Raw genomic sequence first — 72,089 nt, 5'->3', positions numbered from 1 at the left:
ATCCCCATTGCTCACTTCCACACTCTCCTGTTACCATCAATTTTCCTACCTCTCCACAGTGCCCTATCTGCTTAAACTGCAAAAGTGGCGAGGAGTCCTGTGGCGCCTTATAGACTAACTGAAGTGTTGGAGCATAAGCTTTCGTGGGCAAAGACCCACTTGCATCTGAAAAAGTGGGTCTTTGCCCATGAAAGCATATGCTCCAACACTTTTGTTAGTCTGTAAGGTGCCACAGGACTCCTTGCCACTTTTGCAGATTCAGACTAACATGGCTACCCTTCTGATACTCTGCTTAAACTGCTGCCCTTGATGTCTGGCAGGTCAGATTACATGGGGTGCTTCTGGGCCCTCCAATAAGACACAGCTCAGCACATCATCCATACACAGAATTCTCACCTGCCTGGCTCCCAGAGAAACACTTGATTTTTTTTTCATTTCCTTTTCCTTTTCAGTGTCTGGCCCTTTGTTTGACTAATGGCACCACTGAAGGAACACTGTAAACGACATAACTAAGAATTATGTAAAAAAAGGGGGGGGGGAAAGACCTTTGGATCTTTAATATGAGTATTTGGGGGTTTTATTAAAATTAACTCACAACTAAATAAAAAAATGTTTATATGAGACTTACTGCATGCTGGGTAATAATAGGAGAGGACTCTATATTTCTAAAACTAAACTGCCTCTTTATTAAGCACACTATTTAAAGAAGTGCTACAGTGCATTCCAGCCATGTGCACACAGACTGGCTTCCTGGAGCTTCCTCCAAACTCTTCCCTCCTGCAACCTCTCCTCCTCCTCCAAGTTCCTTGCAGGGTGCTACAACAATAGAAAATGTATATGTTCAGCCTCCCTTCCTGGCCTTACCACAGAAAATAACTAGCAAACATTGGACCAAATCCTATTGGGATGTGTATGGTGTTCTAAGATACATCCCAGGAAATGACTTATTGTGGCTGAGAATCTGGCCAGATGTTCCTACCAATTTTGTGTAAGAGTGAAATCTCATGTCAAGCCTAAGAGGGGCTTATAAAGAGAAGGAGTGAAAGGACACTACAATGGTTGGCAAGACCACTGGAAGTACCTCCTTTTATTTTGACATTAGAACAGAGCAGAGCTGATGGAGAGGGTGTGTGTGTGTGTGTGTGTGTGTGTGTGTATGCGTACACCCAAAATGTTGAACAACGTGCCCATTGCTGGCAATAATCCACCTGTGGAACTGGTGGTTGTTGCTGCCCACATTCCAGTGAAGGGAGAAGCAATGGACTGTTTAGGATGCAGAAAGAATTAAAATATAAAAGTAAATTCAGTTTTCATTTGATCAGCTTGGCCAGGGTTCATCTTAAGAGAGTTATTGCTGAAATGGCTCCCCTGACATCCCAGTTTTCCGTTTTGGGCTGCCACCTAACGCTTGCCCTCTCTCCGTCTTTGATTCACCTCAATCCATCTCCCTGTACCTGGTTCTTGCTCCATTTCTCTATCTTGGATCAGTTCTCTCCCTCTGAATCCTACTCACTCCATCTTCCTTTATCCAGCTCCCACTCTCAAGTTGTTTCCCTTGATCCTGTTCCTTTTCCTGTGGATTTTACTATTCCTCCTCCTCCCTTGCTCTCTAGTTGTTCCTCCCTTAGCACTGTCCCTGCACCACCCACACTGTGAGCATTGCCTTTCAGAAGATTAATTTTGTAGCACTTCAATTATAAAATAATAATCAGCAAAAGATTCAGAGGGGGAGTCATGTTAGTCTGTAACTGAAAAAACGTAAAAAACAGCAAAATGTCCTGCAGCACCTTAGCAGTTAACAAAAAATTGTATATGGTATCATGAGTTTTCCTGGGCACAGCCCACTTCTTCAGATGAATGGAGCAAGGGGTCCAGAGTTGGGGATGGGGAGGGAAAGAAAAGGGGAAAACCTGTCATTTAGAGGGGATTGGGAGGGAAAGGGAAGAAGAAGTGTCTAATAGAGTGGGCTATAAAAGACTAATAGTTAATGTCGAATGTCTTTAGGGTGTTGAATGTAGTGGCCCATCCAAGTAAGATCTTTGTTCAGATCTTGGTTCATGATGTCAGACTTGTAAATGAACCCATGTTCTGCAGCTTTTCTCTCAAGCTGGTTTTTGAAATTGCTTTGTAATAATATAGTCACTTTTAGATCCATTAGTGAGTGCCTGGGCAAGTTAAAATGTTCCCCAATAGGTGTCTGTGGGTATGTCTACACTAGCCTCCTAGTTCAAACTACAGAGGCTAATGAGGATGACCGAAGTTGCTAATGAAGCACGGGATATGATATTGATTAGCTTAATCCCGGCCGGTCACCATTTTGGAAACTGACTAGCCCAAAGTAACTGCTCGCATCTATACGCGGCAGGGAAGCAGGATTCTGAGATAAACCCCTTAGTTCGAATTAACTGTTAAACCTCATTACACGAGGAATAACCGTTAATTCAAACTAAGGGTTTATCTCAGGGTGTATGTAGACTAAAGGGTTTTGTCGACAAAAGTAGACTTTTGTCGACAAAACTATACCTGCGTCTACACTACCGCCGAGTTCTGTCAACATAATGTCGACAGAACGAGGCAGTTTTGTTGATGGCAGTAAACCTTATTCTACAAGGAATAATGTCTTTTGTCGACAGAGTTCTGTCAACAGAAGGCGTTATTGCATCTACACTATCCTTTGCGTCTACACTGTCATGTCGACAAAGCGGCTTGCTTTGTCGACAGAACTAGCTGTAGTCTAGACACTTTTTGTCAACAGACGCTTTGTCAACAGTATCTGTTGACAAAATTTCTGTCGACAAAAGCCTGTAGTCTAGATGTACCCTCAGAATCCCGCTGCTCTGCCATGTGTAGACACGGGCAATTACTTCGGGCTAGTCAGTTTCCAAAATGGTGACCGGACAGGATTATGCTAATCAAGTGTGGGATAGTTAAATCCTGCACTTCATTAGCAACTTCGGTCACCCTCATTAGCCTCCCTAGTTCAAACTAGAGGGCTAGTGTGGACGTACCCTGTGTGTTACCATTTCAAATAGAGACAGTCTATTTTGGCCAATATACATGGCAGAGGGGCATTTCTAGCATTTGATGGCATAGATCACATTGGTGGATGTGCAGTTAAATGAGCCTCTGATGTGGTGGCTTATGTGGTTAGGTCCTGTGATGATATTGCTTGTGTAGATGTGTAGACACAGTTGGTACCAAAGTTGTTTGCAGGGTTGGGTTCCCGAATGAGTATGATGGAGGTGTTCTGTGTGGTTGCTAGAAAGAATTTGTTTGAGGTTAAGTGGTTGTCTGGCCTGCTCCACTGTTGATAATGTGCTGGAGGGGTTTAAGATGGGGGCTGTAGGTGATGACCAATGGTGTTCTGTTGTTTTCTTTGTTGGGCTGACCTTGAAGAAGCTGATTCCTGGGTTCTCATCTAGCACTGTCAGTGTGTTCTTTCACCTTCCCAAATGGGTATTTAATTTTTAAGAATGCCTGATAGAGGTCTTGTAGGTGTTTCTCTCTGCCTGTGGGTCTGGAGCAAATCTGGTTGTATCTTAGGGCCTTGCTGTAAACAATGGGTTGTGAAATGTGTCTGGAATGGAAGCTGGAAGTATGTAGGTAAGTGTAACAGTTGGTAGGTTTCTGGTAGAAGGTGGTGTTAATGTGGACATCATGTAATTGTACTGTGGTGTCCAGGAAGTGGATCTCTTGTGTGGATTAGTCCAGGCTACAGTCAACGATGAGGTGGAAGTTTTTGAAATCCCTGGGGAACTCTTCAAGGGTCTCCTTCCCATGGGTCTGTGTGATGAAAATGTTGTCAATGTAGAGTAAGTAAAGTAAAGGTACTAGGGGCCGAGAGCTGAGGAAATGCTGTTTGAGGCCAGCCATAAAGACATTAGCATATTGTGTGGCCATGCGGGTGTTCATAGCTCTAATCAGCAAATACGTTAATTGTTTTATTAATCAACAGCCCTGAACAGCCCCCCTGCAGCTTCATAGAATGATCAGATTCCAACCAAGGAGAGGACTCAGTGCCTGGGGGAGAAAGAGAGAGATGTTAGGTTTTGGCAATTCTTCTTAGCAAAGCAGGAAATTTTGGGACACAGAGCAGGTTTAGTAATCTCTGTGCTGGCCTTTCCATTTCAGGCTTCCCTGCTCTCTCATGACGGGAAAGAAAACAGAACAAAAGAGAAAGGCAGAATATGGAACAACTATCGGGTGTAGCACATGGGACTGAAAGGGACATTAAGTTGCCTAAAACAGAGAGGAATGATACCAGAAGCATTCAAGGCAGAAGAGCCATTACCCCTGCCATTCTGCTGCACTGTATGACCCATGGATGAAACACTTCCACTTACCATTAAAATGCAACTAGCTCTAGAGTGGAATACAGTAGCTTTTAAGCAGAGAACCATGCAACTCTGCAGAGGAAAGGCTTAGATATACTATTGCTGAGACCTGAGATTGGGGTGAGGAAGGGGCAGCACAATGAGTTGTGGACAAGATGTTGTAAGGATTTAAGTAGCTGAGGAACACAAGTCTCTCTGTAAATCAATTGAAAGTCAGTAAGATTAATCATTTAGATGATTCTGAAGCATACATCCAGAAACACCATGTTCTGGGAGTACTGGCTCGGGAGGCAAACATGGTGTGTGTGTTGTGGGGACTGATGGCTCATATGTAGATGAGGGCCTGTAAGTAAGAATCAGTTGTTTAAAGTCAGAATCATTCACACTCCTAAATATCCCTCGTTTGACCCTGGGAGCTTTACATCCTGCATCATTCATGCTTACCCTTAAGTGAGTCTACAGCAATATATCACCTCCAAAGTCAACAATGCCACGTGAGACAGCACCCAAGGTTTCAGTCAAGCACTGGTCAGGCCTAATCCAGCAGAGTGACGTGACCAACCAGAGCCCCAGGAATGGTTAAAGCAGGGACATAGACTGTCTATCATGGGGCGGAGGGGAATTGCAATACATCAGCAAGGCTGGTCTCACATTGCAATAGCAATGTCATAGAATCATAGAATCCTCGGACTAGAAGAGACCTCAGGAGTCATTGAGTCCAGCCCTCTGCCCAAGGCAGGACCAACCCAACTCAATCATCCCAGCCAGGGCTTTGTCAAGTTGGGACTTAAAAACCTCTAGGATGGAAATTCCACTATCTCCCTAGGTAACCCATTCCAGTGCTTCACCACCCTCCTAGGGAAATAGTTTTCCCTAATATCCAACCTAGACCTCTCCCACTGTAACTTGAGACCATTGCTCCTTGTTCTGCCGTCCATCACGATTGAGAACAGCCTCTCCCCATCCTCTTTGGAACCTCCCTTCAGGTAGTTGAAGGCTGCTATCAAATCCCCCCTCGCTCTTCTCTTCTGTAGACTAAATAAGCCCAAATCCCTCAGCCTCTCCTCAAGAGCACTTATGAATTACCAGTGTCTGTGTGTCTGACCAAATATGAGCCTACATATCTAGCTCTAGGTTGCACAAAAAAGTCAGTGATACCACCAGGATTAGAACCAAAGCATCCTGATTCCCCTTTGTTTGCTCTAGTTACTAGAATACACTCCATCTTTGCTGTGTAGACACCCCCTAAATAGACCGGTCAAAGAAAACCCACTGCTGGCCCTCACCAGCTGACTCGGCTTTGTGGGGCTCTGACTGCAGAGGTATTTCACTGCTGCTTAGCCTTCCAGGCTTGCCTTGGGGCCTGGGCTTTGGAACCCGGAGGGATGGGGGTCCCACATTTACAAAGCAATGAAACTGCCCCATAGCTTGAGCCTGAAGGGTATGAGATAGGCCAGCTGGGGGATTATCTTTGCTGTGTAGACGTACCCAAAGAGCCCGGTTCCACCGCCTTTATTCATGTCTGACCCCACATGAAGTCCCACTGAAATCAACAAGACTCTCAAGTGCTGCTCAACGTGTATGATTATGACAGAATCAATGGTTAGGCATTAAGGAAGGGAGTTAGAGGATAAAAGTGGGCAGCCCACAGAGGTCTAAGAGCCCATGCCAAATATAAGAGGTGGGAACCACTGCTCTTTCATCTTCCTGTGCCCCCTGTATTGGCCCCCCAAATATGCTATCCTATATGTAGGGCTGGCCACCCATGGCATGTCTCACACCACATTCTTAATAGCAATCAGCCTGTTTGCTCCCAAAAATCCCATTCTCTCCTTCTCTCTGTGCCCCCAACATGCACACAACTCTGCCACCGGCAGACTCAGCTACTTTGCAATGATGACAAGGAAAAGCGATACTGGATGGAGGCAGATAGTGTGGTAGCCAATTCCTCCAGTGCACAGTCAATACAATTCACCTCCCTGATGCCAGGTTACACCACCTCTGCCAGTTGTACCCACCACAGCCACTCTGAACTCTCCAAGAAATCTTTGCAGAAGTCCACTGATACCATAAGCCCCTTCCTGCCTCTTCCTGTCATCACCCAGGAATAAGAGGAGCACATAAAAAAAATAAAACAGGCGCTTACCCTGGCTGAAATTTCTTTCTTTTTTCTCTTTTCCTACTTCCTTTTTTTTTTTTTTTTTTTGCTCATCTTTTCTTTCTTCCCTATTTTTTTTAAAAAAAAAGAAAGAAAAAAAGACAAGAATGTAAACACAGGCAGCCAAAAGCTCATTAACATACTTGACCTTTCAGAAGAAAATTAATTCCAACTTCGCACATACCGGCTGTGTTGCTCGGTTTTGTCAAAACGGTGGCATCATTAGAGAGGAGAAGAGATGGCTCAAGGGGACGGGATGTCTGCCACCTCGATGGAACTTGCACAAGAGTTACTGAGTGCTGGCATAAATAAAGCAATGACATGGGCCATTCTGTCAGCTTTTCACATGAAATTAATCTTCGTTTCATTGGCTGTGTAAATTTTTATCACCATGGAGTGGGGGGTGATGAATATAGCACAGCATTCTGACAGCCATGGCCTGAAAACTCGAGAGTGTCTCTGCATCTTAACTGCTGTGGTGCTTTAAGAATACCCCTTTCTACCATTCCCTCTTTGTGTGTGTATGAGAGAGCAATTGCCTAACATGCTCTTTAGATATGAATGTGCCGTGGCCTTGGAAATTCTCCAAGCTTAGGTTTCCTGGCTCGAGGGCAGTGGCAAATGAATTGTTGCTCCTCTCTCTTCTCTGAACCCCAATGCAAAAGGAAACTTAAAAAGAGAATAGGGTCAGCTCCTTCAGTATCTCTGCTGTTTGTGGTTGTTTTTAATTCTCAAAGGGATGGGAACACATTGTGGTACATTCCAGGTAAGGAAATGATATTATTTGCTGCTACTAGAGAGGTGCGAATATCACACACATAACCCCATGCATCCATACCACTCACATAAACACGCGTGCCCCAATATAATCACCCACTCACACACAGTCAACAGACATGTGTGCATTACTAAACACACCCACAACATGCAAGAAAGCACCAGTTAGTACTTACAAGAAACTCATGTACGCACACCACAATCATCGACACACACATAGTGAATCAAACACACACATATTTGCAGATCTCCTTATGGCCACCATCTTCCCTGTGCTGCAAGGATGTTGGTGGGATGGAGGAGGTAAGAGGGTGTAGAGAGCTATAACCTCTTTTCTTACTCATACAACAGCAGAGCAGAATTCTCTACCTACTGCTCAGTTGCTGGCTAAGAGCGAAGCCTGCCTGCACCATGCTGACTGACATGGCCCCAAGAGGATGTGGACTGTTGGCTGAGAGAGGCTGGGCCTCCAGCCAGCTATCAAACATGCTGTGGTTGGCATCCCATGCGAATCGGGGACAGTGACTGCTCTTTTTCAGAGCAGTGGTGACATGGGCCAGCTAAGCATTTCTCCTGGACTGAGCTGAGCTACACCGGGCAGATACTCAAGGACAAAACATTAGGCTGGAATTGTGTTGCTCCCCTACCTCCTCCATCCACCAGAGCTGCCACCGGGAAAAGCAGAGGTTTGCCCCTGCACTCAAAATGCATGTCCACCATGGTACTTACACAGCCCCATTACAGTAGTGGCTGAACATGTCACAATCTTTGATGCATTTATCCTCACAACACTGCTCTGAAATAGGGAAGTGCTATTATCCCCATTTTACAGATGGGGAATAAGGCACAGGGAGGCCAAATTACTTTTCCAATTGCCATGGCTGAGGACAACTGGATCAGTTGTCAACAGGCCAACCAAGAGTGGGGAGGGAGGGAGCAATTGCCCGGGACCCAGCAGTTCAAAGAGGCCCAGGGATCCTGGCCACTGCTGCTGCTACTGTGATGGTGGCCAGAGCCTTGGGCCCTTTAAATTGCTGTCGGAATGCCACGCTAGGCACTCCACATGGTTCTCAGTGCTGTGGGGGAAGCACTGTGCTCCAGGCAGTGCTGAGCACTGTCTGCCTACAGCCTGATCCCTTTTGCCTGAGGCCCTGCCACTTTTAGAGATGTAGAGCCCCCCCCTCCCCTCCCCGGACCTTGCTCAGGGGCCCTGCAGTGGCTGGTGGCCCCACTATCCCTCAAGAACAACCACTCTGGGCTCCCAGATCCTCAGCAGTCAGCACTCACAGGCACAGACTAGTGTGTTTCCCCCTCCTTTCCAGACTGCTCAGTTCCCCGCCTGCACCATCATAGTTCCAGCAAACCAGACAGCCTAAGTATGCCAGTGTTAGTGCTTTGCTTGCTCTCTGAAGGCTAGGAACTGCTATAATTGTCAGCGTTCACAGCTTACCATACAGCCCTATAAAAGCAAACACATTTATTCTTAAGATGAAAGCACTAAAGAGAAAACATATTAAAAGAACCACCATGCATGCAAAAAAGCTTGCCAGGGATCACCCTCATCTCCTTTCTTGGGCTCTGAGAGCTGTCACTCCTTCAAAACCTGCAACTGGGTTTTCTCCATGATTACAAATTCACAACAGTCTTAGATCAGAACCAGAATCACCAGGAATTGTCCACTCTTGCTCTTATCCAACTTGGGCCTTTGATTTTGTCCTCATATAACCAATGTTCAGCAAATCACCCTCTTTTTAGGTCAAAGCATCAAAAAGCTGGGGTTTTGCATAACTGGAGGTGGAGAATTTTCCACTTCACATCTATTGTCCCCCAAAATTCATTTTTATCTGGTGCATTTTCACCACAGTCCTTTCAACCACAAGGTCACACATCACCTTTAAGACGTTACTTATCATTCCAACCCACAATCATATATAAGCAATTCACCTAATACAATGGAACCGAAAATGATTCTTAAACTTAATTCAGTAAGGTCTCCCAAGTCTCCAGGAAATTGTCATATCTGTTATTCCAACATCAGGAAGTTTGTGAGCAAGCTGGAAATGTAACTTAAGTATCCTATGATTGAGGCTAATGTCCCTAGCCATTATACCATCCTTCCTATAGCAAGGAAATAATAAGAAGAGAAAGACAAAAGAAAAAGTACATCCTCTACCTAGGGTATGTCTACACTACAGAGTTTTGTCAGAAAAATGCCTATTTTTCCAATGAAACCTGAGTTATGTCCAGTTTACATTCTTCGAAAAGTAAATCAAAACAACAGAGGGATTTTTCCAGCATTGGTAATCCTCTTTCTATGAGGAAGAAGACTTTTTCTGAAAGATCTCTTTTGGAAAAAGGCATGTGAGGACAGGAAAGAGAGAGTTCTTTTGAAAGAAGAGGAAAGAGGAAAAAGCACAGGTGCCCTGGTGGCCACTCTGTCCATAATAATCACAGATTAGATGTGAGATAGTGTCCAGTAAGTGTTGATGCTATCTTTCGAAAGAGCTTTTTCAATGTGCTTTTGTGTGTGGACACTTTCTTTCAGAAGAAATTTTATCAGAAGATCTCTTCCGAAAAAAGCTTCTTCCGAAACAAGCCTGCAGTCTAGACATAGCCTCAATGGGAAAGGAGAACTAATAACTGATGACACCAAGAAAGCTAAGATGCTTAATGCTTATTTTGCTTTAGTCTTCACTAACAAGGTGAATGAATGGTGACCAGATGTTCAGTACAATTAATATTAACAACAAGAAAGAAGGAATGCAAGCCAAAGTAGGGAAAGAACAGGGTAAAGATTATTTGGATAAGTTGGATGTATTCAAGTCAGTAGGCCCTGATAAAATTTATCTGAGAGTACTTACGAAACTAAATGAAGTAGTATCAGGTTCCATAATTATTTCTGAGAACTTCTAGAGGACCTGTTAGGTCCCAGAAAACAAACTTAGTTTTAAAAGGGGAAGAAAAAGGACCTAAGGAATTATAAATTAATCAGTCTAACTTCAATATTTGGAAAGATACTGGAACAAAATTACTTAGCCACCAATTTGTAAGTGTCTGCAGGATAAGGTTAAAAGGAATATTCAACATGGATTTGTCAAGAACAATTCATGCTTAACCAACCTAATTTCCTTCTTTAACAAGGTTATTGGCCTATTGGATGTGTATGTGTGCGTGTGCGGGGGGAGGGGAAACAATAGATGTGACCTATCTTGATTTTAGTAAGGCTTTGGACACAGTCCCACATGACATCCTCATAAACTAACTAAGGAAATGTGGGCTAGATGAAATTACTATAGGATGGTTGAACAGCTGGGAGAAAGACTGTATTGAAAGAGTAATCATCAATGGTTGGTATGAAAATGGAAGGGCATATCCAGTGAGATCCCAAAGGGGACAGTCCTGTTTCCAGTACTATTTAAGACTTTCATTCGTGACTCAGATAACAGAGGGGAGAGTGAGTTTATGAAATTTGCAGATGACACCAAACTGGGAGGGGTTGCAAGCACTTTAGAATTAAAAATGATCTTAAATTAGAGAACTGGTCTGAATTCAACAAGATGAAATTCAATAAAAACAAGCACAAAGTAGAAGGAAAAAAACAGATGCACAGCTACAAAATGGAAAATAACTGGCTATGTAGTTGTGTTACTGAAAAGGATCTAGAAGTTATAGTCAGTCGCAAATTGAAAAGAAATCAACAGTGTTTTGCAGCTATGAAGAAGGCTAATACTGTGGGGCATGTTGGCAGGAATATGATATATAAAACATGGGAGGCAATTGTTCCACTTTACTCAGAAGTGGTGAGACCTCAGCTGGAGTGCTGTGTCTAATTCTGGGTACCACGCTTTAGTAAAGAAGTGGACAAATTGGAGACACTCCAGTGGAAAGCAACAAAAATGATCAAAGGTTTAACCTTACCTTCAAGGAAAGGTTAAAAAAAACTGGACATGTTTAGTCCTGAGAAAAGAAGACAGAGCAGGGAGCTGATAAGAGTCATCAAATATGTTAAGGACTGTTATAAAGAGGACATCGAACAATTATTTTCCATGTCCATCGAAGGTAGGACAAGAAGTAATGGGCATAATGTGCAGCAAGGGGGATTTAGGTTAGATATTAGAAAAGCCATTCTAACTCGAAGGGCATGTCTTCACTTGCTGCGCTGGAGACTGACATTCTGGCATTCGATTTAGTGTGTCTACTATAGACCTGTAATTCGAACACTTAAGGCAGCATAGGCTGGTATCCTTACTCCTCGGAGTTATTAGGAGTGTGGGAAGCCTACAGGAGTGTTTGCCCCTGTTGGTCGCCTGGAGTGGGGACAGCACCAAGCTCAGCTTACAGTAAGCTGACTGCAGCCACATAGTCTACATAGCTGGAGCTGCGTATCTGAAGCCAACCTTCCAGGTCTAGTGTAGACCTGACCTAAGGGTGGTGAAGTTACGTAATAAGATTCCTGAGAGGGCATGGAATCCCCACCACTAGAGGTTTTAAAGAACCGACCAGACAAACACGTCAAGATGGTCTAGTTTTACTTGGTCCTGCCTGATGATTTCTCAAAGTCTCTTCCAGCTCTACAGTTGTATGACTCTCTTGTACTGTATTTCCCAAACAGAAATGCTGACCCAGACATACAAGCCACATGAATGGCCCATGTGAATGGCCACTACAATACACCAACCCTTATGCTTGTATCAGTTTCCAAGACACACATCTATGGATGTAAAGAAAGGCACAGAGACCTATGATACATGTACATATGCACAGAGCAGGGACTCCCACCTAGTCGAATTGGCATGGAGGTGCACACAGCAGGGGGAAAAAAATCACCTTTTTAAATACACATGAATGTCACTCAGACTTTTAAAGCCAGAAGGGACCATCATGATCACCTAGTCTGATCAGCCACTGACTCTCACCCACTCACTCCTGTAATAGGCTCCATATACACCTCAAAGGACATGTGCATATGCAGAGCCACATACACAAACACACGTGTAGACAAGCATATCCATTCATGTATGGCCAAGCACACACTGATATTTGAAGATCAAGCACATGGAACCACTTCTAAACACTGAGCTCAAATGTGTACAAGCACAGAATAGGGGAGCAAATTCTGCTTTTGAGCTACAGCCATGCACATCTGAGACATTTCTATTAAGATCCATTCTGCATTGGCACAGGTAAAATAGAGATCAGCATCCAACCCCTTTATGCTCAACCTCAAATAACTAGAAAGAACCATATGCATATTGTACACATATGCCTGTGTAGGCACATTGCCATATGCACTCTCACGTGCCCCCCCCTCCACCCCGAGTCACATGTACACTGTCATATGCTCACATGCCCTGTGCATGCAGTTAATCACCGTTATCATGCACATGAATGGGTAAATCTTGCATTCCAAGAGGCAAACATCAAGGAAACCCCATGGAGTGCCATGTGCTTTTGTCCCATCTCACAGTTGACTACAGCTCTCAAGACCTTTCTATGCTTGAGGTTGAAAAGTATGTCAACAGGAAGACAGGACTTCTTCAAACAGGGATCTGAAAGGAGGATAAAGAAAAATTCCCTGTCCTCATTGGTCCACAAACCTTGCAAAATTGGGCAGGATACCAGAGTGGTAGGGAGGCAGTATAGAACAGAATTTAGCATTGGATAGCTGCATTCATACTGAGATTGTACCAGGCTTTCAAACCAACAATGCAACTACCCAGTGAGGGCTCAACAACAACCTTGATTAGAAGCTGTTGTACTGAGAGGTAGGAGCGGCCCTAGACGAGCTGCTGGCAATTGGCACCTTAGGCGAAACGCACGATAAGTGCCCCTGCCTCCAAAGCCCTCAACAGCCATTTATCTTGGCGCCCTAGGAGACTGCCTAGTTCACCTGTATTGATGGGCCGCCACTGCCAAGAGGTCATAACTAGTAAACTAGTGTTGTCCCTTTCTCCTTTCCTAAAGTGCCCTGGAATTAGTCATTCTTCCCCCCACCCTGGGGCCAAACCCATCAATCAGGCACAAGGGATCTTACAAGTTAGCTTCTCATCTGAAAGGCAGGCCTCGTAACACAGCGGTATCCTTCTACAGTGTCAGTGAGCCCAGGGCAGAGGTCAGAAAGGGTTGTCGATGTGTGAACCTGAAGGAAGGGGGAGAGACAGAGAAAGGGACAGATAGGACAGACCGATCACAAGGCCAGTTCCCCAAAGCAATGGGCAGGTAACATGATCCTCACCTCACAGATCTTAAAGCAGAAGGGGACAGTATGATGATCTAGTATGACCACCTGCTGAGCACACGGATCTAGCTGAGACCTGAGCCCCATCTTGCTTGGAAATAAAGCTACTGCCTCTTGCTTTCTTTTACATTATTATTTATTTTACTGTCAGTACCAGGAGAATCAGGAGAATCCAGGAGTCTGCAGCTGTCTGCCTTGATTGACAGGTGAACCTGCTGTCCCACTCTCCCCGCTCTCAGCAGTGTGTATGGGGAGGGGCGAGAGTGGTTTGGGTCTTTTTGAGGAGAGATTAAAAAGGTGCTTGTTTCATGTTGTGCAGGCTTCTTAGCCAGGGTCTCAGTGAGAAGCGGCACAACTGGAGTACCTTCCCCCGCCTCTCGCCAGCCCTTTATAGCTTGTGGAAGTAATGTAGTTGTCGAGGGAGGACGTCTTATATCTTGAGACAAACCACATTCCTCCAGGGTGTGCATCCACCCTAGAAGAGAGTGGAAGTGAGACAAGAGAACAGCCCAAGTCTCTCCAAGGTGTCAGTGCAACCACGCTGAATGCAGTGACTCAGCCCCAGCGGAAGCGACGGAGTGAGAAGAGAAGCAGCCCGTGTCCCTGAAAAGACTTCAGAGGTAGAAACAAAATAATCTGAATCCCTGTCCTTCTCAAAGCAATTCCCTTTGTCTCTGGCATAGTGCTGGGAGAGAGGGGGGCATGATGTAATCTGACTGGAAGAGGTGATCACAGCAGGGCTCAAACAGAAGGGGTGGTGCAGTTTAAAAGGGCTGAGCCCAAATGCCTGTGTTAGACAGGGTAAGCTGCACTTTCACAGCTTTATCATGCAGTCTGCCACTCAGCTGTCCTCACACACGCAGCCCACACATCTGCCATCGATCTTGGGCACACCCAGAGCTGTGGCATGCCCCAGCATTCCAAATTTCTGCACCAGACACACTAATTTAAAACCATGGAGCCATGGAACTTTGATAGGCCTTTACGTACATAGTAGTGAAACACAGTGCTAATGACTAAAAGATATAATATGGAGGAGAGGAGGAAAGGTGTGTTCACTCATTTACTCATGTACATTCTGTACAATCTGGTGAGCATCAGTAAAATTCAGTAATACAGTAGGGACAGATCAATATAATACCCCAGATCCAAAGCCCCCATAGTGCCAAGAGCATTCAAATCCAAATACAGACTTCAGTTTGGTGTGGTACTGAAAAGGGTTGCAGCAAGTTACAGTTACAAGATTGGGAGACTGTCAAAGGAGCTGAGCTGTTATAGTTCATCAGTTAGTTCAGAATGAGTGAGCCATGTATGCAGATCTGCAGAACGTGGGTGAGAGGGCTATCCGCCATGATCATTATATTTGATAAGGTGGGTGAGGAGGAATTCATAAATAGGCAACTAAAATAAATGATTTACTAGAGCAATAAAAGATCAAGGCAACTGTTCATAATGAATCTCTGAGCATCTAAAGCCTGAAATGGAGTGGTGTATACCCTGAGGCTGTCAGCCCCACCAGAACTTGCAATAAACACACTTATTGCATTGCATTATCTTTCTCTCTCACTCCCACAAGGAAACCAACACTAGGTAAAAATTTATCCACCAAAGGTCTGATTCCTCTTTTAAATTCTCCTCCCCCCTTTCCAGCGCTCTTTTGCATAAAGGTGTGTAACTTCTAAAGCACATCTGCATGTTGTGCTGTAAATTGTAACTGGCCCACGTAGGACTTGATGGCAAAAACTAAAAGTTCCCTTGTGTACTTGAACATTGTGCTCTTCCAAACAGTACCGAATTAAAGTGCATTAAGGAACTTTTGGTCTGTGCCAGCAGGATATATACATGCCAGTTAGCGTGCAACATATTGGTGCACTTTAGAAAGCAAACCCCTCTAGCATTAATTGCCATTGCATGTAGACAAGTCCTAGGAGCTTGTCTACACATGGCATTAGTCTGGAATAACTATTCTAATTAATGACTCCCAATTAGCTCCCCATGTAGATTAGGCTAATTTGGAACACGATACTCCAATAGAAGTGACTGAATCCATAAAGATTCTTTATTAATTTGAGGTTGGATTTTTTTCCCACTCTTTACTCAAAATGAGTAGCCCCATTCTCTGTGAGTAGTTTCATTGATTTTGTAACACAACGCCCCTGGATGGGTCCATTGGCAATGGGGAATTAACTCAGCACCAGCAATGTAAAACCATGAGCCTCTGCTATCTGAGTTGGCACTGAATTAATGGCTTCATGGCCAAAATAGGCCCCTAAACATCAATATGGCTCAGGCCCTACAGAGGGACATAAAGCAATACTGTGTAAACATGGTCAACAAAGTCAATTAACCAGATTATGATCATCATATTTATCTGGAGCAATATTTTACCTCCATAAACTGCTTCATGGAGAATAATAAGCCAGTCCCTGATACCTTTGCTCATTCTGGATGCACCATACAATCAGCCCAGCAAGCCAACATGGGAATAAAACCAGACAAATCCAATATGCCAAAATGTGAATCAGAAAAGACACATCAAGCAGGAGATTACAAGTGGAAACATCTTTCCAGAAGGACACATGCCGGTACTAGGGGAGATCACAAAGTGGTAGCAACTGAACACAGGCCAGGATGTTCCAGGGGAGCTGGAGATAACGTGCTATCCAGAGCCCCTTACTGCTCCTTTAGAGCTCTACCACTTATTATTATTATTGGTTATACAGCCTCACCCAAGATCAATGGCTTGTTGTTCTAGAAATGGTACACACAGAGAGTAAGTCCATGTCTACACTACGCACATCTGCTAGCAGAGCCACATTGATCAGGGATGTGATTTGCAACTGACAGAGGTGTTCCAGCAAAAACACAGCATTGCCAGTCTGGGCTATGTCCTCACAAGGTGAGCTTTGCCAGTGTACTACACCAGGACAGCATTCCCAATGTAGACATGGCCTAAGACACAGTCCCTGCCCCACAGAGCTTGTCGCCTAAATAGATGATGAGTGGGAGAGTTAATAGGGACACGGAAAGGGGAAGTGACCCAGCCAGGAGTAGAACCTAGTTCTGCCACACTCCTTACAGCTTTGTATCCACTAAATCTCCAGTAAGGGGAACCAACAGCTCGCACAGACTCCTGGGAAAGTTGGAAGTGTGGGCAGCTCCATGCTCCCAGAACGGGCAGGGCCTCAAGTGGAAGGGCCAGGACCAGAGCAGGCAGCCCCCCAAGCTGCCAGGAGTAACATACAACCTCCCCCAGACCTCAGAGCTGCACAAAGAATGCAATGTGGCACTCTGGTGGTATTTAAAGGGCCCAGGGCTCCAGCTGGTACTGATGCCTCAGTTGCAGCAGCAGTGGCCAAGGTCCTCAGCCCCTTTGAATTGCTGGACCCCAGGGAATTTACCAGGGAGCCAGGATTTCAGTCTATGGGGCCATGTTGCCTGGCTCCTATAGTGAATGAGGTTCCCTGCACTCATTAAGGACAGAGCCGACTTTAGCCCTTAGTTTGCATAGCTTCCAAGATGCAGTGCTGTGCTGTAAATAGGTTTGATTTAAGTTATGACATGCCGCCAGAGATGCAGAAGTCGAGTCAGATTTGCTTTTCAGCTCTTTTCTCTGAAACTGTCATTAAAAATGATTGATAGCTAAGACAAAGTCTAAGCAACAACATGATTAGAGCGGAGACCCGCCATAAATTTAAAAGCTGGTTTTCCCCCTGTTGCACTGGATCAAATTACTAGAACAGTATAAGTGTACGAGTCCAGGGACGGCAAAGGCTGATGACTGAAACTCAACTGCTAAGTGTTTAAAAGGTGATATCTCATGAAACACATGTTGGTTGCTCAGGCTAAAACAATGATTCCTTGTAGAAAATAATAAACCGCTTTTTTAAAAAAAGAAGTTACATTGTGAAATGACATTCCCCATAAGCAGCAGACTACTGGCTGCTGAGCATGGTGAGATGTGGTGCATAACACAGTGATAATGCTCTGCAAATGCTGAAAAGGGAAAGGGGGAAGAGGGGAATGGGCTGAAATTTTCAAAGATGCATTAGGGATTTGGATAGAGCTGATCAGAATTTTGTTTTCCCACAGAAAAAAATTCCACTGAAAATTGTCACTTTTAATTAAAAACCCATGAATTCTGGTGTTTTAAACAAAAACTTGAAATCTACCATGGAAAGAAGACAATCTGCATGTCACTATCCCAATTGTCTGTCAAAAACCAGTGTTGACAGAAGATTTTCAACCAGCCCTAGATTTGGATGGAATGAGGTATCCTTAGATATCTGTGGAACTCTCAGCCCTGGGAGATTACATAAAATACAATGATTGGGGGGACCCCAAAGCAAACAAAAAAAAACCACAGTAACTTTTTACCACAATTTTTGTCTTTTCATTTAAATAAGTCACTACAACACAATGACATGGCACCATTTAGATGCACATCTTACAACACATCACATGCAAGGAGATATTAAGCAGTATCAGCTAGATAGAGTTGAGACAGTTTAGCTAAAATAAGAAATTTCCTGAAATATTAATTAAAAATTCAAGCCTTAATCATTTTAGGTTCTGAAATATTCAGTACTGATTTCAGGGGTTGGAAATGAAAAAGACAAAAATTCCATGGACCAATCTTTGTCGGTCTTGCAGTATTTTCAATGGAAGGAGCAAAGAATCTCACCAAAAACATGTTTTCACAACATTTTTATTAATTTGCATAGGTTTGGAAAATTTGGATCCACTTTCTAACTGCTGGGGAGCAAGTTAAAATCTGGTGTAGATCACAGCAACTCAACTGTAATCAAACTATTTGCATCTACTTACATTAGGTCTGGATTTGGCCCATCAACATGTTTGAAGTTTTAAAGGTTTACCCTGCTTAGTAAATGCAGTAGTGCTAACAGCATTATGGATGATCTTGTCTGCATTAGCCACCCTGGCTGAATCAGTGCTGTATTAGATACAGCTATAGTAACATTATAGTTTCCACAAAGATGCTTTAGCAATTTACCCTGGTGATTAAACTGCAGCCATATTTATATTTCAGAATAAATAACAGGGTAACTGTGAAATATGGGGCTACGATTCCATCGACGGATTCTGGTGACATCATAAACCACAAGAACCAAGCCTGAGTCATCAGAACTCCTGAGATGGAATTATAAACCCTAGCATTCCAATTGTGCTCTTTAAAGATATTTGATATAGTATATGGATCTGACCAAATGAGAGAGCGAGGCAAGAGACAGACCACCAGTCTCCTAAGCCAACCATGCACTCTCCTGACCACCATGAGTCTGCAGCCAAAGAGTGGTAACATCTGCAGTTGTCACAGAGAACTGGAGACAGACCACTGAACATTCGGCTTAGCCAGGTACATGTCTTTAGTCAGCTGCGCAACCCAAGATTGATCACAGACTGCAGTGGGTAGCATGTGAACAGGTTCTTAGCCTTGCAGCCAGTCCATGTAATCTGAATTCCCCATATAGGCTTTTAGGGGAGTTAGGAACCATGAAGCACCAGTAAGAGAAATTTGCTGATTTAGGAGTTCTGTTTCCTTAGCAAATTCATCTTTATTGGAGAGGGGTGGACTCCAAGAAGGTATGGCACAAAGCTCTGCAAACTGCATTCCACTCTGTATTCCACCCTGATGAAGTTTGTATCTTAGCTTTGAGTCCACTGGAGTCCACCACAGGTTTTGTGCACAGCCTGAGACTTTAATATATATTTTTTGTCTTCATGTTTTCTCTTCTGTAAGAAGGATTAGGGGCTAGATTCTATTGGTGTAAATTGGTGACATTGATTTACACAGGCTGAGGATCCGGCCCAATGCCCATGGAGTTGAGATAATATAATCCCACAGTTAATGACTGTAGTGGTTGATAACCATTGATAGCTTTGTACATTTTGGCCCCTGAAATGTTATTTAAACATGTTGACATATCAGAGGACCTAGTGAGATAGAAGACTGGCAACAAGGCAAAGGAATCTTTCATTTCTAAAGTTTTCCAGTTCATATCCAACATTCACCAACATTTATTGTTAGCAGTTAACAAAAAAGGAAGCCGTGGTTCTCTCCCTGCTTGGGCCCTGATCTAGAACAGCTTTCACATGATGATTGTAACCACCCTGTGGTTAATCCATGAGCCACAGAAAAAAGCTGATATGTCTGAGTTTGTTGAAAGACTCAGCAGAGAGGCCAATGCTGTCCTTGAACAGAACAAACAGTATGCTGAGCTCCCAAAAGTGAATCCAACACCTACCTTCTCTTTTTCCTTCCGCCATGTTCCATCACTATATCTCATGCAGTAACCCGTGTTCACAGATTTATAGTTTGACCCTCTTCTTTGTGAAATATTTTTATATAATGGAGATTGCCTATCTCCTAGAGCTAGAAGGGACCTTGAAAGGTCATTGAGTCCAGTCCCCTGCCTTTACAGCAGGACCAAGTACCATCCCTGATGAATTTTTACCCCAAATTCCTAAATAGCCTCCACAAGGATTGAACTCACAACCCTGGGTTTAGCAGGCCAAGGCTCAAACCACTGAGCTATCCCTCCCCTCTACATGTATGCATGTAGGGGAGAAGTTTTAAAAACTCATCATTGGCCTAACTCTGATCCCACTGAAGTCAATCATTAAGTGGTAACTGTTAGACCAATTTTGAGCATTTTTTAAAATCCCATATGTATATTTTTTGTTATAGCATATAATGAAACAAGCAATGTAATGCATTTGATTAGACATAGAAACAAAACTACAGTTAATAGCTTTTTATACAGATTTTAGAGCTGTGTGTCACATGTCTGCAATGAAGTACATTTGCAGAGTCTAAAAAAACAGACGACTGAGATTGAGTCTGACCTCCATGTAAATCTGGAATGACTATAATACAGTCAATTATTTCAGAGTTCCACCAGTGTAAATGAGATCAGATTGTGATATATTATGATTTTTCTTGAAATTCACTATCTTGCCTCTTCTTGATGGAAAGAGGAGTCATACAGATGTAAATTTCATAAAATTTCCATGCTTTTGTAATTGGAAAACAAGTGGCAGTATTAAGCATCATTTAAAATCCATTGACTCAATAGAACTATATTTACTGCACCAGGTCTAAATTTGTCTCTGTGCGTGTATACTTTCCAATTTATGAGTTCCTTCTACCTACCCACTATGTTTTGGCTGTTGTCCACATTGTACTGTTTTCCTTCGTTTTGCCTCCTTTTCATGATCATGGCTTAAGTTTCTCTTGGCATGTCTTAGATAGTTGCAACTTCCATGGAGTGCGTTATTAGGAAGATACTACTCCTCACCCATTTTGCAATTCCAGTTCTTGCAGCTTCCTTGGGAAATCAATGATCTTTGCAATACTCCACTGGAGCGATGCTATGAACAAGAGGCAAGGTGCGTTAGTGGATGGGTTTTGATGTTAGCTTGGGATCCATATCTGATTCTTGCACTGACTTGTTCTATAAGCCTGAGCAAATCATTTCATTTCTGTTGCCCTATGACCCTTTGTCTTGTCCCATATATAGGTTCTTTAGAGTTCGGACTGTCTCTTACTCTCTGTTTGTACAGTATCTAGCACAATGAAGCTCTGATGGGGGCCTTCACATGATATTGCAATATAAATAAGAAGCAGAACAGCAGAATTCATTTCACAAATGGTCCAAAGATTCAAGACCACGTCAAAGGAATCTCCCAGTTCCTCCATTTCCTGAGCACAAAGAGTGGGAAAAGAAACTCAGCTCCTTTATCATTTTCATTTTGACTACCTTACCACAAACCCAAATAGTTGCCTCCTCTCATGTGGCTGCAGGGGAAAGTTCCACCCATCACAGTCATAGTACCCAGTGTTTTTCATTTGAGAAGAGCTCACATTTGAGCTTCATGATAAATTCCTCTTTCTCTCCCAGCCTCCCCTGAAAAAAGAGGAGGAAAAAAGCCTGAAATTGATTTTTTTGTGCTGTTATTTTACTTCCCCTAGAGCTTCATTTGGAATAAACAAACTAAGTAAAAGACACTGAAAATAAAACAACAACAAACCACACCACCTTTCATTTGGTGTCATTGTTTCCACACAGAAGGGTAAAAGCAAATAGGTTTCCAACTTCGGACTTTTTAAATTAAGCTGTTTTCTGTCACCAGAGGTTGGCAGGTTGAGGAGCGAGGTCTGTAGTTTTATTTCTCATCAGATTTAATTTGCTGAGCACATGCCCCAAGAAGAATGGCCTGAAAAATAAAAAGAAATAGAGGCAATCGAGAAAGGGAAATATCCCTTTGGTATGTGTGGCAGAGAATCCAGTACAGCAACACCAGCGTTTAAGGCACTTTGAGGGTTCTTTCCACCCTCGTCACACTTCTTATGGAGAAGCAGAAACCTAGTCACAGCTGTGTGCATGTTTATGTTACACAAATGCAATTAATGCTGCCTGCCACTGATCTACTGCTTCTAAACAATCCCTCTTCTTCTCCTCCCTCAGCTCGACCGATCACATATGTTTCCATTTCTGGCAGCTGAAAACTGTGCCTGGTTCTTCAAGAGTCACCTTTCCTGGCACACAAGACTGTAGTTCCCTTTGTAGCACAGCTCAATGAGAGAAGACATCTCCAGGTGCATCTACACTGCACCGTTATTTCAAGATAACTAGTGTTATTTTGATATAACAATGTGAGCATCAACACAGCCGTTCTGTTATTTCAAAATAATGGACAGGCTTACTCCAAAATCTGTAAACCTCATTCCACAAGGAATAATGCCTATTCTGAAATAGCTATTTAGAAATAAGGTATGTGTAGATGCTTCACTGCTGCTATTTTGTAATAGCCCTTCATCAGGGCCATTCCAAATTATTCCTACCCAGTACCTCTGAGGCTCTAAACTGAGACATCACGTCTCCATTAGGGAAGCCTGCCTCAGACTAATTTTGAGGCTTCCCTGCAGTATAGATGTGCTATTTTGAAATAAGCTATTTTGGAATAACAATTCTGGAATAGCTTATTTTGAAATAAGCATGCAGTGTAGATGTACCTCAAAGTACGCTGGAAGCTTAAGAAATCTAAACAGGCCACCTTCTGAGTGCTATTTCTGGGTGATAGAAGCACTGATCCAATTGCACTTAAACTATAAGTGAAGATTACAATCAACCACAAGAAGAGCAGGGTTAGGACCACAGAGAGTACTGTAAGCAGGGCGCTAGATGGAATCCATACCAAGATGGTTCCAAAATCCATGGCTGTATGCTCTCTTTATTCCATGGGAATGAAAAAGAGTGTGATTTCTCTGTTTGCTTCACAATAAGGCAGTATTCTTTGGCTCTCTCTTTTCATTTGAGAGCTATCATGGGTAAGTTCCTGACAAGAATAAGCACATTTCAGCCTCTATATTCATTCAATACCATGTCTCCACCATCAGACCAAAACCAGAGTGTGGACAGGTGGGGTGAAAAGGGGATTCATCTCCAGGCTCATTTTGTCAAAATCAAGTGCATGAGTTTGTGACAGTCCATTGCAGCACTTTGAAATCACCTAAGCAAGGCCTCATTTTTCTGTCTTCTCCAAAAAACATGTATATTTTCTAAATATAATGTATATTACATGCACCTTGCCTACAAGGTCCCTCCATGCTGTTTTCAATATGAAGAAACCAGCACACCTAGAGCAAGAAAGCAAAACTATTTGTTTTGTTCCAGAGTTTCTTCCCTGGGCTTTCCCCTCACATGCCAGTAACTCCTTCCAAGAAGCAATTCAGTTTTTCTGGCTATTCATTCTGAGCTCATGCCCAGCCACCTTTTGCTTTGCACTGAAGGTTGGAATGAGACCAGAGCGCTCACTGTGCGCTCCAAATTAAAACATAGGCTCTTTGCAGGAACCTCTTCTAGCAAAGCATGTGAGTGCAGATGTTTATAGGGTATATCTACACTGCAGTAAAACACACATGGCTGGCTCATGTAAGCAGGCTCAGGCTCTCAAGCTACATCTACACTACGAGTTTTGCATGAGTCATGGTCTCATCTGTTTTTGCGCTAGAGATTTTGCTCAAAAACACGCAATGTGAATGTTTTCTTTTTGCGCAAAAAAACCCCTTTTCCATGGATCTTGCAGAAAAGGGGGTTTTTGCACAAAAAGAAAACATCCACACTGCTTGTTTCTGAGCAAAAACCCTATCACAAAAATGGACCAGCAGAAAATATGCAAATAAGATTAACTCTTGCAAATTAGTCCCTCATTAGCATATTTTTTCGCCAAGAAAACTCGTAGGCTATGTCTAGACTGCAGGCTTCTTTTGAAAGAGGCTCTTTCGAAAGCATCTTTCGAAAGAGCCTCTTTCGAAAGATCGCGTCTAGACTGCAGGCGGATCTTTCGAAAGAGCAATCCGCTTTTTCGAAAGAGAGCACCCAGCGAGTCTGGATGCTCTCTTTCGAGGAAGCCCTATTTACATTGAAGAACGCCTTCTTTCGAAAGAGGAACTTTCGAAAGAAGGCGTTCTTCCTCGTGAAACGAGGTTTACCGCCATCGAAAGAAAAGCCGCGTTCTTTCGAAATAATTTCGAAAGAACGCGGCTTGAGTCTGGACGCAGGGGAAGTTTTTTCGGGAAAAGGCTACTTTTCCCGAAAAACCCCCTGAGTCTGGACACAGCCGTAGTGTAGACGTAGCCTCAAGGTATAGACTGCGGGGCTATAAAATTGTAGTGTAGACATCCAGGCTCAAGGTTCCAGAGCCCAAACTGCAGGACAGCTTTACAGCCCCACAGTCTGAGCCCAAGTCACATGGGCCAGCGACAGGTGTTTTATTGCAGTGTAGACATCCCCTAAGAGCTAATAGTCTCCTGGCTCTTTTTTATGGAGCTTAGTCTGTCTCTTTTATGAAGTTGAGTACATTTCGGAAGACTCTGCCATTTGGGAGTAATTATCACATTAGAACCATTCAGGCCTGGGCCACACCAAACTGAAATAAACCAGGATCTTTTGTAGACCAACATCACCTCTCATTTGTGAATGGCAAGAAATTCCTTTGACATTTAACAGTGGGGTTTTTTTGGTCTCAGAAGTGTTGAGAATTTAAAAATATTAATATAAAAAGGCCTGGGGTTCTTGGCAGAGTGCCCCATGCCAAAATTATCCCACTATGGAATATAGTATGAAATAGTTTACCAGTATAAACAACCTAGTGCTGGCTGAATAGCAAAACAAAACCGATTTCACTAATCTTTTCACAAATAAAACTGCCATGTCCTCTTACTGTTGATTTGGGAGTCATTTGTAAGCAGTTTCTCACATGAGTATCCCATTGAGACTGGCCATGTAAATAGCTGCTCATTATCTCAGACCTATTGTTAGAGATACAGCTGTCTGGAAAGTGTCAAAAATATTGATGCAAGGAAAATGAACATTTTCAATTGAGTTTTCTATAGATTTTTTTCTTCCCTGTTTTTATATAGGTATCTGTAAATGAATTCACCCCAATATTTCACTATTTTAGCATGTCCAGTCTGAATGCTCCCTGCTACTCACTATCCTTCTGTTAGGATATGTCTACACAGCAGGGCTAAAGTGGAATTAAGCTACGCATCTTCAGCTACTTCAATTGCATAGCTTAATTTGAAATAGCTTAATTCGGCTTTTGACACTGTCTATACTGCAGTAAGGTGAAGGAAGAACACTCTTCCTTTGACTTCCCTACTCCACGAGATATGAAGTTTACCATGAGTTGGTGTAAAAAGTGCTCCAGCTCAACATTATTTCGAAATAAAGGCTTGTAGCATAGGTGCACCCTATGTTATTTCAGAATAACATCAATTATTCCGAAATAACGTTGCTGTGTAGACGTAACCCCACAAACACTTACTTTACCTAATCAGAAAGCAGAAACAGTTCCTTGTGATCTAGGTGAAACAACCACACAACAGGAAATGAAGATAGCTATAGATAATGTTTACGCCACCCTGTGAAAGTTATTCGTACAGTTTATTTGGCTAATGTTCATACATAACATCTATCTGTTGGAAATCAAAATCAACCTTTCAAAAAGGTGAATGAATTCATAATGAATATTTTTAATAACAAATAGAACTTTTCTACCAGCCGTTGTATACAAAAGTTCCAAGCAAAGTGGATTGACTACTGAGATTGTTCAGATGACACTATAGATAATTTCCATCCTGTATAATGAACCCAACAGTGTCTGATTACCTCTTTCTCAATATGATACAGTTTGGAAGGTAGATTACTAGAACAGCCATAGAAATATAACCTAGATCTGGCCTGAAGGGCAGATAACAGTTTGACAGGGTTTCCCATTTTTAACAGGTTGGCTCCTTTACAAAGTTCTGATCTAGAACACAGCATAGGATTATGTTAAAATTATTGTACTAGGAAGATAACCAATCACAAAGAATGATTCAATTGCTTGAATTGGTGCTGAAAATGATTTAAGTGTTAGTGTATTATTTGTTCAAAATTGTATTTATTGAGGGTTTCCTTGGCCTGGTCTTTATTATGGGGAAAGAATGGAAATTTTAAAGAATTCCTTAAAATGACTTAAAAATCTTCACTTTGTTTGGGAATTGTTTCTCAACTATGTCCCCTATAATGGTAATGACAGTGGTGTTGTACCATCATTGTTATAGCTTTATCTCAATTTCAGATTTGATCTCATGATGAGCTGCATGCTTAGGGAAAAGCTTTCGGACAGATCTGTTTAATTACCACCTTATCAGCGACCAAAGCTCCCCTTAAAACTCAATTCTGCCATGCTGCTCACAAGACACTGCTAGCGGACAATGGCTAGGCAGGCAGTGAACCATGACTGTGACATATATGTAATGTGTGCGTTGCTTCTTTCTTCACCTCTCACTGTGAACCCCCTCCTTTTGGTTGTTTTGCCCACTTCTCATATCCATACTTATAACCATGCTCTTTGGGAAGGGGCTATCTTTGGAATAAGTGTCTACCCAGCAGATCCTAGGTTCCAGATTGTTGTTATCATAATGTGAATGAAGAAAGCTTTGTAACAGAGGTTATTCTTAATTGTACCCTAATCTGTATGCAAATGAGATTTTTCACTCACAGATCTTTGTGGCAGCATTGCATCCCCCTGACTAGCATCAGTAATTACTAGGAAACAGAATAAGCAACAAGGAGTCCTGTAGCACCTTATAGACTAACAGATGTATTGGAACATAAGCTTTCATGGGCAAAGACCTACTTCATCAGAGGCATGTAGTGGAAATTTCCAGAGGCAGGTATAAATATGCAGGCAAGAATCAGGCTAGAGATAACGAGGTAAATTAAATCAGGAAGGATGAGGCCCACTTCTAGCAGCTGATCTGGAGGTGTGAACACCAAGAGAGAAGAAACTGCTTTTGTAATTGGCTAGCCATTCACAGTCTTTGTTTAATCCTGAGTGGATGGTGTCAAATTTGCAGATGAACTGCAGCTCAGCAGTTTCTCTGTAAAGTCTGAAGACTAACACGGCTACCCCTCTGATACTAGGAAACAGAATGACATGCACCAACCTATTTTCCATAGGCCTCTGGGCAGCCCTCTGATAGTAATGGGTGTCAGCCATTACTGACATGAGCTAGAGAAGAAAGGCTCTTTACCCTATTACCAAACTTCAGAGTTATACCAACCATGTTTCTTTTAGACCTCTCCTCTTTCTCGCAACTTCTGTGCTGCAGGCTTTCCACTGACATCCCATCAACATGAACAAGAAGTTTGTCTGTGTGCTGTTTATCTGAAAATGGTGCTTGAGATAGCCACAAGGGTGGGAGAGAAATGCTCCTTTATAAGCAGCACAATTCAGGAGAAGGTAAAGAAGTCTATCCCCAAAAAGGACTTGATCTCACATAAAGGGGGTAAAGTTTTTAAAGGACTGAAATTTTCTGAGTTTTCCCTCCTCTTTCTGGAGCTGGACTATGGCTAATTTTCTCCCTTCTGGCTGGCTAGTTAGATCAACCAAAAGCAAGAAGCCCTGGAAATGGCTTATTTATGGTGGTAATAAATGGTAAAAAATGGCGGTAGGTTGGGTTCTCCTTTTGCGACATGGGGCCCAGATTATCTACTCTTAACTCTTCCTGCCTTAATCAGCCATTGGCACCGTCTCCTCGCTTGAGCAGAAGCCTGTACAGTTGCATAGTACTTGGCAGACCTTACCACCAAGGAAGCACTAGTGTGGGAGAGAGAGGAAAAAAATTCAATTTCTTGTCATCTGTGTGCAAAGGTGCACTGAAAGAGGACGAGGAAAGAGATATCACCCACTGATTGTTTTGTGGATTTTTTTAAAAAAATCTGTTCATAAAGACAGTGAAGTGAAAAAATGTGCCTCTAATTATTACCCCTCCATGCTTCCTAAAAGCCTCTCTCTGAACTTTTAAGTCTCCTCAAGTTTCACGTCCTCTCTCTCCATTTTTTTTATTTAAACTAATCTAAAAAAGCTATAAAAAGCCCCTGACACTATAAATTCCCTTGTAAACCCTGGTTTTATAGGTTTAATTGCCTCATTTTACTGCCTTGCATGCTTTGTTCCTTAAGCAGTTTGAAGAGCAGCCCAGTGCTTCAGTGCAAGCAGGAGGCTTAAGAGAGAGAGGCTGTCAATGCTCTGCTGGGGTTGCTTTTGGTCAGGTCTTGGCATGATCAGTGCCCTATGGAGACTGAGTCTTGAAACTCTTCCAAGCAGACTCACCACATGCAGTAAGTTGACCTAGACATGTATGGGAAGCACTGGGAAATTCAAATGTCACATGGCATGGCAGTTGTTGAATCTCTGAAAAGCCTTAAGGGAAGGGAATGAGATCAATGATAAAGGCATTCTTGCCAGGGTGGGTTAATCATAATATTGCCTAGCTTACAGAATGAATATCTAGTTTTGTGGAGAACCAGAGGGACAGGGAGGGAACTCACTTGCTTAAGTTCACATACCAGGCCTGTGGCAGCATTGGAAATAGAGCCCATTTCTGAGTCCAAGTCCAGTGCCTATACACTGAGTTATACTGCCTCCCATGGAATCACAGAATACTAGAACTAGAAAGGACCTTGAGAGGTCATCGAGTCCAATCACGGCAGGACCAACCACCATCTGGATCATCCTGACAGGTGTCTGTCTAACCTGCTCTTAAAAATCACCAGTGATGGATATTCTACAACCTCCCTAGGCAATTTATTCCAGTGTTTAACCACCCTGACATTTAGGAAGGTTTTCCTAATGTCTAACCTAAATCTCCCTTGCTGCAATTTAAGCCTCTTGATTATTGTCCTATCGTAAGAGGTTAAGGAGAACAATTTTTCTCCCTCCTCCTTTTAACACCCTTTTAGATACTTGACAACCACTATCCTGTCTCCTCTCAGTCTTCTCTTTTCTAAACTAAATAAGCCCAGTTCTTTCAGCCCTCCCTTATAGATCATGTTTTCTAGACCTTTAATCATTCTTGTTGCTCTTCTCTGGATCTTCTCCAGTTTCTCCACATCTTTCTTGAAATGTGGTGCCCAGAACTGGACACAATACTCCAAATAAGGCATAATTAGTGCAGAGTAGAGTGGAAGAATGACTTCTCGTGTCTTGCTCACAACAGTCCTGCTAATGCATCCCATCTTTGGAGCTCATCCTGATTTATTATTTCCATTATATTAGCCTCTGTAACTCCCAGTCAAGGTTCAGAACCTCATTGTGCTAGATACTGGCCAGGGTCCCAGCAAGCTCACAGTCTAGGACTATACCTAGACTTCAGAGTATTTCCGGGATACCTCCAGTATACCACAGAGACTCTGCCACATCCAAGGAATGTGCCTGCTTTTCCAAAAAAAATATCAGAATAGCAGACGCATTTTTCTGGCATCCTTGTAACCCTCATTTTATGAGGAAGAAGGGATGTTCCAAAAATGGGTTTTTTTCCTGACATTTGGTCCAGTGTAGATGGGCCAAAAATTGGAAAAGCCTCTTTGGGAAAAAAAAATCAGAAAAAGATACACAAATTGTGGTTTGCAATTTGCGTATCTTTCTCTGAGTAAACTGTGTAGTCTAGACACAGCCTAGTTTGATTAGAAGGACACACACAGGAACGGGGTCTCATAAAGCCCTTTCCTTTGTTCTTTAGATTTTTGAGATAGCTGACAGCTGGTTGCCATCTTTCAGCTCACAGCATTTTTACAACCAGTGGCCGAATTCCTATCATGCTAGAAACATGTACAAATCCTAGTTATGTCAACAGAACATGTATTTGCTCACCTAGAGCCAAACTATGTAGTGTTGGTGTAGTAGTGTTGGTTCTGGGATATTAGGAAACACAAGGTGAGTGAAGTAACATCTTATTTTGGACCAAACTCAGTTGGTGAGAGAGACAAGCTTTGAAGAAGAGTTCTGTAAGCTCAAAAATTGGTCTTTCCCACCAACAGAAGCTGGTCCACTAATGATATTACCTCAATCACCTTGTCTCTCTAGAACAGGGGAGGGAATGTTTATTGAGAAGACTGAAAAAAACAGTTTCAGGGTTATATGAAAACACTGATTTCTTTAATTCTTCCCATCTACTAGAAATATGGTAATTTCTTTCAAGTACAGAGTAAGAATAGCCTTTCCCCCACTTGTACTCCTTCACTAGTTCTAGAACAAAGCAAAAGCCCAGTATGCAAATGTATTTGGAAATAGAAAAATAATAGAGTGCAGACCAGAGGTAAGCAAATATTTCAGAGCCTTGAAACAATTTGGTTTTAGTTAGATCTAAATATGAGAGAAGGTTCTAGGTGCGTGCTTTAGGATATTTTTTTTTCTATTTTCTTCTGAATTTATTCTTCCTTCCCTTGCTAGGGTAGCACTTAGTGTATTCTGCAGCTTAGTTGAGACCAGGAAACTAGTTTGGATAAATTCAGTACACTTTTGTGCCAAACTAAACCCTGTGATTTTTCCCCCCTCAGATTCTACAACATTCAGACAGGGTTGGTTTTCCTTTTTTTCCATCATTTCATGCACCACCAGAGATGAGTAGCAGAAATACCATAAACTGGATTATGCTTCCACTGGAGAAGTAACTAATCTGCATTCACCCAGAACATTCAGATGCCCCAAAATACCCACTTTTTCATGAAGTACTCCTCCCTTCCTTTGATTTTCCTAGTTCCTCTTTCCCCAAAGTAGCCTGTTGCTTCTTATTCCCTACCACTTGCTTCTGTTGGCCTCCTAGATCTTTCCCACCCAGCTCTGAAGTGAAGACCCATAGTCACTTATTGATTCACTGGTGTGCTGGGTCCTCCAGGCTTAGATTCCAAGAGACCAGCCTTAATCCATCATTGCTTCTGGTACTATTTCATGTCTGGCTGAGCACAGAAAGTGCTGGCTCTCTCATGAGGAAGATTATTCACATGTAATTTCCAGGCCAGCTTCCAGAGTAAAGAGGTTGCTTATTCAAATCAAACCTTCTGAAACTGCACCGCTACATCTAGTTTCTGCTGAAGTTTTCTATGGTACCACTTTCTCTCCTAAGGGTGCCATTACCTATCTCCTCTGTCTCAAGAAGAAACATTCCTTACTCATGAAAATGGAGTTTCACATCCAAATGTGGTGGACACACACACAGTTCCCCATGAACTGAGGTTCCAGAAAGAAGTCATTTGTTTTATTCATTAAGAACTTGGCAGCCAGGAAGGGGAGAAAGGCAATCAGTGAAGCCTCCAGAGGGAAGGGGAAAAGGAGAGGGAGGCAGTTGAAAGGAGTGAAATCTGGAGGAAAAAGTACATTAAAAACAAATGAACTGAAGAAAGAACTTGTTGTTGATGAAGTTGATCCTACATGCAGCCCTGCTATCTTGTAAAAGAGGTTTTATTTGCCTTTTTGTAGGGGTCCTGGGAGGAAACTATTAAAGGAACAGGCTTTAGGCAGAGAAAGAGAGAGAGTATGTACATGCGTGTGCACGCACGCGTACCTGTGTGTTTCCCCCCTTCCTTTTACAAGGGCTAACTATGACAGAAGGTTAAAGCCGGGGGGACATTTTTTGTGTTGTAAAGGTCCAAGATTGTCAGAAAAGTAATCCAGCCCCTGACCACCAGACTTAACTGTATCTCTATAGATCAAGGATATGTTAATGAACAGAATTGAGCACAACACAAACGGTGGGCCATATGCTGGGCAAGCAGGAGCTGTGACAAAACTTTGTCGGGAGCAACCTCAAAAGTTTCAGTTCAGCTGATCCAGCCTCTGAAAACCTGGAATGTTTTTTTCTTCTCAGCTATCTGAGCCTACTAGATTGGCAAAACCATATTGGAAATGACATGGGAACAAACTTTCTAATGAAAAGTCCAGAACTTCCACTCACAGCTGGACTGGAAGTATCTCAAGAAGGGAGAGTCTCTTGGGCTATGTCTACACTGGTGCGATCTTGTGCCAGGTGAAAGTGTGGAATATCGCCGAGCCTCATTTGCATATCTAATGAGCCACCATTTTTGCGGAAGAGGCTCTTGCGACAGAAGGAGCATCTAAACTGCCCCTTCTTGCGCAAGAAAACCCCTCTTGCGCAATGCTTTACACTGAATATTTTCAGGAATAACAGCATTGCACAAGAGGGTTTTTCTTGTGCAAGAAGGGGCAGTGTAGACAGCTCCTTCTGGCGCAAGAGCCTCTTCCGCAAAATGGCAGCTCATTAGTTATGCAAATGAGGCTCGGCGATATTCCACGCTTAGACTCATTTGCATTCTTCTGGTGCAAGATCCTGCCAGTGTAAACATAGCCTTGGGTATGCACCATTTCCCTTTCCTGTTCCCTTGCTGAAGGCATAAACTAGGCAATAGGTACAAATTAATGGGTGTGGAAATAGTAAGATAACCAACCTCTAAGCAATTTCACCGGGTGAATCCAAGCTGCAAAGCTGTGTGGTAACCACCACATTCTTGATTGGGGCTTGACTCTTGTTTCCTCTATGTGCTGGGTCTCTTTGCTGCCTCTGCCATGCTGGGTGAATTTGAATTTTTAGGAGATTATCCTGCTGCCACTGAAGTCGATGGGAAAACTCTCGTTGACATTCACAAAGATGGGGTCAATCTTTGGGATATTTGAAGACAGAAAATTTTCTGCTTTACTGTAATATACACATTTCAATGCCAAATTAGCCATATTAAAGTGTAGCTGCAGCAGGGAGTTCATTGGTTTCCTTCTGGACCTTACAGGAAACATATCGAGGAGTAGATCTTCCTCCTAAAGGAAGGGAGGTTCTTCTGAAAGTGATGTGATGAAATCTGGGACCAATCATTGTCATGATTGATAATTCCCAGCTCTGCCACTCACTTGCTGCGTGACCTTGGGTGAGTCATTTTACATCTCTGGGCCTCCATTTCCTCTCTCTATAAAATAGAACGAATAATACTGCCTTTCTCCAGGTTAAAAGGATGCTGGGAGGCTACAATCATTAGTAGGCACAATTCATACCTATGCACCAGACCAGACCAAGTCTATTTAAGCCCTCCTCCGGACATTTAAGTGACACATAAGCCTTGAAAATTTCCTCTGCACAGAGAAGAATTTCACCCTTCACGGTTTATCTCTTTATGAAGTGTTTTGAGCTTCTTACATAGAAGGTACTATAGGAACACAATCATGTAGTCTAGCTTAATAATTTGGTATGAACATGATTCATCATCAGAATGATCTTAGCAAAATTGCACTTGACTATTTCATGTTCAGGAGGACAGTCCTAATTTACCTGACAATATGCAGGCCAGGAACATTAGATAATGAGGTTCTTAGAGTACAAATATCCACTGCATATGTCCCTTGTTTTTCACCTGGTGCTAAGTAAAAAACTATCTGTGCTACTTAAACTTCAGGGTATCTTGAGAAGATTGATCTCCTCAAACAGAGAAAGGACACATCATATTACTTGTTGCACCCTTTTTAACCTCATAAGGAAGAGACCTGGTTGGTTGTTTTTTTCCCAGCAAATGACAAAAGGGACATTTTTTTTCAAATTGTTTTCAAAACTCAGCAGTGGATTGAAAATTTTCAAAAATCAAGTTTTCAAAAAGGGAGGGGGTCCTTATTTTCATCAAAACCCCACATCAAAACCCTGATGTTCTACAAGATGTACTGTTCTGTACTGCTTAACATGAAGGAGACCCTCTTAACTGCTAGCAGCATAAAGTCTATGCCATCTAGTAACTTTTGTCTGGTGGAGGGCTCTGCTAAATACACATAGTAGTCAGTACACTGCAGTACATCCACTGTAGACTTTCATTGCAATATTATCTGATGATCTAAAAAGTACTGTTATTCCCAGTTCTTTTTCTTAGCATGCAAGCAAATGCCAGCCCTGGGAAGACTGGATGTCAGTTGTTGTTAGTTTTGTTATGCAAAGTTTAAAATAGAGGGAGCCACAGCAGAATTTGCTTTCTGTCCGAGGCTCTGAGGAGGCGGTGAAGGCTAGGACTATAATAGAAGCTGGATAATTTCATGGAGGTTAGGTCCATAAAAGGCTATTAGCCAGGGGATAAAATGGTGTCCTTGGCCTCTGTTTGTCAGAGGCTGGAGAGGGATGGCAGGAGACAAATCGCTTGATCATTGTCTTCAGTCAACCCTCTCTGGGATACCTGGTGCTGGCCACTGTCGGTAGACAGGATACTGGGCTAGATGGACCTTTGGTCTGACCCAGTACGGCCGTTCTTATGTTCTTATGTTCTCTGGATAGAGTTAATTCTTGAGCAAAATTGCTCCCTGGGAACTAGACACTCTTTTTCTGTGCTGAAATTCCTGGAAGAATGGATCTCTCTGCGTGCTATTTGACCACCTCTATTCTAGACCTGGTGCATATGTGTTACTAAGACAATTGATACCTAGCATATATTCAGGCTCTGTGTCACTGATTTCTCCTCCACTTGGGAAAACAACCCCCAATTCCCTTTACATCTGTTACCATTAGTCAGAGACAGAGCAGTAACTTGCAGATGTGGGTTATCCTTTTCCTACAAATAATGAGACTAAGGCAGCTCTCACAAAGCAGCTTTAAGTCACAACCAACAGCCCAGGAATAGAACTCAAAGCCTCTGTCCTTAAGGCTTAAGCATTCAACCACACTGAAGGTTCAACCCCACCAGTCAACTAGATCTTATCCATTCATGGCCATCAGAATTTGGGGAAGGTAGAGAATTAAGGGGAGAGAAAGCCAAACTCCAACTTTATTGGATTAGAGCAGATGAAAAAAAAATCAGCACCTTGTTGCTCCAGAGAGATGTTGTGTGCACAAGGGGGAGTTGAGGCAGGGGTATAGCCATTGTCTACTCTCAGGAATCCTCAGGGTATAGCCAGACATTTGCTCATTCCCAAGCTCTCTTTTAAATTACTGCATTAGTTTTATTAACTGTTCGGAATCTATGTCCCCTCCGCCCCCCAAATTAAGTTAGTTTCTCAGGGATAGAAAAAAAATTAGCTGTCTAACAACGTTGGCTTGGAGCCGCTCGCTGCCTCCAGTCCCAGCTAGGATGAGTTAGTGCTTTGTAGATATTATTGATCGGCCAGGCTGTACCGTCCTCACGTCTCCTGTCTTCCCCCTCCCTTTCCCACTCTTGATTCACCCTCCCTTGGTTCTCCCTCACTCGCCAGCTTGTCTGGGATTTATGCAGGAGGGACCTTAAGGTAGGCTGGCAGGTGTGGCTGCACCATCACCCGCAGCCATCGATCAAGCACCTCTCAATAAGCTAATAGCCCTAATGTGTGAAAATTGATTTCTGGGGTGAATGTGAAGTCCCAAAGATTTACACTCTATTTCCTATTGATGAGGCTCAATTGATCTCAACAAGTACTAAAATATTTACCACCATGGCAGGCAGGAGAAGGGGGAGCAGTCAAGGAGAGGAATTGGAATGGAGTGTTTAAATAAACACAGGCAAGTTGTGGATGGGGCCACCAGGAAATGAATCACACAGAAGAAAAACAACCCAGCAGCACAAAGTTGTTAGGCAGAAAGCAGCACAGGGAAAGAACAAGAAGACCTAGGTATGTTGCTTTGGCATTCTCAGGAGGAGGGAGTGCGGTGAGTGGTGCCAAATGGACCCAGAATATGGTCAGATCACCACTATTGCTAAGGTTGGGGAGAGTTAGAATATCCTTGGGACTGGCAGGTGCTATGGAGGGGACAGGATTCTGCACTGTGGTCACACAGGATGCTAAAAATGAGCTTATGAATGGCTTTGATTAAAGAAAGGCATTTAGCTCTGATGTGGTGATTTCAGTACACTGGGCCCACCCGGAATGGGAGCAGTCACCGCTGAAGGAATGTCAATGCTCTCCCATTTATCGTTGTTCCATCTTTCCTGTCCCATCTTGATCTCTCTCCCCGGGTACCAAGAAACTAAAATTGGTGCCATGGCAACATGAGAGGGCAAGAGCTTCCTTAGCTAAGCGGTTCTGGCGCCGGGCAGAAATCTGGCAGCATGAGCTTCCCTCACTTCAGCATTCTGCCCACACCAGCTACAAATTCACATTGTCACCTCTTAACTTAGCCCTCCAAGAACGCATGGCTCTTACTCTGATGGGGCAGCCCAAAGACTTGGCGGTGCCTGCTTGTGCCCGCTAGCACGGATTCAGAGAGTCCAGCTCTTAGGCCACGCGGTTGCAAACACTTGCACTCAAGCCTAACTATACGTGCCCAGAGTTGTGCCACTAGCTGGCAGTTCTGTGTTCAACAGGCCAGCTGTGCATGTCAAGTTCAGCACACCTTTAGGAGATAGCAGGATGGGGATATTAGATAGCTATTCCTTGGAGGCTAAGACAACGGAAGTAAATACAGCCTGTGGGCAAGCAAGCATAATGCTATTATAGCCACTGGTATTTCCCCTGCTTAAACCAGAACTGTATGTGGCCCCTTCTTCTCACATGGCCCAAATCCTCATAATTGGATTCTACTTTTCTTTCTCCCCGGTTTCTCTCCTTTCTTTCTCCCCTCTCCGACTTTATGGTTGTCTAAAGCAATAGAACAGAAGCCAAGCAGCTCTTGCCTACTCATCTGGCATTTCTCTGAGAGCCCTCGCAGCTAGAGGACCTTCAGTCAAACCTGTGGACTCTGAAGGATCTATGTGTGGCTCTAGACTCATGAGTTGAGCATCACCACCTGGACTCACATGCTCCCCGACAGCTGCTGGGGCTCTCAGCATGAGCTTTCTTCTAGCAGAACCATTTTAAGGCCAGCTGGGAGCCTGTGCACCCTGACAAAGCCAATGACAGCTCTGAGAAACTAAGCTCCTTCCTCCCTGTTTGCCCACAGATAGTAGACATACTCAGCAGCACCAGTGGGAATTAAACAAACTTTAGACTTTCTGCTCACCACAGTGTGGGCCCCATGTGCAAGGATCCCTCTGGATCTAGACCATAGGCCTGCTAGTAAGTAAACCAGTGCATGCAGAGGGAGGAAGCATATGTAATGAGAGGGAAATAGATGCTAACACTCACTTGCAGTTCACAAGTTCATCCACTGAGATTTCCCTGAGGCCCAGAGAGATGGGCAAGGATCACACATTCTCCAACCTACCCTGACCCAGCCTTTAGCTCCTGTTGATCTTTCCCAAGTCAGGCCATCTCCCTGCCCCCAGAGTTTCTCCCCCAGTCCTTCCTTTGCCTCTGCAGGGCAAAGTTCCCATTTAGCAGATTAAAGGTCAGCTCTTGTCAGACCAAAGGCTTTTGAAATACTTCTCAGCAACTAATCATTTCCAAGTTAGTAGCTGCCCCCAAGTCCCTGTGCTCAGCTCCCCTGAGACTCTCAGGGATATAGGCTTGCTGATGCTCCATGGGAAACTCTGAACAAAATTCTGGCTAGTGATGGGCCTGCAACATGGAATTCAGCTCCAGTCCTGGCTTTAAAACAACTTAGAATCTCACTGGTTAGTTCATCCCAAATTGAATCCAAGTCTGAGTCTTCTCAGCGCTCCCCTCCTGCTGATGATCCGTTTCAAGATCATCTCTGAATCAGCTGTGCACCAGTAGCCTTCTATTGCCTGTTATTTTCTTCCCTCTTCTTATATGTCTAGAGATGCTAGCATAAAGGATTCTCTTTCCCCTTAACCATTAGTCTGATCCTGCTGTTTTTTTACCCCTATGAATGTCACGATTTAGGTGCTATGAAAACCATGATGTGCCAAAGAAAAGATGAATACAGGTCTGGAAGTATGTGACATTTACCAACACTTTGCCATAGAGCTGTCAGAGAACACAGGTGAGGTGTATTTGCTCCTTGTCTGTTGTGGGCTTCCTCATTTTAGGATCAATTATATTTGTTTCTAGATCTAAGGCCAGATCTTAAATTGGTGTAAGTCAGCAGACTACCCTATTTATACCAGCGAGGGATCTGTCCAGTAGATATTTCTTTCTATTATTAAAAAAGGACATTGTAAACTTTTACAGCTCTCCAGTCAGTGGCTTTGCACCAGCTGGAGATCTGGCCCAAGGTTTTTAATTTAAGTCCTTTTTAGTAACTGAATTAAATATGTATCTACTAGCCAGCTGGTACAAATCAGTTGAGTAGAGAGGTGTGAAAGTTTACAAAACTGGAAATCTGGGTTCTTATATTTATTTTTTTTAAATCCCTTGCAAAGTTTACCATAAACCTGCTGTATGACTTAATGGCAAGAACGTATTTTTCACTATACATGTTACCCGTTTGCTTTTATTTCGTGCCTATTGGAGAGTAAAGTTGGATGAGTCACTTTCATTTTTGCTTTTCATTAGTTTCACTTTCCTGTTCTCATGCCCTTATCTAAGGAGGTTAGGATCTGGGTTGCAAACTTAGCAAAGGAATACTTCCATTCACAGAATGTTCCATTGCCATGGAAGCATTTCTATTACTACTAAACTCTGCCTCCCCTATCTTCCGTCTTCCCAACACTCCCCTGTCTCCCTGACTTCTCCCGGTGTAATGTTTTAAGGAAAAATTCCTCTAGGGCAACCTAGTTGCCTTTTTCTTCACATCACAGCCTCCTCTGTGGGTTCTCCTCCCATTTAAAAATGTTTCCATGGGCTGAAGAACTCTTCCAAGTTGCTCACTTAGGGTATGTCTACACTACCACCCTAGTTCGAACTAGGGGGGGTAATGTAGTCAACCGGAGTTGCAAATGAAGCCCGGGATTTGAATTTCCCGGGCTTCATTTGCATGTTGCCGGGCGCCGTCATTTTTAAATGTCCGCTAGTTCGGACTCCGTGCCCCGCGGCTACACGCGGCACGAACTAGGTAGTTCGGATTAGGCTTCCTATTCCGAACTACCGTTACTCCTCGTGGAAGTTACGAGGAGTAACTGTAGTTATGAGGAGTAACTGTAGTTCGGAATAGGAAGTCTAGTCCGAACTACCTAGTTCGTGCCGCGTGTAGCCACAGGCACGGAGTCCGAACTAGCGGACATTTAAAAATGGCGGCGCCCGGCAACATGCAAATGAAGCCTGGGAAATTCAAATCCCGGGCTTCATTTGCAACTCCGGTTGCCTACATTACCACCCTAGTTCGAACTAGGGTGATAGTGTAGACATACCCTTATTGACTTTCCCTCTATGCTCAAAGGCAGGTGACTTTTGACTCCCATGATTTGATCTTCCATAGATCAAGAAACTTGAGAACCCTTCCCCCCCAACATTTCCTCTCTTTCAGATAGTTAAACTTACTTTCCCATTAGAGTGATTCCCACTACCTTTAAAAGATAGGGTTATACTGAAAATAAGGGAGGTTCTGAGTCTAATGTGCAAAACAAGGCACTATGGGTTAGAGACACAAAAGACCTGAGGTGTCCAAATCTTGGAATCACACCCCACTGGGATTCTCGCAACCACCACTCAGCTGTTGCCAAATGTTGTAGGTGCCAGAACTCAACCTGGACCTCCATTTTTTGCAGTTGATGTTCCCTAGGTACCTATGTTTCTGCCTCTGAGCATGTGCACTGCAGCCAATGCCAGAGTGCAGCACAAACTGGGGTGAGACAGGCATTTCCTTCACCTCACTTATCTGCAGGGCCTGTGCCACAGAGCAGGTCTAAGTTCTCCTATTAGATCAGGCCCCTCTAGATGAGCTAACCCAAAAAAGCCATATAGAGGGGAAAGAAAGAAGGGAGGAGGAGAACCTCCTTCAGAACTATTAGCCTAGAGCAGTGGTTCCCAGACTTTTCAGCATCACACCCCCCTTTCTGATTTTTGAAAAACCCTCATGCCTCTTCTCCTCCCTCCCCAAAAAGGGAACTGAGCAGGGCAGCAAAATTTGATGGGGGGGGAGGGGCTGGGTCGCCTCTCACCCCTGGAATTTCTTCACGCCTCCCAGCTTGGGAACCCATGGCCTACAGGTTGAAGCCTCAGCTGAGATAGGGGATATGTCCCATTCAGGTTCCCCCATTCATAGTTGGGAGATAGAAAACCCTGATAGTAACCCAGTTCCCTGCCCTACTGACTTGAAGTTAACCACAATGCAGCAGCTTCCTAAGGGGAGAGAGGAAGACCCACATCAGACTCTCCCATAATCCAACACTTACAGCACTCGCTGGAGAGGTGGAAGAGCCCTGATCAACCCCTTCTGCACCTCAGGACATCAACTAGAGGTATCTCAAACCCAATGACCAGGTTCTCGCCTTCTCCCATTACAATTGCACAATTGCTTCATGCCAAGAAAGGGCTTGCAGATGAGATCCCCAAGCAGAAGGTGGAATCTCCCTGGAGCCTGGTCTCAGGTGCCTATCTCAGGAGCTTAATACAACCCTGGTCTTGGTATGTCCCATCAGCAAGGAGATGCTGGCTTTCGTGAATCACATTCCGAGGCCTCTCTCTTCCTCCACTCATTGGATAGGGACCCTAAAGTACCACATTCAGGTTTTGCGAATCCCAGTAATTTTCTAGGGGCCTAGTAGTTAGGCATGGTAATTCACAGTATTGCCAAGCTTAAGTTTCTTTGGGAATCTGTCCCTGAGAGTTAGGACTCCTGGATTAGGAATGTTAAATTTAGTTTAATCAACTAATCGATTAGTCGATGGAATTTCCAGCCCCAGAAGCTAACCCCACTGTTGCTCTGCCTTTTAAATGTATTAAGAGCCAGCCAGTTATTAGCACATTTAAAAGGCTGATGCTCAGTGGGGGACCCAGCGTGAGCCAGGACAGCTGATTTCCACTGGCTCCCCACCACTGCACTTCTGTTTTTTTAAATGGTTCTGAATACGTTTAAAAAGCAGAGGTGCAGCATCTAGAACTGGGCATGAGCTGACTTGTGCCTGCTCCCTGCTAACCTCCTGCCTCCCCTCCGTGTCCCCTGCCTTTTAAGCCAGCTCCCCTAGCATTGGCTCTTGCTCCCCCACTGCTTCCTCCATCAAGCAACTGGTCAAGGGACTAAAGCCTATGCTTATCGGATAGTTGACTAGTCAACTAGTTGTTTAACATCCTTATCCTAGATTCCCTTTTTGACTCTGTAAATAATTCGCCTTGGGATATTTTAGCAACTCCCTTATTCCCTCTGGGTGTGTCTAGACTACAAGGTTTTTTCAGAAAAAAATGGCCTTTTTCGAAAAAACTTCCCCTGTGTCTAGACTGCTGCTGTGTTCTTTCAAAAGTAAATCAAAAGAACGCAGCAGTTTTTTCAACTGCGGAAAACCTCGTTTTACTAGGAATAACGACTTTTTTCAAAAGTGCACTTTCAAAAAAAGGCACAGTTGAATGCAAACTGTGATTTTTCGAAAGAGAGCATCCAGACTGCCTGGGTGCTCTCTTTTGAAAAAGACAGCTTGCTCTTTCAAATGTACTGGTTGTAGTCTAGATGCTTTTTTGAAAGAGGTTTTTTTGAAAGTATCTTTCGAAAAAGCCTCTTTTGAAAGAGGCTTGCAGTCTAGATGTAGTCTCTAGGTTTAATTTTGCACTTTTGTAAAATGGGCATAGCCCATTACAACCCTGCAATGCCTGGAAAGTCCAGAACAGGAGGCAGTACAAGCAGGAATAATAATTATTATTACCTGCTCACCAGGCAGGGGAGGGAGAGAGGGTTAAAGTTTAATTAATGAGTGTCTGCAAAGTGCTTTGAGGGACTCCATTGAAAGATGCTGTATAAAAGTGCAAAGTATTGTGAGAAAATAATGGAAACATTTTATAAATAATAAAAGAAGGGAAACTTTGGTTTTAGACGGTGTATATTCCTCTGCCCCCGCCCCGTTCCTTCTGCACTTGCTAGCACTGCATGGTTTCATATAGACATGGACTCCAATCTCAGCAAGTCCTATAGCCTGTCTCCTGTCACTCACCTGATTAAAGGTTCCACTTACATCCAAATGGTTAGAGCCAGGGCTCCGAGCCATTCATAAAACTCATATTGAAGGATTAGCTTTCACAAAGTTTGCCTTAATGATTATGCGCTCTATTGATCGGCGAGGGAAACTATAAAAATTGACACCAGAATAAACTTTGAAGGACTGCTCTTGCTCAGCAGAACTAGGATCAATTTGAATCGACTTGGATGGTAGGGAAGGGAGGGGGGGAAAAACCCTGTCCATTAGCTGTGTGCAATCCTGATTAACTAAATGTCTTTTTCTCTCTTATTGCTGTGATCTCATGGCAGAGCAGTGAGAGTGAGATTATAGGCACCGGTGTGAATTCTCTGATGATGTAAACAGTACATCCCTGCTACTACTGACCACTTTTGATTTAGGCAGGGGTGAAGAAACTCAGGACATATCTCTAAGGCTCAGGGCACCCCCACCCCGGAATTGGGCAGACTTCACTAGCACTCCAGTCCTCCTGCTGCCCTACCACAGGGCTGGAAGCACAAAATCTATTTGGCTAGGCCCCCCTAGGCTCTGGTGTGCAAAGAGAATGTGGGGAGTGTCTTTTTCCTCAGCTGGAGGCTACATCAGTGAGGGTTTTGTTTTGTTTTTGTTTTTTGTTTAGTTTGTTTCGGTTTGGTTTTGCTTTGTTTTTTGCCTATTACCCTGACTGATTTTTCTGTGGGACAGCGGTTCCCCCTCCCCCAGATTTTCTTTTTGCTTCTTAAAAATGTGATAAATGTATTGTTCATAAAAGCAAACAAATATTATTCATATATTAAGGGTAGGAATAGTGCATATAGCACATTAATAGAAGTCATTGCATTCTAATGGCAAGCCAATGCTAGCCCACTATATTTCAACCTCCAACTTCTGCTTAGGCAACTGCATTCAATATTGGGTTGTCCATTGCAGTCCCAACATGCAACTACTAAAAGAGCACACTGAATTTAGGATAGTTCAGTTTGCTCATGGCAGGTTGCATTTTGAAACTTAGAGGCTCTAAATTCCACTGCACTTCCACATGTAGCTTTCGGCCAACCCATTACTTCAGGATACCCATCCCCTGATCTTTTCCTCCTATGGTTTGGTCAAGACCATTCAGTTGCATCTAGCTATTATCAGCCCACTGCACTCTAAGGCTACGTCTACACTGCAGAGTTTTTGTGCAAAAACGGCTGTTTTAGTACAAAAACTCATGGAGTGTCCACATTACAAGTGCGTTTTTGCACAAGAAGAAATATAGTAGATTGTCAGAAGACAGGGCTTTTTTGCGCAAGAGTTATTCCTCTTTCTACGAGGAATAAGCTTTTTTGCGCAAGAGCTTCTGGCACAAAAAGGCGTGTGTGGACAGGCAGCAGGAAGGGGGTTTTGTGCAAGAACTGGCCTCCAGGAAAAAGCACACATGCTCTGGTGGACACTCCATAGAACTCATCACAGCTCTATAGTTCCTGTCTGCTGGCCCCTCCTTAAAAGTGCAGGCCCTGTGGACAAACCTCGCAGCAGGAAGCTGATCCCAGAGAGCAGCACCTCACCATGTGGCTCTCCCTGCCAAAGCCAGCATGGGGCATATCTGCCCCTGAGATCCTCCATGGGCCCCCTGCCCCTCATTAGGAGCAGCCCCAGGGGTCAGAGGACCCACCCAGGGGCACCAAGAGGCATGTACCCTTCTGGTCTGGTCTGGCGATCATTGAACAGGTCCAGAGTGTGGTTAAAGAATTGCAGATGGTGTATGTCCATGCCAGCAAACGCTCGGGGGCAGGACTGCTCGCCTGCCCCTACTTCCGGGAGCTCCGTGCCATCCGTAGGGATGTGGGGGATGAATCCCCATCCACCCTGGTGGACTCTGGGCTGCAGACCCCTGATGTGAGCCAGCGGGAACAGGAACAGGAGCAGGAGGGCGAGGGCCAGCTGGCTGTAGAAGCGGAGGAGGAGCCAGAGGAGCAGAGGGGCACTGTGACCCTGTCTTTGGAGCCAGGGCCCGGTAGCCAGGATGTCTCCTAGGTCTCCTCAGATGCCTGGGAGGGACCCTCAGGTGAATGGTCTCTGCGTCACTCACTTCAGAGGGCGAGGGAGGCGGGTGCATGAGGGGTGTCTCTCAGCGAGTGTCTCTCGGGCTGCTCCGGCTGGACACGGTGCGTGGTTTGCACACGTGCAACCTCGTGCAGCATTACTGTGTGGCACATGGATGCAGCAGGCAGCCCCTAAGAACGCCTGGGATCCTGGGGGGGAGGGACACCAGCTGGAAGCAGGCTAGCCACAAGGGCACAGGCCCGACCCCACACACCCTGAGGAGTGCAGCACACAGTACACAGCCATGCCTGCCCATGTGAGACAGCAGCCACACTCGTAGACAGTGCTGCAAGCCGCCCCTATGTGAGCAGCCCCCAAGGAGCCCCAGCTGCTCCCGGCTTCTCTGCCGCCCCTGAGGGGATCCCACTGTGGACGACACTTCCCTGGGCTGCTTATCTGTGGGCTCAGGGAGGGGCCAACAGTCCGCAGCCCAGAGGACCAAGCTGGCTGCTTTCCTGCCCCTCCCCGAGCCCACAGATAAGCGCAGCCCTCGGCTAGCCAGAGACAGCATCTCCACGCTCTAAGTCCTCCTCTGATGCCCTGCCAGCACTGCTTCCAGCCATCCTTAAGCCCTGTTCAGGGTCCACTCAATGTGGACTTGCTAGTTCGAATTAGCAAAATGCTAATTGAACTAGTTTTTAGTTCTAGACGCGTTAGTTCGAATTAGCTTAGTTTGAATTAACTAATTTGAACTAAGTTCGAATTAACGTTGTAGTGTAGACGTAACCTGGGGGAGACTGGGAAAAGGAGGTGGGAGAGGGGAAGAGAGAGGGTGGGAGAGGAGAGGGCAACTACAATGATGAGGGGTTTGGAACATGTCCCATATGAAGAGAGGCTAAAGAGACTGGGACTTCTCAGCTTAGAAAAGAGGAGACTGAGGGGGGATATGATAGAGGTCTATAAAAGCATGAGTGGGGTGGAGAGGGTGCATACAGAAAAGTTCTTCATTAGTTCCCATAATAGAAGGGCTAGAGGACACCAAAGGAAAGGAATGGGTAGCAGGCTTCAAACTAATAGAAAGTTCACAAAGCAAATAGTCAACCTGTGGAACTCCTTGCTGCAGGAGGCTGTGAAGGCTACAACTAGAACAGAGTTTAAAGAGAAGTGAGATCAAGTCATGGAGGTTGGCTCCATGGAGTGGTATTAGCCAGGGGGTAGGAGTGGTGTCCCTGCCCGAAGTTTGTGGAAGGCTGGAGAGGGATGGCACGAGACAAATGGCTTGGTCACTGTCTTTGGTCCATCCCCTCCAGGGTCCCTAGTGTTGGCCGCTGTCGGCAGACAGGCTACTGGGCTAGATGGACCTTTGGTCTGACCCAGTACGGCCATTGTAAGCTCAGGGCTCAGGGTCGGGGGTCTCAGTGGACCACCTTGATTTTCATGCACACCTGTTCCTGGGTGGCCAGGCTGGCAGCTCTCCTGCCCTAGACGGCCCCTTTCCTGTGCCTAGTGTGGAGGTCGTGGACGAGGTCCACGATGTCCGCACTAGCCCAGGTGGGTGCCCGCCTCTTGCAGTCCCGGCAAGCTCCTGGGAGCCGCCAGCCTGGTCCCGGGAAGAGGAGGAGGGCTGGGGGGCATCGGGTGGCTGGCTCAAGCCGTGCCAGGTGCAGGGTCTGCTGGCTGCGTGCTTGCAGGCTTGCACCTGGCACTGGCACCGTAGCCAGCCCGTGCCCCTTTAAGGGGTCTGGGGCCAGGAGGGGGGCAATAGAGTTTCCCTGGTGTTGGCCAGAGTGGCCACCAGGGCTAGCTGGGGAGGGCTACACACCCCTTAATTCGAACTAGTAAGTTCGAACTAGGCTTAGTCCTCGTAGAATGAGGTTTACCTAGTTCGAACTAAGCGCTCCGCTAGTTCGAATTAAGTTCGAACTAGTGGAGTGCTAGTGTAGCACCTATTAAAGTTAATTCGAACTAACGTCTGTTAGTTCGAATTAACTTTGTAGTGTAGACATACCCTTAGTGTACAATGAAGGTCCCTGTAAAGACAATGGAGAAGTGTTCCGTGCAAGGCCAAATGTTAGATTTAAAGCCGGCACTTTACAGCAGGTGCCCAGACATCTCAGGGGAGCACCAGAACATACCTGGTCTGGAGGCAGGCTGGCATAGTAAGGGAGGGTATGTCTACACTACAAAGTTAGTTCGAACTAACTTAGTTCGAATTAGATCATTCGAACTAAGCTAATTCAAACTAACGCGTCTAGAACTAAAAACTAGTTCGAATTAGCGTTTTGCTAATTCGAACTAGCAAGTCCACATTGAGTGGACTCTGAACAGGGCTTAAGGATGGCCGGAAGCAGTGCCGGCAGGGCATCAGAGGAGGACTTAGAGCGTGGAGATGCTGTCTCAGGCTAGCCGAGGGCTGCGCTTAAAGGGTCCCGACCCCCAACCCGGACATACAGTTCTAAGGGGTGCCCCGCTTGCAAAGAAATTCTGGTTTGGAGTGCCCTGAGTGCCCACACTGGGCACATCACAGCACTCGGCCATCAGCCCGGCTGCACTTGCCGCAGGCTGCCATCTGGAGAGAGGGGGCAATCGGGGGGCTGCAGGAGAGGTTCCACCCCCAGAAGCCCACAGAGCCAGCGCAGTCCTCCCCATCGGGGGCTCGTACCCCATTCCTCCCTCACCTCCTTCCACTTACCCTTCCCTAGCCCCCCTTCTTATTGATGTACAAAATAAAGATAACGTTTCTTCCAACATTGACTCTGTCTTTATTGAACAAAACTGGGGGAGACTGGGAAAAGGAGGTGGGAGAGGGGAAGAGAAAGGCTGGGTGAGGGGAGGGCAACTAACATGATCAGGGGTTGGGAACAGGTCCAAGATGAAGAGAGGCTACAGAGACTGGGACTGTTCAGCTTAGAAAAGAGGAGATGGAGCGGGGACAGAATAGAGGTCTCTAAAAGCAGGGGTTGGGTGGAGAGGGTGCATTCAGAAAAGTTCTTCCTGAGTTCCCATAAAGAAGGACTAGAGGACACCAAAGGAAAGGAATGGGTAGCAGGCTTCAAACTAGTAAGAGAAAGTTGTTGTTCCCAAAGCAAATAGTTAACCTGTGGAACTCCTTGCTGCAGGAGGCTGTGAAGGATACAACTAGAACAGAGTTTAAAGGGAAGTGAGATCAAGTCATGGAAGTTGGGTCCATGGAGTAGTCTTAGCCAGGGGGTAGGAGTGGTGTCCCTGCCCAAAGTTTGTGGAAGGCTGGAGAGGGATGGCACGAGACAAATGGCTTGGTCACTGTCTTTGGTCCATCCCCTCCAGGGTCCCTAGGGTTGGCCGCTGTCAGCAGACAGGCTACTGGGCTAGATGGACCTTTGGTCTGACCCAGTACGGCCATTGTAAGCTCAGGGCTCAGGGTCGGGGGTCTCAGTGGACCCCCTTGATTTTCATGCACACCTGCTCTTGGGTGGCCAGGCTGGCAGCTCTCCTGCCCTAGACGGCCACTTTCCTGTGCCTAGTGCGGAGATCGTGGATGAGGTCCACGATGTCCGCACTAGCCCAGGAAGGTGCCCGCCTCTTGCGGTCCAGGGCAAGCTCCCGGGAGCCGCCAGCCTGGTCCCGGGAAGAGGGGGAGGGCTGGGGGACATCAGGTGGGTGGCTCTGTGCCATGCCAGGTGCAGGGTCTGCTGGCTGGGTGCTGGCAGGCTTGCACCTGGCACGGGCACCGTAGCCAGCCCATGCCCCTTTAAGGGGTCCGGGGCCAGGAGGGGGGCAGACGAGTTTCCCTGGTGTTGGCCAGAGTGGCCACCAGGGAAAGCTGGGGAGGGCTAGCCTCCCACTAGTTCGAATTAAGGGGCTACACACCCCTTAATTCGAACTAGCTAGTTCGAACTAGGCTTAATCCTCGTAAAATGAGGTTTTCCTAGTTCGAACTAAGCGCTCCGCTAGTTCGATTCAAATTCGAACTAGCGGAGCGCTAGTGTAGCGCCTATTAAAGTTAGTTCGAACTAACGACCGTTAGTTCGAACTAACTTTGTAGTGTAGACATACCCGGACCTATCAAGAGCCTGCAGGTAGGAGGATGGCTTCCTGCAGTGTCTGGCACACGTGGCTTCCTAGGACAGTGCTACTTTCCCAACCAGGGCAGAAGACTGAAGGAAGGAGGGTGCAGGAAGGTGTGGGTCAGTTTCCCGCTACGTCTCCTGGGGACACTGCTTTTTTTTCTGCTTGCAGGAGGAGAGAAAGTGAAGTGGCACATGCAGTCTCCTAGGGAGAGTGCTAATAGGTTCACCCATCTCTTTCATGCAGATTGCCATGCATGATATCAGTCTTTTCCGCATCGCCATGAGCTATTGGGAGCAAATGCTAACTGAATATCACCGTAATCCTGGACCTTATGACGCTCTGCTTTGTGATTCCAAGGTGTCAGACCACTTCCTGGTGGCCTAGTGTGGGAAGGGGTCCTACCGTGGAGGCCGGCATAAGGTTGGCCTCTCTAAGAACCTTGTGAAAAGGACCAAAGAGTTCCTATGTGAGAGCTTCATGGAGATGAGCAGGCAAGACTTACACTCCATCTGCAGACACTTGAACAAGCTGTTCTGTGCTTCCATGCTGTGTAGGTAGAGAGAGAGATAGAGAGCGCGCCACAGCTCACACCCCATTGCCTAATCTCGTTTATAGTTAGACAACATTTGAGATCACACCAGAAGTGCCCTCCCCAGGCTTATCAATGGCCTGGGAGACCTACTGGGAGGACGGGACCAATTCCAGTGACATGACAAGTTGCAGGCTCTTGACCATGATCAGTTGGTTTGTCTCCTCCTCTTCTTTGTGCCCCTCCACCACCCCGCTCTCCTGCAGGCTGATGCCAGGCGTGTCTTGTCCAGACTCAACCACCACACTGGGGGAACTGAGCCTCCACCCCAGAATGGCATCCAGCTAGTCGTAGAAGTGACATAGGAGAGGTACTGCCCTAGAACATCTGCTTTTCTCCTTTGCCTTGTGGTATGGCTGGTGCAGCTCTTTGATTTTCACCCCGAATTGCTGGGCATTCCTAGAATATCCTTTTATCCTGAGGCAGGTAGTGATCCTGCCATAGATCTCGGTGTTCCTCTTGCTTGTCCTGAGATAACTGATAATATCAACTCCTTGCCCCCTCCACTCTTGCAAACACACCCACCTAGACAGTCCAGGCTGGTGCTCTTCTGAGCTCCTGGGAAGTGGAGGTCTGGGGAGCAGAAGTATTCACCATCATCACAGTGTTCCCCAGATTGCTGTAGGAACTCATGTCCATGTGTCCTGTCGTATGTTGCTCACGTGCAATGGGCTCACAAGAGTGGCCAGCTGGGATGGCTCTTCTACGGTGTCAGGATTTTTTGAGCTGAGCGGGAGAACAGTAGAAGTGGAAGTTCTGGCCAGAGCGGTCATAGTAGACTGCTGTGGGAGGCTCCCAGAGGCCAATGGCATCAAATTTCCAGCAGCACTGCATCTATACTAGTGTAATTTCAGCTATGCATGGTCCAGAAAAGCGTTACTTCTGGTGAAAAGCAAGAGTGCATGCATCAACTTCCATGACCCTTAATGGTGACACAACTAGCTTGGTAGGGTGGATGCATCACTTAGAAAATCGACTATGGGTAGCTAAATTGGGAGTAAAGTCCTAGTGTAGTTCAGACCTTGATGTTTTCAAACCAATATTGGCTGCCTTCCTGGAAGGCATGTTACAGAAACACAAGTTATTGAGCAAAATACAGAGGTAACTGGGTGAAGGGTTATGGCCGGTGATACACAGGAGGCCAGCCTGCATGATATAAAAGTCCCTTTTAGCCTTAAACTCTGTAAACCTATGGATACTGGGTTAATTCTGTGGCTATAATTGAAAATCCAGATAAAGTACAGATCTGTGCTCATCTACATTGTTGAAATAAAGCCATAAAAGGGAACCTTCTCCAACAAAAACAGTTAAAGAAATAGAAGCTAAATTCTCAAGAATAGGAATATTTGGAATCAGGTATTTTGGTAAGTAGAAGTAGATGAGCCAAACTAGAGTCTTTTAATATATGTTTTGGATGTTATGCTTTCCTGAAAATACCCTTTGGCATTAGTTCTCTTCCCAGCGTATTTTTAAAAAGTAGTTGAAAAAAGCTTTGAGGGATTTCAAAATATTTGTAATGGGGGAGGAGAAGAAATTTTCTAAAATTTAAGCAAGTTGTGCAGAGGACAAGAGAAATAGACCTATGTCTGAACTAAAAATAAAATAAATTGTAAAAGAAGTAATCTATAATGGACATAAATTGAATAAAGTTGGCCTAATTGCTGATCCAGATAAAATAAAACTATCGTTGAAATGCTCACTTCACAATATAAAAGTGGATAGAAAGATTTATGAGAATGCTAACTGATTTAGCAAAATACATTCCAAACATATCTCTGGTCAATAAATCCTTATGGAAACTGTTGGCATATGACATTCCTGGTATTGGACAGACAGACATTAACAGGCTTTTGAGTAGTTAAAGACATTTATCAAGAACAGTGCGGATTTAAAATATGACAATGTGACCAAGCCAGCTGCATTGTCAGTGGATGCACCGCTCTGCACCTGAGTTCCAGACATTTCTAATAATGTGCCTTGCACCCTGATAGTGGCATCTGACCATACCGATTTAGAACATGAGCACACTTGTTTGTATCCATATGTTCTGAAAGAAACAAATAGACTTTGAAATTCCCACCCTAGAGGATTTATTATGAGAATTAGATGCCCAAATCCCTTTAAAGCTGAAAGGCAATTCCATGCCTAAATCCCTTAGGCACCCTTGAAAAAAACTCAATGCTTAATTCCATTTTACTTTTTTTTTTAATGTTCAAAATATCATCCTTTACAATTCTTCTGTCCACCACATTTCATACCCTGTGAAATAATAATAAGCAAAAGCCATTGAGTAACTAGCCAAAATGGAGAACATTGCAATGGGGTGTTGGTGGTTGCAGGCTCCTTGGAATAATACAAGATCACTTAGACTGAGAATGGGAGATGATCACAAAGAGAAGCAGCATTTGAGCTTTTGGGATGTCAGCAGATAATGGTGTGAATATTTATCTTTCTAAAGAGAGAGAGAAAAAAGTACATTCCCCTTTGCAGTTGCCAGTGATAATGGATGCTGTGTGAGCTAAAAACCCAGCAGTTAAAAGCAACATTTATTATCACTCTATCTCACACCAGCAAATTTATGATCCCTTCCAGACCTGAAACATCAAAGCAGGAAGGAGTAGCAGCCTTCTCAGACCCCCACTTCCCACCCCCTTTCTTCTTTTCACATAGATGGCTTTATTTTTAAAGGGAGGAGAGCATTCAAACCAAAATCTCAACTTTGACCCTTCAAGGCTACTCCTAACTTACGAGGGCAAATAAGGAGCTAAAAGTTTTTCTTGTACCAAACCATAAATAATTCTTACATGCATCCACAAATCACTACAGGTTGGTGGCATAAATAGTGATGCTGGGTTTCTCTCTATGGGCAGTTCTCCAGGGGTTTGTAGGTTTGGGATGGAGGGTTGAAAAAACTCTTGCAAAATTGCCTTCCCCTCCAACCCTCTGCTCCAGACACTCAGGTATGTTTGGTTTATGTTTTATAATTCTCAGTGTCTGCAGTTAAAAGAAGTTCACATCCTTTTAGGGAGTTCAAAGGGGAAAAAATTGTCCCATATCTGCAATGCCATCTTCTGAGAGTCATTGACCGGGTTTTAAAGTGGGACCTTCAGCGTTGAAAACATGGGTCTCTTCCACTTGAATTGGAGGAACAGCTTCTCCAGTTAATAGCAATAGTAAACTTACCTTTTTAGGTGGATAGGCCATTAAAGGAGGACATGACACTCAATGCACCGCAGCCATCTGAAGTCTACCGGAGTTCAAATCTCTCTTGAGGTATCATTGGTTTTAATTATCAGAAGGGTTTGAACCAAAAGCACTTCAGGATCACAGAACAGACTTCTGTTTTAAAAGAAATAACATTATTAGCTGGTAACAGTAGTAGGCTGTTTCAGCTATTAGACGTGGGATACTATATTAATGTGGGTTATTGTATCATGTTTAATGTGGTCCTGTCAAAGCACCAGCCAAGAATGGGGCCCTGGACAAATGCATGTTTGTTAGCCAAAGGAGATGTGAGAGCACTCTATCCAGATGTTGTCTCACAGTACTACAATATCATGACACTGTGATGCATTGTCATGATGCAATGATTTTATTTGTCCCCAAAATAATTTGTGTTTCCATTTATGCCCTGCAAAAGAGACTTATTGGACACAGGATTGCTGGGTGCAAACAAGAGGATCCTGGGGGAAAAGACAACCACATGGGGATTACACTCCTCTGGGAGGTGATGGGTATTAATGTTAAAAGGAAAGAGCAGAGAACAGCTTGCTCACCAACGTGGAGATGGGTATACACCTACTAATTTGAATGGATTACTGCCAAACATGGCCTAATGCAGGGATGAACCAGGGCCCTTAAACTGCTCTCTGGTCCTGCTATGAAACATTCTAGAAGCTGGACTGCCAGGGTCTGCCCCAGATTTTCAAACCTGGGAGTCTAAAGTTAGGCCCTTAAACCAATTTTCAGTCTCTCAAAAAGTGGCCTGATTCTCCTAGGTGCTGTGTGCCAAGCCAATGACCTGAGGGCACCATTAAATGCCAGGGCAGTTGTTTAGGAATGGAAGACTCTAAGGGTATGTCTGCACTACCCTCCTAGTTCGAACTAGGAGGGTAATGTAGGCATACTGCACTTGCAAATGAAGCCCGGGATTTGAATTTCCCGGGCTTCATTTGCATAAGTGGGGAGCCGCCATTTTTAAAACCCCACTGGTTCGAACCCCGTGCAGCGCAGCTACACGGGGCACGAACTAGGTAGTTCGAACTAGGCTTCCTAGTTCAAACTACCTAGTTCGTGCCCCGTGTAGCCGCGCTGCACGGGGTTCGAACCAGCGGGGTTTTAAAAATGGCGGCTCCCCGCTTATGCAAATGAAGCCCGGGAAATTCAAATCCCGGGCTTCATTTGCAAGTGCGGTATGCCTACATTACCCTGCTAGTTCGAACTAGTGGGGTAGTGTAGACATACCCCATGTCACCAAAGGAAGACAGGTGTTGGAGTTAGGAGCCTAATGGAATTTGGCTCTTTCAAAACACTCAGCATTATGTGTCCAAATGTGGATTTACCCAAGGTTGAAACATTTGGCCTTGGCCTTCTAGCTTGTCTTTGGCTGCTGAAAGCCCACCTCCTCCTCTCCCCCCCACCCCCACTTCTAGCCCCACTAGCACCCCATCATTAGTTCACTGAGGAGGTTCAAAGATTCAGGCAGATATCTATTGGGAACCCAGTGGATAATTATAAAGTATGATAAAATCATCAGCTCCAACTAACTGCTTCCTCTGACTGCAGCCTGCTTATTTACACAAACAATAGTAGGCACAGTGAGTAAACAGAGTGGCAATAATGTGCATGAATAAAAAAACACAACTGCTGGAGACACCCATCTAAAGGAGATGCACATTATTAAGGCTATTGATGTCTGGCCTCTACTGCTTTTTGCTCTTTTCCCCACCTCAGGGAGAGATTTCTCTCTCCCTTCTAAGGATTTTTCTCCAAAGCTATAAACACACTCAATGTTTTTGCTGGACACTGCACCTTGATTTGAGAGGATTAGGAGACTCTCCCCTCAACACAATGCAGTGCAGACATAGCCTATATGTAAACCCAGGTCTGCGGATTTAGTGTTTCCTAGCTCACTCTTGAGAGTCCACTCTACATTGTGAACATGGCTGTCACAGCTGTGCTACATGCCCATATTGCACTACACAGATCATCGGACCCTACTCAGCAGCTTGAGCTGTGTCCACATTGCACAGTGAGGGTATGTCTAGACTACATGGCTCCATCAACGAAGCCATGTAGATGAGTTTACTAGACATAGGAAAATGAAGCGGCAATTTAAATAATCGTTGCTTTATTTACATCAAAATGGCCGCCACGCTGTGCCGATAAGTAGTCTGGAAGCTCTGCAGTCAACAACGGAAGCCTTTGTCGACTGCTTCATTATGCCTAGTGGAATGAGGTTTACCGGAGCGGTTGACAAAGGCTTCCGTTGTTGACCGCAGAGCGTCCAGACTACCGTGCTGTGCTGACAAACAGCTGATCGGCACAGCGCAGCGGCCATTTTGATGTAAATGAAGCGGCGATTATTTAAATCTCCGCTTCATTTCCTATGTCTAGTAAATTCATCTACATGGCTCCGTCGATGGAGCCATGTAGTCTAGACATATCATGGTAGACCCATGTAGTCTAGACATACCATGGTAGACCAAGTCTCAGTGGGGCTTAGGCTCTGACCTATCCCCTTAGCAGGGTTTTTGTACCTCAATTCTGAGTGCTTGCTGACCCAAGTCAGACTGATTTATGTGTGACTGGAAAAAGGATTTGGTATCCAACCTGAGTCAGGGCCTGGGCTTAGGGTATGTCTGCTCTGCACTTCAACAAAAGACCACAGCCTGGTCATAGATGACTTGGTCTTGTAGGACTTGGACGGCAGAGCTAAAAATCACCATGGAGATGTTTGGACTTAGGCTGGAGCACAGGCTCTGAGACTCGGTTGAGGGTGGGGGACTCAGAGCCTAGTCTCCAGCCCAAGCCAAAATGCATACATTGTCATTTTTAGCCACACAACCTGAGCCAATTGATTCAGGCTCTGAGACACAATGCGTTATAGAGTATCCATAACATGCAGTGTAGACATACCCGAAGACCTCATTCCCATCACACCTGCACACCAATGACTTATTCTCCTGATCTCCCTGTAAGGACGTGTTCGCAAGCCCATTCATTTCACAGATTGGGAACTAAGGCACAGAGAAATTAAATACCCATGATTATAATAGAAGCCATGGACAGAGCCAGGAATGGAACCTATGTCTCTCTTCAGCATCCTAAACCAGTACCTTAGGCATAAGGGCCATCATTCTAAATCACACAGTGCCTATGACACATGCTACTTCTGTTGGGTTCAAAAGGATGCAGGCAGCAGCCAGTAACAGGCTCCTGCTGGCTTGGAGCCAGAACCCGTCTGGCATACTTCATTCAGGGAGCAGGTTTCTGGTTTCAAAAGGAGCCGAGACAAAGTTGCTTTCCATCAGTCACAGCCTTTTTAACAAAACTGAGAGATTTTTCTCCTCAAGTAAAGCCATAAATCAGGACATCTCCCGAGGTTCTTCTCCCCCCCCCCCTTTGGGTTAACATGCCCTCCTTCCCCTTTCCACCCCTCCAGACTTGCTTCATAAACATTAGCTTTCAAGCATCTTTCCCCCAGAGGAAATACCATAAACATCATGTTAAATATTTAGAGCAGGAAACCACCTCACTTTTCTAGCTACATAAAAACTACCTTGGGAGGGTGCATTTTCAGTTCTTATTTATTTCCTTTCCTTTTGCAGATCACTTCAATAATCAAGGAGGTGTTGGTTGTCACGACAGTGGTATTAAATGCTATTCCAACCTCAGCACAGGCAGTGCCACTGGATGGCTCAAGTATGGAAATTTCTGGCAATATAACAGCAAAAGATCCTGGATCCTAGATGAATACCGCTACTGGGCTACAGAGGGGAAAATGCAGGTGCCCTGAACTGTGACAGCTACCTCAAAATATTCTGCTTGATGTGGGATTTTTGCACGTGTTGTGTGGTCAACATTGTGCTGTTACAAGGCTTAGCGGGAGAAATAAGCAATGGAGAATTAAGGCCACTTTACATGAATGAGGGATTTAATGTGCTTTAATGGGACACCTTTAGTTAGTTCATCTTGCCTAAGTTTCTCTTATAGACAAACCCCAAGACTCATTGGCTGAGTGGCTGTATGTAGGTCTAAGTATCCAACCAGCAACCAGATAAACTTGTGTTAAAGGAAAAGGAATGGTGACACAAGTCTTGAACCAAGGCTCATGGAAGGCAATGGTGGTGTCTGTGGTGGGAAAGTTGTGTGAAAAGAACAACACGGTGTAGGGCATCATTTCATATAGTCTGATCTTTACACTGCTTTGAAAACTCCATGTTTCACCAAATCATAAGGGCTAGAGATGAAGACTCATTAGGTGATGGGTCCCAAGGTGTGTGACCCTCTCCCTGTGCATAATACATTGTCTAGTACTTTATGCTGTCTAATTGTAAAAGTCCTGGCCGATGAGGTTTCTCTTGGGAGACTATTTCACAATAAATTGACTGTTGCGAGGTTTTTCCATGACACACAAACTGAATTTTTCCCATTCTTAATTCCAGCCTACTCCTCCTACCACCATTCCTTCTCTCTTTTTACACCCTTTAAATACTGACACCTTATGTTCTCAGTACATGTCACTTATCAAACTGTATATATTCAGTTTTTAATTTTTCATCCTAAATCAATGCTGTTCAGTGTACCCTGTAAGATGAATGGATGGGCAGCCGCCCAGAAGAGATTCAAATTCTGCCCAGGTGTTTAGCAAAGCTTCCATCTCGCCCACAGCCAGCAACATTTGTTTCTACTGGTGGTGCACATCTGCACATGCTTCAGTGCACATAACAAAATTTATTCTGCATGTTGATGAAAAAAATTAGAAGGAAATTGGTGCTGCTCCCTAATAATGATGTTATTCTTTCCTGGATTTCAAAATTTTGGTAACATTATGCCCCAAACAGAATGAAGCAGGCCATATATAATTGCACCAAAGTCATAAAGGAAGAAATAAGATGTGATGTCTCTACTTATGCAGCCCTAAATTGCTATTTTCTTCCATATTATATTGCACATTCATGCCTAATTTGTTTTCCACCATCATCCCTTCATCTTCCTGGTTGATACTTGCACCTATGCTACCGAGCTAGGACAATGACTATTTTACTCTGAGGGTTCCTGTTTGTAATTGATGATGTTACTTAGGAGGGTTTTAAGGGAAGCAATGTATCCTGGGTAGGAGTAGAAATTGTAGGAAAGAATTAGCAATTTTGCTTTGATGATGCATCTTTTGCCCCTGAACCTGTTACTAACAAAAGCAGCTTTAGATGATTATCCATCCTGCATTCCTCAGGCTTGGCTAATACCACACAAGATAATATTGACTCTCTAGAGTTATCTTCTATATGGAACAGAAATATCAAAATGATCCCACAGTAGACACATCTAGAGAAATATTGGAGAGAGCCCAGTCAATTGTTTCTTCACTATGACCCACCAGTTTTTTCCACCTGTTTCCCCCCCAGTTTTTTCATATACATATGACATTCCAGCTCCAAATCTAACATTCCAGCTTTAAATCTAACAGAAAGGCGCTTTCACTTTTTCAGAATAGCTCTTCTACTGATGTGTCTTTTGAGGACTGTAGGAACATCATTATCCTCTAGTCAGTTTAAGCAGTGTACTGTATATGTGCCATTTTAAAAAATGAAATGCTGGAAGCATTTCTGGGCTGAGGAGATCTTGCCAATGCAACATACTGCCTCGGTATGGCACTGCATGGTCAATTACAGATGGTAAACCACATGCTGGAAATGTACCAATCCCGGATGCCCACAAAAGCCAAAAATTAAAAGGGTGTATCCTCAGTGGATAGCCAGCTACTCCTGAGACCCTGCCTTCCCCTGTGGGGGTTTCATAAAGCTTTCAAATGCATGGCCAGCTACATCTTGCACAGAGCTGGCCAGTGATCTAGGAAACTCTTCAATTATAGATGAGCACCAATAAACAGCCAGTGATTTGCTGGAAATTATGAGATGTAAATAATTGAGAAGGAGGGAGCTCGCCCAGAGGTATCCTTCTCTCTTGCTGATTCATCTTAATGCATTTCCTTGATGCAACTCCCTTCTGTGTACCTATTGCAGTAGAGAGCAGTGAGATAATACCTTTGAAGAATATGCCTGCCAGTGTGTACACATTGTTATTAGTATATGAACATCTGACAAATTGAAAAGTGCCAGTGAAGAGAGTTAACTCACTGGCCTGACTCTCATCTCATACCACAGTCAGCTGGTGGTAATTCTTCTTCAATTGCTGGGATACCCCAGTATCAATAGAAAAAGATTCAGGTCTGGGGGAGAGAAGCTGCACAGCAAGGTCTTTACACAGCAGATTCAGATCTCTAATCCAAGAAGCAGTAATTAAGGAGATTAGCCCTCAGACATGCAATGGTCTGCTCTTCAGACAGGGTCTTTCCAAGAGTGTAAAGGGCTAACTTCAGAAGCTGGACTTCTATTCCAGACAGACTCCTTTTAGGATGGCAAATTCAGGGAGCATTTCAAGGAGATTATCCCTCAGGTGATGCGGACACTTCCTTCCTGAAGCAAAGGCTGCAGAGCCAGGACTGCAGGACTGAATCCAAAGAGATGAGACTGGAGCTCTAAGTCACAGACAGTGGGGCCCAAGGGCAGCACTTTTAGAGAGTGAAATGGTTTGCTTTCAGGCAGTAAATCCCCTGTTTCTGGCAGTTGGGACTTGGAATAGTTCCAGAGGAAAAAGGAAAATCACAAGAACAAACCAATATTCTTACTTTTGTCACATGTTTGGAAAGTTGGTAATAAGAGAATATTTCATTGGAGGCAATACAAGATTTCTCTGCTCCTGGGTCAGAGCTGCCGGGAAACACAAGTAGAAGAAGTGCAGATAAGAACACAGAACTTGCAATATTGGATGAAAGAGACCAATCTCCAAGCCATCTTTAACAGTGACCACTACTAGATGCTTTAGAGAAGGGCTACTCAACTTTGGAAGCCCTGGGGGCCACAATGATACTCATAGCATATGCCAAAGGCTGCAACTTAAGTGTGGTTACATATACAGGCAGTCCCCGGGTTACATGGATCCGACTTACATCAGATCCCTACTTACAAACGGGGTGAGGCAACCCCGCACTAGCTGCTTTTCCCCCAGCAGACCAGGGAGACGCGAAGCTAGCGCCGCCCCTCCCCCCCCCCCAGAAGACTAGGGAGACGCGGAGCGGCTTTTCTCAGCAGATACCTCAGCTTGAGAATAAAGGACTGAGGGAAGTGAGGTGTGGGAGGATAAAACTGAGCTCTGGAGAAATGTTTGGCTAGAGTTTCCCCTACAATATGTACCAGTTCCGACTTACATACAAATTCAACTTAAGAACAAACCTACAATCCCTATCTTGTACGTAACCCGGGGACTGCCTGTACATGCAAATATATATGCAAACAGCTTATTTCACTCTGATGGGCATGAATACAACGATTAAGACTTAAGCTGTGGTGCCAGACCCAAAGGAGGCCAGTGTGAGCCAGTCAGCACCTCAGGCTCTGCCCACAAGGCTAAGCAACCAGCACTTCCCACAATGCTCCAGCACTCTCCGCACCTCCTTCCTGGCAGCTAGAAGAGCTGACATCCCGTACCCATCTGTTCCAGCCAGCCTGGCCACTTGCATCTTTCAGTGCTCACCCTGCCTGATAGACGCCTCGCCGTTGTGGAGGATGTTCCTAGTGGAGGCCATGTTCAAAGGATCCCACCCATGGCTGCATGTTGAGCTCAACGTAAAACCAAACCTCACCATGGGCCACAAACAAAAGGGTCGTTCGTGTGCTAAGTAGCCCTGCTTTAGAGGATAGTACAGGAAGAACTGTCATAAACAGTTATGGCTAACCCTACCCATAGAGGACATTTCTTCCATGCCTCCTGCCTTGAAGTATGAAGGTTCATTTCTCATAGGCATAGTTATCCTGTTTTGTATAACTATAGATATTCTCATTATCCATACAGAATTCTAATTCTGCTTAGCATTCTTCTCCTTCTCAATAGTAATGTATAGCAAATTTTTCCACTGGCTAAATAATGTCTTATGTTTAAGAGTAATTCCATATTGCCTTCATTTGCATTGAGTTGTCTTGCTCTTGCATTAAACAAGAGTGCTTAAGTTACTTCCTCCACCCCATTTATCATAGTGATAGAGATGCAGCCATGTTAGTCTGGTGTAGCTGAAACAAAAGACAGAACTATGTAGCACTTTAAAGACTAACAAGATGGTTTATTAGGTGATGAGCTTTCGTTCATTTTTTTAATTGTATCACTTTGGTATATATGGTTGTGCCAATTTTCTTCCACGTATTGATGTGAGGAAGTGGGTCTGGCCCACGAAAGCTCATCACCTAATAAACCATCTTGTTAGTCTTTAAAGTGCTATATAGTTATGTCTTTTGTTTCACCCATTTATCATGTTATGTCCCCATATCACATCAAAGACAGCTAGGCTAATGAAGAAAACCTTTTGCAGGAGCTATTTGGTCATATGTGTTAATGAATTTATTTTGAGTGTGTGTGTGTGTGTGTGTGTGTGTGCGCGCACTCTCTTTTGTAGTTAATTTGTAAGAAAATTAGTGCAATGGAATATAGAAGTATAAGTACTTGTGGATGGTGCAATTCAGCATCTCTACTCACCTACACCCCTAGACCAAACCCAAGGTCTATATACTTTTTCATCCTCCAAAACAGGGTCTAAAGTAGGACTTTTCTAAACCTATGGATGAATTTTACCCCCAATCAGTGAATTTTAAGATCTCAAATATTTGTATCAATCAAAATTTGCCCCAGAAACCTGGTAGTGAGAGTTACACAACTGGGGAGCAGAAGCAGCCTTTGAGAGCCATGCAATATGGTTTAAATAGCATACAATAGAATAAGCCAGATTCAAATAACACCATGCAAATTACAATCTGCCTGGAGACACCCTGAAAAAATAGCAAGCAACCAAACAGGTTAAATAGGAAGAATCAGTCTTTTGCTATTAAATATTCACTCTGCCTTAATTCCATAGCATACCTCTCATCTGCCTATTCATGTCTGTTCAGTGATTGACATTTATAGTGGTTTCCTTACACAATAGCAGTACACATTCTCTCTAGCATCTACCACTCCAATTTCCTGTACCTTGCACCTGCACTTCATTCTTGTCCCCTGGGGATCATGAGATGTGTAGTTCAAGGTTTATCTTGTAAACTACGAGGTATTATAGCTAGAGGGACACAAATAAAAGAACGTTTATGATATCCCTCCTGTAAAATTGGTCATATGTGATTCTGAATGACACTGTAAGTGTGAATACATTTCTGGCTGAAAAATATGGGTATGGGTGGACAAAAAATATTTGCAGATGTGCGTCTGTGTCAGTGAATTGTTTTCGTCAAAAGAATGAAAGAAAGATCAGAACTGTTGGGACAGTTTAACATTTCAGAAAGAGCTTTGGTTTTAAAATATCCCTCAATTTTGTTTAAAAAAACTTAAAACAACTTAAAAATTATACTTCAGTGGATCCAAAGCTAATAATTTTTCTCCATTTTTTTTGCTTCAGCCACAGGACTGTAAAAGATCACAGCTCTATTTGCACAGCTCTAGTCATCTGCTATATTGTCCCAGTGATTCATAAGACAATACTTTTTCCTATGTACAGATAAAAATAAACAATAAAATTCTACACAAAGACGCATGGAGGGACAGACAGTCAAGCAGACAATAAGCTTCTCTATTATGTGTTTGTACAGTGCCTAACACAGTAATCCAATGCAAACAAATCCAATGCAACTAATCCAATGGCTCCTAATCCAATGCAAACAAATAAACAAATCACGCTAATGATGAATGATATGGCATGGTATAGCTAACAGTGCAGATCAAATATGGGGCTAATCCTATATAAATCCATATATAAGCAATAATCAGGATTTTCCAACAGAAAATATATTTGTCACATATATTTGTTACCTCTTGCTGCTTCCAAATACAAAATAGTGAAGATCTGGCAGTAACCGAGCTATGGGGAGAGCTAGAGAGGAGGGGAGGGGAAATACGGAGACCACAAGAAACAAAATATCTTCCTGCTCTAATGAGGTGGCTGAAGAAGGAAGCATGGAGCTGGCAGTGTCGGAGGCCAGCATCAAGGGCAGGATGGGCTGATGAAGTCTGAGTAGATGCCACAGCTCGTAGCTTTTAAGATTCAAGCAAACAGCACAAAGGGACATGGAACTAGGGCTCTATATGCAGATTTTGCTCTATTACATTTCTGAGCTGTTTTTCCTCTTTTCACTCCCAGCGACGGAAGACGCCAAAGCTGTTAAATATCAAGCATGCATAATGGGAATCCCAGAAACTGGGGGAATAGCCAGGATTCAAGGATCTGTCCAGAGAAGAGCAGACGGAGGGAGGAGGGCGAGGGGAGATGGAAGAGGGGGGAGAAAGAGAATCAAGCACAGAGAGGGAGGGAGGCTAAGAGGGGAAGAATCAAATCCATAGCTTCTCACTTACTCTAGGTTTTCTTGGGGCCTCAGTTTGGTGATATCAGCATTACTTCTTGTTGTTAAAACGATGCCTAGGAACTGACCAAGAATGGGGCTGTATTTGGCAGGCATTGTACAGACACCTGCCTTTTGTTCTATGGTCTCCCAAACCCATGGGTTCTGTGGGCCAAGAGATAAAGGGGGGCTTCTGTCATCAGCATGCATTTTTCTGTGGCACCCTGTAACAACACCATTGCCATGTGTGGTGTTTTGGACCCTGATTTGCAGCATATTGTAGCTCATTTTGATAAAGACACTGCTTTCTCAGGGCTAAGGTCTGTCACTGAAGAACAGACCCATACTAGGAGCTCCATGACAGGGAAGTACACTAGCTAGTACTGCAAGTTGTGTTTCTTACCTATCTCATAGAGGTGGAAGGGACCTTTAAAGGTCATTGAGTCCAGTCCCCTGCCTTCACAACAGGATCAAGTTCCATCCCTGACAGATTCACCCCAGATCCCTAAGTGGCCCCCATCAAGGATTGAACTCACAACCCTGGGTTTAGCAGGCCAATGCCCAAACCACTGAACTATGCCTCCCATACTTGCTGCTGTGTGTCCCCCCCCCGTACTTGCTGCTGTGTGTCCCAAGATTGAAACAGCTTCCTGACCCCTTGGCAAGCAATTCAAGGCTATGTCTACACTGGCGGGTTCTTGAGCAAGAATGGCCATTCTTCTGCAGAGCGTCCACTGTGCCTGCCCACTTTTGCGCAAGAATATTTACAGTAAAGCGTGGGAAGAGAGGGATTCCTGCACGAGAGCTACGCTCTTTTCTTACAAGCGTAAGCTCTCTTGCACAAGAGCTCTTGCGCAAAAGGGCAGTGTGGACACGCGGCAGAGGTTTCTTGTATAAGAGAGCCTATGGCTAAAATGGCCAGAGGAGCTTTCTTGTACAAGAGAACATCCACACTGCCATGGATGCTCTGCACAAAAGCACATGGCAGTGTGGACGTGTTCTTGCGCAAGAACACACTAGTGTAGGCATAGCTCCAGAGAGCAGTTGACGCTCGGGATACCACAAAAATAGTATTTGGCTCTGCAGAGAGGTTCCTCATATTTTCACCTTCTTACAAGGCCCCTAGCACTTATTTCTATTTGCATAATAATATGGCTCCTATCCAAGCACCTCACAAGCAATGATTTTACCCTTGCAGTGTCTCTGTAACAAGCTGCATGGAACTTGGAAGGAAGGACACTTGCTGCAGAAGTGATGAGTTTGGAGGTCAGAAGTCAGTGTGCACCTAGCAATGGATGCTAAGCTACAGTTACAGCAACTCTCGGTCAATGGTTAGTTTAATAAAGAGCTCATTTAAATAGGAGTGGAGTTCTCATGTTATTACTCAGCATGTAATACATGAAGCTGGCAGAACAAGGATTGTCATTTTACAACTGGGGAAACTGAGGTACAGGGTAGCCTAAGACAGTGACTAGCCCAAACTCATACAAGAAGTCTGAGGGGGAGCCAGGTTTTAAGCCAGACTCCCTTTATTATTAGCATTGCTGACCCCATATGTTCCAAAATAATGAGCGGCCCTCCAAATCACGAGATTAAACACTATATTAAAATGCTATGCCATCAAGCCCTGTTGTCAGCTTGTTTCTGCAAATGGGGGATTTGCTTACTTTTCCTGATTGATTAAAAAATAAAAATAAAAATAAATGGATCTTGTTTCAGAATCGCATTAACGACCCCAGAAGCTGGGACTTTAAAAAAAAAAATTCCACATGCCATGAGACAAAAGGTAAAATGGAGAGAGTTGGCAAGGGAGCTGCCCCTGCGCAGATGGAAGGGAGGACCTGGCTCTGCACTCCTGAAAGGGGTGGGGCCTCGGGCAGAAGGGGCAGGGCAGCTGGTTGCCTGTCCTCGGGGCTGTCTTGGCTGTGATGTGCTTTCCTGCCCGGCACTCAAAGCCATGTGTAGCGCACGGCTCTCTGACAGCTATTTAAAGGATCCAGGTCTCTGGCTGCCACTGCTGCTGAAGTAGTGGTGGTGTCACATAGTCAGGAGCTCAAGGCCCTTTTGAATTGCAATTTCCCCCTTTGCCTGCCCCTGTCAGCAAGCCTGAGAGTTGGCAACACTGACCAGGGTCTTACTCACAAGAACATCCTTTCCTGGAAGGATGAAGGCGTGTCTTCACATGGAAACTCATAGGTAAGGTGCACTGAGAGGGGAGGAGAGAATGTGATTTTTATTCCACCAGCCAGCTAAGAAATAGGCCAGCAGATGCAATTTCATTCAGAGGCATGGAGAGTCTTACAGGGGATTTTCCCCCTCTCTGGCATGGTAGCAGTCATCCCTGCTTTGATTAACACATTTGCCAGGGACAGCAGCAGGTGAATCCTCCATGTGTTGGATTTCAACACAGACCTTGTTAAACTAAATTCTGGTCTGGCAGGTCGAAGTCAGGTTTTGAATGAAGGGACAGACGGAAAAGTACTGAGAGAAAGTCCACTGACTTCAGTACCAAATCATGGGGCAAATCTTGAGGGATTCGGAATTGTCTCTCAAATTTTCCTGGTGGGATTTGCCTTTGCAAATAAGAAAGAAATGGATGAAAAAAGGATAAACCAATATTCCTTAATAGTGTCATTAAGAAACATAAGGAGTTGTGGTTTCCAGCATTCTCAAGTTCATGGTGCATACTTAAGAGCCGAGGTGATTTAAACCATGAGAGGAAAGTGCAAAATGAAGGGAAACTGATAATCCTTCTTGTGTTTAGCAACAAGGGGAAGAAGGGTTTCTTTGTAAATAGCAGGCCGGCCCTGCTTGACTTCTTGAGCCCCTCCCACCGTTTAACACAAAACTATAGAGAGGAAAGATGATGATTTCCCACCCCCTCTTTTGATAAAATAACCCTTTTTACTGTTTCAGACAAACCATTAGTCATTTTGAACCTGTCTGCCTCTCCCACTGGGAGGTCCAGATTGATTTAACATCTAATCTGGTTTGTAGCTCCTGCCAGCCATGGCAGTCTAACATCTCACTAACAGGAAGGGGAGGCAGGAATTCTCTATGGGTGTAAGATGAAGAGAAGGAATAACCAAAAAGATGTATTAGCTGAAACGCCACTTCCAAACCCTCCCAGCAGACTTAGTTTTCAAGCGATGAGGGAAAGAGATTCCAGCAGGACCAGATAGGAAAAGAAAGGGATATGAGTCATAAAACAACACAGACTATTTGGGTATGACTGGAACATGGCTTGGGCGTAGGCTTGTCTTGAATTTATGGAGCTGCACAAAGTTTGAATAACTCTGAACTTAAGTCATTAGTTTTCTCCTTTGCTAGGTCCCATTGTTACTTTTCAGTCACCTGATCAGATTGGATGAGGTTTTATTTATTTTATTGGCTGAGTCACCTGTTAAAATATCTCACAGTAAAGCCTCTAAGCCATGCAATTCACAGCAAACACTCTGGAGACACTCAGAGATGACAGACTGACATCCCTGAAGTCTGAGATCCTTCATTAATTATCCCTCAGAAGAAATACATCCTGGACAGCCAGCTTGGCATTTTGCTTAAAGCCCCAGCTTCCCAGAATCAGGGGAATATGTGGGAGTGTCATCTTTCTTATTTAAAGAAAAGAAAACTTTTAGTCTTTATAGCTATGGAGAACACGTGAACCCTAAAAGTTTAAAAACCAGAGGACAAATAAAAGCCAAAGATTCTTATTTTTGCTGAAATATCATGAGTTTTTTCAAACAACTAATCTACTGATTTAGGGGGGTCTGACTCATGATTTAGGACTGGCCACATTGCAAGAACATTGACAAGGAGCAGTCAAGTTTGTCTGAGATGAACCATTTGTAGGGTGGAGACTTAGTTCTCCAGGGACTCTATAAAGTAGCAGGCCCTACCACTATCAGATGACTCATAGACTTTAGACTCATAGACTCATAGACTTTAAGGTCAGAAGGGACCATTATGATCATCCAGTCCGACCCCCTGCACAGTGCAGGCCACAGAATCTCACCCACCCCTCCTAGAATAATCCTCTCACCTATATCTCAGATATTGAAGCCTTCAAATACTTTGAAGACCCCAAGATGCAGAGAATCCTCTAGCTGTGATCTGTACCCCATGCTACAGAGGAAGGCGAAAAACCTCCAGGGCCTCTGCCAAGCCATGACAAGCTACTGGGCAAGACCGTTTGATGCAAAGTGACACCTCACATGTTCTTATGGCCATTCAACCACAAGCTGCTCTGCCTGCACCTCCAAATACTAGGCCAGCGTTGGTGGTGATTTTGGCTCCTGTACAGCTAGGGTCCTGGCTTAAATCTCCTAAGAAGTATCATTGGCTTCAGTAAGGCTCCTCACCTACTCAAATGTAGGCCTATACTTAAGTGCCTTCCTGAAATGGGACTGGGATGATATGAACACTGGTCTTCTAGTAACACCAGCAAGAGACAATAAGCTGTTTGAATGTATGCTACCAGATGGCACTGAGAGCCACAGTTCAGTCCTCTTTCCCCCTTGCTCCAGAGGGGACATGCGTTGTGACTGCCAGTTCCACTGTCACCCACACCGTGTCTCAGTTATGTTGGCCTTTGTGCTAAGAAGTACAAGGCAGAAACTGGACTTTGGCTTGCTCCCCCTCCTCCCCGCCCCCCGCCCCCCGTCCCCGCCCCAACCAACTGTGCTGGAGGATGATGAGTGGGCTAGCAATAGATTCTCTTCCACTCATTGCCCTATCAGCAATACAGATAGCATATGCAGGAGGTAAGGGGTATTCCTTTCCCATGACTATCTCTGTCCTGGTCTGGAGCATAAACTCGCCATCTGGCTTTAAGGTATTTAGAATCACTCAGAGTTTCTAGCCCTTCTAGGAAGGAGACACAAATATTGCAGCAGTGCCTTGGTACTTTACATATGTCAAAATAAAAGTAGGTGTTTGCCATCAAGTGCTTCCAGCTAAACATAACCAACGTACACAAAGTCATTCCCTCTGTCCTTCAGCAGCCCAGCATCTCCTCTCCAGATCTCTGCACCTGCAGAGGCCACACCAGGAGGGAGCAGGCGGGACCGAACTACATGGCAGAATCCTGAGATGTAGCTTTGTGGAAAGCAATAGAGAGGCAGAGTATAATGTGCCCCCTCACTCCCCTGCCCCTCTGCAGCTCTAGCTGCCCTTGGAACTCAGTTCTGCAGCCAGCCCTGGGGTCAGGGTACTGCTCATAGATCTCAATCAATAAAAGAAGTCTGATGGTAATAGCCCAGACCCCTACTCTGTTGTGTTCATTGTTGAGAGCCATCTCTACAGTGCAGCATCACATTTCCATAAGGGCGTAAGGTGCTGTGATATCCATCGCTCAGAATTCCTATACCTCATTAGTTCATGCCAATCATGTTTCAGCAAGGAAAGAGAATGAGAAGGGTCGGGGGGGGGGGGATGATTTGAGTGTGTGTGAGAGAGAGTGCATGTGTGTGTGTATTGGTAAGTGTGATTTTCTCTGTGTGTTTGGTATATCCACAGTGTGTGTCATGCATATGAGTTTGTGCAAGTGTTTCAACATTCCAAAATGATTCTTCAAATTGGCAGGCTGGAGGTTATTTTCTCCACTCCCTGGGCCTGACATTCACCATTCATTTATCCATCTATCACCCTTCTCACAAAAAGATAAAATAGCAAAGGAGCACAGAAAATAAGTGGGAAATGAGCAAGTGTTGTGGCACAAAATTGGTAGCCTGAAGCCAAAGCTGCTTCTCTCATCCCCTCTCCCTGATTTGCGTGTGCATCTCCAGGGCGTCTCTTCCTCCTCCTCACCCATCCTCCCTCCCACATCACCACAAACAGCATGATAATGAAGGCTGGTGTCTGAGCCACCAGGCAATCCCATCACTGCAATCAGAACAATGGCGAGAGATAGCACCCTGCAGGCTCATCAAGCTGTCCTGACGCTGGCCAGCCTCATGCACATGAAGATGCCAATCTCGCCTCTCCTCCATTCCTCCTCAGCGTCCCTGGCTCAGCACCCCCACCCCCTTCACAACCTCTCGCTGCGCAGCCCTCCATCAATGCACAGCACCATAGGAACGCCAGCCTAGGCCACATCTGAGCATCCATCGCTTAATGATTCTGATAGGAAATGCCCAGAAGGCTGAGTCTTTCCTAGAAAAGCAAAGGGAGGTCGGAAGGCATATGGTTGCTGTCCTCCAAGCTCCGGGTGACAAGGTCTGTGATGCATCCTTACTGGGTGGAAAGAAAAAAAATTGCCTGCTTGGTCTTTGGGAAATCACAAGCTGCTCCCTGCAGCGGGTAGACCTTTTTGACCCCGTGGCACATTGTTGGGCATGCATCATGCCATGTCGGCACAGCATAGGCTGTCAGGGGCTCCCCACTTTGTAGTCTTGAAAAGAACTCTAAACTATAGCCTGACATTTCTGTATTTTTTTTAAACACAGTTGTGGCCACAATTAAATAAGCAACCACGCCCCTGGTCTCCTCCTCATCCTAGAATCACAAATTTTTAGGGACAGTTGGTACTAAAAATGAGGAGAAAAGAACACCCACATCTCTGCATCTTCTTCATTATTACCGCCTGTTTCATATGATTCCATCATGAATACATCGAACCAATGCATAAAACCTTGATTGAAATAAGTGATACACCCTTAATGATTCCTGTGCCTCTAACTGCATAAGTTGTTCTTCACAGAGGAGTACCATTGCATCCCAAGTCCTAAGGCAGTGGCACTCTACACGTAGTCCGTGGGCCACATACGGTCCACAGCTCATTTGTTTGTGGCCCATGGTGTGGTTTGGCTTTATACAGGGCTCCTTTGAAGAGGCCTCCAGTGGGAACATGCTCCACAATGGCAAGGCGTCTCCCAGGCGGGATACGCACTTAAAGATGCAAGTGGCTGGGCTGGCTGGAACAGACAGGTACAGGGTTTCTAGCCCCTAGGGAGGGGGTACCGGAAGCACCAGAGCATTGAGTGAAAGAAGCTATTTGCATTTATTTGCATATATATTTGCATGTATCTGCAACCACACTTAAGTTGTGATCCTCAACATGTTCTGAGGGTATCTTTGTGGCCCCCAGGGCTTCGAAAGTTGAAACCCTGTCCTAAGGTATTTCTCTCCCTTTCCCTCACTCTCTTTTTCTCTATCACACACACATGCACACAGACATGTTCCTCTACATTGCTGCAAAAATTGGGAGTTATCACATACAATGGTTGCTGCTACACCACTGGAAAAAAGTTTAAAGAGCATTTTGAAAATTAAGAGAGTACTAATTCTGGGTATTTTTATATAGATATGAGGGGGACTTTCAAAAGGGCTTACGTGTCATAAGCATTCAAGTCCCACTGATCATCTAAACTTTTGAAAATTCCTTCTAATTCTTACTGGATGCTGGATGTTCTAACGCAACCCACATGCACAGTTTCTTGGGCAACAATAAGGCTGGCCCTGGAATTTCTGTTTCCACAGTTACAGGTGATCGGATTATTACAAAGATAAGTAACCATAAGTTTGGAAGGAATAATATAAAGTCAACTTCAGGGGGGGATCAGAAGACATTTTCCTCACAGAATAAGGCCAGAATTTTTCTACATATTTTCAGAAGTGCTTTGCATGCTGGGCACCCACAGGTGCTGAACTCCATTGAACATAGAATCATAGGGTTGGAAGAGATTTCGGGGGTCATCAAGTTCAATCCCATGCTAAAATCAGGATGAATCCCAACTAAATCATCCCAGCCAGGACTTTGCCAAGCAAGGATGGAGATTCTACCACCTTCCTAGGTAGCCCATTTCAGTGCTTCACCACTCTCCTAGAAAATTACTGCACATTGGGATGGTTTGTTTCTGAGCCTTCAATAAGGCTTCTTTAAAATGCAGCCAGCTCTTCCAGACTCCTTTCTCCATCATGTTAGTGTCCTAGGTGATCCTGCCCATCAGTTTCCTGAGAGAGTCAAAGGCTGCTTTTCTGAAGTCCAAGATCTGCATTTTGCTACTCTCCTTTCTTCCTTTGGTCAAGATCTTGAACTCAACCATCTCATGATCACTGCTTCCCAGGTTGCTACGCACATCTACTTCCCCTGCTAATTCCTCCTTCTTTGTGAGCAGCAGGTCTAGCTGCACATGGCCTCTGGTTTGTTCCTTCAGCATTTGTACCAGGAGGTTGTCCTCAACATTCTCCAAAAAGTTCCTGGATTGTCTGTGTACTGCTGTATTGGTCTCCCAACACGTGTCAGGGTGATTAAAGTCCCCCTTGGGAACCAGGGCCTGTGATCTGGAAGCCTCTGTTAGTTGTCTGAAGAAAGCCTTGTCTTCCTCCTCCACTTGATCTGACAGTCTACAGCAGACACCCATTGTGACATCATTCTTGTTGCTCCTGCCTCTAAACTTAACCCAAAGACTCTCAACAGGCTTTTCTCCTATTTTATATTGGAGCTCTCAGCAACCATACTACTGTCTTATATACAGTGCAACACCTCCACCTTTTCTTCCCCACCTGTCCTGCCTGAACAGTTTATATTCTTCCATGACAGTGCTGCAATCATGTGAGTCACCCCAACAAGTCATAATTCTATGACTGTGCCAGACTTCCAATTCTTCCTGCTTGTTTCCCAGGCTTCTTGCATTCATGTACAGATGCCTTAGATAAATAGTTGATTGCCCTGCCTTCTCCATACAAATCAGGGGTCCTCCTCTGTTGCACCTTCCTCCTTGTGTTTCTTTCCAATATTCTACTTCTTAGGGATTAGGTAACCTACCTCTGCTAAACCTAGTTTAAAGTCCTCCTCACCTGGCTTGCAAGCCTGTCCACAAAGACACTCTTCCCTCTCTTTTTTACGTGGATCCCATCTCTTCTTAGCACTCCTTGTGCCTGGAACAGTATCCCATGGTCAAAGAATCCAAAGCCCTCTCTCTGACACCACCTACACAACCACACATTTACTTCCACAATTTGACAATCCCTACTTGGGCCTTTTCCTGCAACAGGATGGATGAACAAGAACACAACTTGATCCTTCTTCCCAGCACCACCTAATCTGCAGTGACCAGCTCACAGTCAACCATGGCAGTATCGCAGGTTCCTACATGGAGAAGTAGGAAGGGGTAGTGGTCTGAGGGCTTGATCAGTCTCGGAAGACACTCAGGATACGTCTACACTTGCGCCCTAGTTTGAGCTAGGGATGCAGATGTAGCCAACCGAAATTGCTAATGAAGCGGGGATTTAAATATCCCACACTTCATTACCATAATCTTGCCTGCTTTATTCCGCTCAACAGCTGATTCGAACCAGGAAGTGCGCTCCAGGATGCGTTAGTTCAAATCAAACTTCTTGGTTCGAACTAACGTTACTCCTCAAAAAATGAGGAATAATGTTCATTCGAACCAAGAGGTTTGATTTGAACTAATTCATCCCAGAGTGCACTTCCTGGTTTGAATCAGCTGTTGAGTGGAATAAAGCGGGCAAGATTATTGTAATGAAGCGCTGGATATTTAAATCCCTGCCTCATTAGCAATTTTGGTCAGCTACATTTGCATCCCTAGCTCGAACTAGGGAGCAAGTGTAGATGTACCTTCAGTCCCATCCTGAATTCTAGCTCTAGACACACAGTGCACTTCTCCAGTTTCCTGGTCTGGGTGGCAGATGAATTACTCCATCTCCCTTAGGAGGGAGTCCCTGACCATTAGCACACGTTTCCCTCTCTTGGGAGTGGTGGTCGTGGAACCCCCAGCCCTATGACTATGCATCCAATGCCATCTGATTGATGGGGTCTCCTGATCCCTTCTCTCAGAGATCTCTTCCAAAGCATATTCCATCATAGTACATGTGCAGCGAGCCTGAAAATGGTTACTTACCTCTATCTGGATTGGGGATACCTGAGTTGTTTTTCTTCTCTTGGGGGTCACATGCTGCCATTTTTTCCCCTGTTCTGCACTGCCCTCTGTGGTTCTTCAGCATTCTTTTCCTGCAGTATCAAGTGCTGCCTTCTATCCAGAAAGTCTTCATCTTCTCTGATGGAGCACAGA

At 44.5% G+C, this 72,089-nt stretch overlaps 1 protein-coding gene across 3 annotated transcripts; it reads left to right on the top strand.

Moving 5' to 3' along the window:
- The first annotated feature begins 18,677 nt into the window (after positions 1 to 18,677).
- On the top strand, positions 18,678 to 63,487 carry LOC142818475 (uncharacterized). 3 transcript variants are annotated; one of them, XM_089775224.1, is made up of 4 exons: positions 18,678 to 18,884; positions 37,595 to 37,694; positions 55,231 to 55,409; positions 63,254 to 63,487. In XM_089775224.1, exons 2-4 carry the CDS (start codon positions 37,628 to 37,630, stop codon positions 63,308 to 63,310), a joined length of 303 nt encoding a protein of 100 aa, XP_089631350.1. In that variant the 5' UTR covers positions 18,678 to 18,884; positions 37,595 to 37,627; the 3' UTR covers positions 63,311 to 63,487. The 3 variants fall into 3 exon arrangements, 1 of the variants encoding a protein (XP_089631350.1); XR_012895955.2 differs by lacking the exons at positions 37,595 to 37,694; positions 63,254 to 63,487 and adding an exon at positions 61,119 to 61,349; XR_016348350.1 differs by lacking the exons at positions 37,595 to 37,694; positions 63,254 to 63,487 and having other exon boundaries at positions 55,231 to 55,473.
- Positions 63,488 to 72,089: the final 8,602 nt, after the last annotated feature.

The sequence above is a fragment of the Pelodiscus sinensis genome, chromosome Z (assembly GCF_052426305.1).
Source record: "Pelodiscus sinensis isolate ZL-2025 chromosome Z, ASM5242630v1, whole genome shotgun sequence".
Taxonomy (NCBI): Eukaryota; Metazoa; Chordata; order Testudines; family Trionychidae; genus Pelodiscus; species Pelodiscus sinensis.
Note: the sequence above shows the minus strand (reverse complement) of the source record. Positions and strands in the feature narration are given on the sequence as shown.

Excerpts from the sequence above, each read along its gene's own strand:
- LOC142818475 (XM_089775224.1), top strand. The coding sequence starts at position 37,628 with ATGAATACAGGTCTGGAAGTATGTGACATTTACCAACACTTTGCCATA. Across the intron at positions 37,695-55,230 it reads AGAGCTGTCAGAGAACACAG|ATCACTTCAATAATCAAGGA; the intron begins GTGAGGTGTATT and ends TTCCTTTTGCAG. Across the intron at positions 55,410-63,253 it reads CTACAGAGGGGAAAATGCAG|TGTCTCTGTAACAAGCTGCA; the intron begins GTGCCCTGAACT and ends TTACCCTTGCAG.